Source organism: Vombatus ursinus, unplaced genomic scaffold (genome assembly GCF_900497805.2).
Source record: "Vombatus ursinus unplaced genomic scaffold, bare-nosed wombat genome assembly UNPS02012319.1, whole genome shotgun sequence".
NCBI lineage: Eukaryota > Metazoa > Chordata > Mammalia > Diprotodontia > Vombatidae > Vombatus > Vombatus ursinus.
Window position 1 is genome coordinate 622,278 of NW_020952097.1, and position 70,907 is coordinate 693,184.

At 43.4% G+C, this 70,907-nt stretch overlaps 2 protein-coding genes across 6 annotated transcripts; one reads left to right on the plus strand and one right to left on the minus strand.

Moving 5' to 3' along the window:
* Nucleotides 1-3,435: 3,435 nt before the first annotated feature.
* On the plus strand, nt 3,436-21,529 carry CPSF1 (cleavage and polyadenylation specific factor 1). Of its 2 annotated transcripts, none has more exons than XM_027857804.1 (38): nt 3,436-3,499; nt 5,250-5,423; nt 5,777-5,804; nt 5,936-6,078; nt 7,765-7,845; nt 8,224-8,375; nt 8,665-8,811; nt 10,508-10,647; nt 10,801-10,911; nt 11,072-11,165; nt 11,426-11,513; nt 11,705-11,842; nt 12,059-12,110; nt 12,235-12,329; nt 12,897-12,971; nt 13,179-13,259; nt 13,691-13,780; nt 14,361-14,471; nt 14,801-14,942; nt 15,091-15,269; nt 15,497-15,633; nt 15,718-15,892; nt 16,191-16,397; nt 16,516-16,605; nt 16,978-17,121; nt 17,227-17,379; nt 18,948-19,064; nt 19,224-19,314; nt 19,464-19,548; nt 19,651-19,792; nt 19,875-20,027; nt 20,116-20,292; nt 20,382-20,448; nt 20,565-20,612; nt 20,740-20,895; nt 20,983-21,112; nt 21,196-21,334; nt 21,443-21,529. In XM_027857804.1, exons 2-38 carry the CDS (start codon nt 5,280-5,282, stop codon nt 21,488-21,490), a joined length of 4,350 nt encoding a protein of 1,449 aa, XP_027713605.1. In that variant the 5' UTR covers nt 3,436-3,499; nt 5,250-5,279; the 3' UTR covers nt 21,491-21,529. The 2 variants fall into 2 exon arrangements, with proteins under 2 accessions (XP_027713605.1, XP_027713606.1); XM_027857805.1 differs by lacking the exon at nt 3,436-3,499 and adding an exon at nt 4,155-4,175.
* Nucleotides 21,530-21,696: 167 nt separating this feature from the next.
* Nucleotides 21,697-57,846, minus strand: ADCK5 (aarF domain containing kinase 5). Of its 4 annotated transcripts, XM_027857807.1 has the most exons (15): nt 57,751-57,845; nt 42,790-42,908; nt 41,261-41,410; nt 28,017-28,092; nt 27,030-27,230; nt 26,395-26,535; nt 25,294-25,407; nt 24,929-25,060; nt 24,680-24,763; nt 24,316-24,397; nt 24,147-24,225; nt 23,879-23,970; nt 22,559-22,811; nt 22,133-22,249; nt 21,697-22,018 (listed from the first exon to the last, which is right to left on the minus strand). In XM_027857807.1, the coding sequence occupies exons 1-15, from the start codon at nt 57,760-57,762 to the stop codon at nt 21,913-21,915; spliced, it is 1,758 nt and encodes a 585-aa protein (XP_027713608.1). In that variant the 5' UTR covers nt 57,763-57,845; the 3' UTR covers nt 21,697-21,912. The 4 variants fall into 4 exon arrangements, with proteins under 4 accessions (XP_027713608.1, XP_027713607.1, XP_027713609.1 ...); XM_027857806.1 differs by having other exon boundaries at nt 24,147-24,397; nt 57,751-57,846; XM_027857808.1 differs by lacking the exon at nt 25,294-25,407 and having other exon boundaries at nt 24,147-24,397; nt 57,751-57,846.
* Between the last annotated feature and the right edge of the window lie 13,061 nt (nt 57,847-70,907).

The window sequence follows — 70,907 nt, forward strand, 5'->3', positions numbered from 1 at the left end:
TAGTTATTCTAACACGATGACCAGAAGAAACATTGTTCCTGGGGTAATGGAAGAGGGGAGAAGTGCTTCAAAAGCAGTTTTAAAATAAATACATTTTACAAAATGTCTTTAAATTATAGTCACTCCCCACCACCCCCAGATGGAATCTTTCTTTGTAACAAACAACAATTAAGCAAAAATATCCAGTACAGAAAACCTTGTACGACAATGTATACCATATTCTGTCCTACTAGACCCCCACCTCTCTAACATGAGGGATGAATTATTATTGAAAGTGAATTTTGTGGGGAGAAATCTTGTTCTGTATCAGCCATTTTGCTGTATATGAACCTTCATGAACTACAAAACCATCTGCAGCAGCTGGTGTCCTTCAGTGTCTTCTTTATGCCTGACACATAGTTGGCACTTAATGTTTATTGATTGATTGAGTCTTCCTTTTATTGGTACAAAAAGACTAGTTGTTGAAGACAGAGGATTCCAGAGTCCTTGAAATATCCTCCTCCCTTGTCTGGCCTGGTGAGCAGTTCTCTTTGATTTATTGAAACTAGCCGTATTAAGAAGATAACTCTTTTATCTGTTTCCAGTAGCAAATTATATACTTTTTCCCTTTAACAAGTATGTTATTTTTCTTTGTATGGGCATCCGTATTTTAATGAGTAGCCATCTTTCTTTTTTCTTTGTTTCATATAATGTGCAAATATTGCTTGTTGCATTGTGAATGATGCATAATCTCCCATTAACTGCTGATGGAGAATGCCACACTGTGAGTATAATAAAACCTCTCTGCTGATTCATTCTGGCTTATTGGTTTTAGTAAAAAATGATAAGAAAATTCATGTGTCCTTATGTTTCATTGTTCATTTCTTTTATTCAGGACTTTATTTGGTTTTTCCATTATTCATTGTTCAGCTTCCTTTCATCCAACTTTTCACTTTATGTTATTGTAGTTATTGTTTATATCGTTCTCTTGGCTCTGCCTATTTTTTAGTGGGTCAGTGCATGCAAATTTTTTCATGTTTTTCTGAATCCAACATAGTCATTTTCTACTGCCCAATAATATTCCATTGCATTCATATACCAATTTCTCAGACATTCCTTAGTTGATGGGCACCTCCTTTGTTTCTAGTTATTTCCTACCTCAAGGATGCTGTTATGAATATTTTTGTGTGTTTTGGACCTTTGTTTCTGTCCTTGACTTTCTTAGTCAGTCATTAAGCAAGTCATTAAATATAGAGTAAGAGTTTACCACATTCCAAGAATGAAGCTAAGTACTAGTGATACAAAGAAAGGCACAAACAAGTCCCTGTACTCAAGGGGGTCAGGATATAATGGGGAAGACAAAAAGCAAACAACCAAGTACAGACAAGCTATAGACAGGATGAATTGGAGATGATCCATTGAGACAAGAAGGCTCTAGCATTGAGGAGAGTGTTGGGAAAGGCTTTCTTTTTTTTTTTAAATTAAACAATTTATTTATTAATTTTTAGTTTTCAGCATTCACTTCCATAAGATTTTGATGTTCAAATTTTCTCTCCATCCCTCCCGTCCCCACTCGCCAAGATGGCAGGCAATCTGATATAGGCTCTACTTATACATTCATATTAAGCATATTTTTACATTAGTCACAATGTAAAGAAGAATTAGAATCAATGGGAGGAACCACCCACAAGAAAGAAGAATCAAAACAAAACAACAAAAGAAAAGGAGAGCAAGTAGTATGCTTCCTTCTGCATTCAGACTCCACACATCTTTTTCCAGATGTAGATAGCTTTTTCCCTCGAGAGTCTTTTGGAGTTGTCTTAGAACCTTGCATTGCTGAGAAGAGCTTAGTCTATCAAAGTCAGTCATCGCACAGTGTGGCTGTTACTGTGTACAGTGTTCTCCTGGTTCTGCTCATTTCACCCAGCATCATTTCATATAAGACTTTCCAGGTTTTTCTGAAGTCTGCCTGCTCACCATTTCTTATAGCACAATAGTATTTCATTACATTTATATACCACAGCTTGTTCAGCCATTACGAAAGACTTTCTGTAGAATAGCTCTCTGGCTCCATGCAGCCGATGACACTCCTGAGTGTGGCCAGAAGCAGATTAAAATGTAATTGGGAAATATTTAACAAAATAAATACAAATACAATAAGTCATTGATAATATTACATCTTAAAACTAATGCAATATGCTGCCTTCAGGAATCCTTATGCGCCCTCCATATCTATTTGAGTTTGACACTACTGTTGTGCAAGGCGGGATTTTAGCTGGGACTTGAAAGAAGGAAGCCAAGGAAGTCAGGGGAGGCAGAGGTGAGGACGGAGAATTCTAGGCATGGAGGACAACCAGTGAGAACACACAGGTTTGGAAGAGGAAGAGTCCCGTCCCAGGAACAGTAAGGAGGCCTGTGAGGCCAGTGTGACTGGATCAAAGTGTATGTGGGCCAAGAGTCACTTAGAAGAATGGAAAGGTAGGGCCAGGTTATAAAGGGCTTTGAATGATAAACAGAAGAGTTTATATTTGATCCTGGAAGTAAAAAGGAACCATTGGAGTTCAGAGTGTGTGTGTGTGTGGGTGACAGAGAGAGAGAGAGAGAGAGAGAGAGAGAGAGAGAGAGAGAGATGGTCCCCCTGCATTTTTAGAAAGGTTAATTTGACAGCTCAGCAGAGGATAAGAGAAATGGGAAGAGACATAAAGCCATGAGATCAACAAGAAGCCTCTTGCAAGTTGTTGTCATTTTTTTAGTTGTGTCAGACTCTCCCGTGACCCCATTTAGGGGTTTTCTTAGCAAAGATACTAGAGTGGTTTACCATTTCCTTCTCCAGCTTATTTTACAAAGGAGGAAACTGAGGGCAAGAAGGGTTAAGTGACTTGTCCAGGGTCACACAGCTAGTGTCTGATGTCAGATTTGAATTAAAAAAGATTCGTCTTTCTGGTTTCAAGCCCAGCACTCTATCCACTGGACCACCCAGCTGTCTGGTTTAAGACGCCACCTGGCTGGCAAGTTTAAGACGATAAGGGCCTGCACTAGGGTGGTGGCAGCCCCAGGCAGGCCAAACGGTTTAAGTACTTTTTAAAAGAAAAAAAAAGTTTTAAGTTTTTAGTAACGATTGAAAGAAGGAAAGAGGGCGCGCCCACACCCCGGGGCCTGCGAAAGAACCCAAGTGTCTCCCTCATCATTTATGCTCCCGTTACTTCGACGGGGGCCGCCAATACGCAGGTGCCGGGGAGAGGAGGTGGACGATCTTCCGGCCCGCGGCTTGTTCCGTCCCCCTGTTCTCCGGGATTAGACTGGCGGGGTGGGGGTGGGGCGCGGTGGCAGAGCCGGAACGTTTGTGCTAAGGTACCGCGAAGCGGTCGGAACACTTTTCTGGACGTCCCGGAGCTCGTTCTTTTCCCCATCTCTTCTACCCAACCTGCGGCCGCGAGCCCAACGGCAGCGGCCGGCGCGCGCCGGGAGCGAGACAGCGTGAGGCCACGTGAGGAGACGGAGGAGGCGGCGCGCGGTACAGGTGGGGGAGGGGAAAGAATGTTAGAGATAAGGGGCCCGGGGTCGGGGGCGGGGAGAAGATGGGGGAGTCCTGAAGGGTGGAAGGACAGAAGAACCCGGAGGGAGGGCAGCATTCTGGGGGGCAGTGAGGGCCAGGAGAGCTGGGGAGGGGGAGCGTCCTACGGGTCAGTGAGGGCCAGGAGAGCTGGGGGGGGGGGGGGTCCGGGGGGGCAGTGAGGGTCAGGAGAGCTGGGGAGGGGAAGCATCCTGGGGGGCAGAGAAAGGGAAGAGGGGAAAAGAGTTTAGGGAGGAAGGGAGGAGAGCACTGGGGGAAGGAGAAAATTAACAGTCTGGGGGTCCTATGGGGGATGGACCCTCAGAGGAGAGGAAGGACAATGAAGGAAGCATGGGACTGGGGGGAGAGGAGGAAAGGCCCAAGGAGTCTGAGAGAACTAGGCTTGGAGATACTGAGGAAAAACATAAAAGATGGGTTCTGGGAGAAGGCTTAGAATGAGGAAATTTGGGGGACTGTGAGGGAGCACTGGTCTAGAAAATCAGAGGACTGGGAGGCCACCATACCCAAAAAGGGAAATTAGCACCATGCCCAACACCTAATATTACATACTTATTGATGGCTTTAGGTTTGCAAAACACTTTACAAATATTATCCCATTTGATCCCTGCAACAACCCTGGGAGGTAGGTGCTGTTATTACTATTTTATAGATAAGGAAACTGAGGCACACAGGTTAAGTGACTGCCTAGGGTCACATAGCTAGCAAAGTGTCTGAGACTAAATTTGAATGTGGTTCTTCCTGACTCCAGGTTCAGTGCTCTATTCCCTTTGCCACCCTAGCTGCCTGATTTATTTATTGAGCACCTACTGTGTGCAGAACCCTGTAGGGGATATTGAGTTCTGAGGAATATGCAAAGTTTAGAGAAGAGAAATTCCTTGCCCGTATGGAACTTACATTCCTATAGGAGGATAAGACAAAGACACAGATACTTCTAATATGTAGTATTACATGCCAAATACATTAGAGAGGTACAAAGCAAATCCCTGCTTGAGGTGGGAGGGAAAATGGTAATTACAGACTAAATGGGGGAATCAGGGAAGGTTTCCTCAAGAAGATGGCGTTTGAGCTGGGCTTTAAAAGATGGTAGGATTTCAGCAAGTTTGTGAAGGTGAGGAAGTCACAAGGAAGAGCAAATTTAGGGAGAAAGATAAGCCCAGTTTTGGATAGGTTTTACTGAGAGCTGCTAGTGGGACAAACAGGTGCATATGTTTTGTAGGTAGTTGGAGATGTGGGTCTGAACTCAAAAGAGATACCAGGGCTGGAGACAGGAACCAGGTGCAGGAGAGGTGGAGAGGGAGAGCATCCTGAGGGTGAGGGTTGGGGGGGGAGTGAGAGACATGAGGGATGGAAAGCACTACAAGAGTTGTCAGGGTGGAGGAGATAACTATCCCTAGGAAGCATGGATATGAAGAAGTTAGCCTATGGGAAAAGTCAGGTTTCAGAAAGGAGTGTAAGGGTGATTGAAAATCCTGGGGACGGGGAGTATAGGGTTAGTGATAGCTGAGGGAGTAGGAGTAAGTATATGTGTAAGGGAGATCTGGATATAGCCTAGAATATAATCTCCGGGGGTGTTGTAGGACAGGGGTGATCGTATGTAGAATGTCAGTTGGCCCCCTGGACCTCTGAGAGGGTGACTGGGTCTGGCACATGGTGGTTATCAGTAACCATTCTAACCTCTCCCCCCTTTCGTTTATAGGTTGTGAGGCTCCTTCCCTCTGGCACCACTATGTATGCTGTGTACAAGCAGGCTCACCCTCCCACGGGGCTGGAGTTTTCCATGTATTGCAATTTCTTCAGCAATGCTGAACGCAACCTTGTGGTGGCTGGGACTTCCCAACTTTATGTATACCGGCTCAACCACGATGCTGAGGTAAACCCTTTTACTTCTCTATATTCCCATTCCCTCTTAGCATATTTCCACCTTCCACCACAATTACATCCCTTACCTCCTTGTCCCGAATACTTTGGATCTTTCCAAATTGATCTTGGAGAGTGTGTGTGTGTGTGTCGGCTTGGGCACTAAGCTAAATGGTTTGTTTGGTTTATTCTCTTCCTGAGTCTAGGGGTGGAGTGGTGAGTAGCAGTAGGAAAGATAATCCCAGTTGTTTAGGCTTCTGACCTTGATCCTCCTACAGACCATGAGGGACAGGGGGAGGGAAATCTGTTCTGCATCCAGGGGTGGGATAATGATCTGACTTCTCCTCTGTGTTTGTTTCTCCCAAGACTTCAGCCAAGAGTGATAGGAACGCAGGTAAGCAGCTGGGCCAGGGGGTGGAGAAAGGAAGATCTGGTGTCTTAAAGTCTCCAGAGGACAGTGTTGTCTGTGGACAGGACTAGATGTGTAGGTCCCTCACCACAATATACCTCTGCTTCTACTCCCAGAAGGGAAGTTACACAAGGAGCACAAAGAAAAGCTGGAACTGGTGGCCTCCTTCTCCTTTTTTGGAAATGTCATGTCTATGGCCAGTGTGCAGCTTGCTGGAGCCAAAAGAGATGCCCTCCTTCTCAGTTTCAAAGATGCCAAGGTGCCAGGGCCACTTGGTAGGGGTGAGGGGAAGGGGAGAACAAGGCAAAGGTGGTCTGCTTTCCCTCTCTGTGTTTCCATCTCTATAATAACAACAACATCCACATATTTTCTGGATATGTTGGGTATATTTGGATAACTATAAAAAGTTATTTTTTCTATCTCTGCAATAGTCAACAGAATATTAAATGTGAAAAAAATATAATAGCAGATAGTTACTAGACTTAGGACTATTTCCATCTGAACCCCATCAAAAAAGATGAGAATTTTTTTATATAATAATAATTTTGTTAGCACTTTAAAGTTTACAATGTACTGTTTGCATAACAACTTTTTGAGGTGTGACCATTATAATACCTACTTTGTAGATGAGAGAACAGACCCAGAGGGGTGTAAAGATCATAGAATTTAGAACTGGATGGGATCTTAGAGGTTATCTGGTATACAGGGTTTTAAACTTTTTTGTGTCATGGATCCTTTGGGCAGTCTGGTGAAACCTATGCACCTCTTCTCAGAATAAAAGCATAAAATAAAATACACAGGATTACATAGGAAATCAGGTTTTTTTTTTTAAATACCCTTATCAAAATACTTTTTGAAAAATTTGTGGACCCCAGATTAACAATCCTTATCTAGTCCAAATGCCTAATTTTACAAATAGAGAAATTTAGTCCCAGAGAAATAAAGGCACAGTAAATGACAGAGAGCTGATAAATACACGAGCACATCTCTTGACCTATGTCCAACATTCTTTAAACTCTTTCATGATGTCTTTCCATGATATGAGGTCATACATTCAGAGATTCAGGCCACAGTCCTGGGAAAGAGTAAATAAACAGGACAGTCCTCATTCCCCTACTTGAAATGAACTATGAGCTAAAAAACAGTGAAGGTATTGATCAGACTTCATGAAATTAATAACCCCATTTGGGTTATTTTACTAGACCAGAAATATAAAACACTGGCAATTCAGAGGGCTTTCATGAAGGAGGGATTAGGCTTTTTCTGTTTGGCCCCAGAGGCAAGAACCTGTGAGAACATTGGGTACAGAAAAGTGCATCTTGGCCCTGGATAAGAAAAAAATTTGTAAAAAGTTAAAGCAGTTCTACAGTGAAATGGACTTCCTTGAAAGCGCATAGTGGATTCTCTGAAGTGTTTCTGCAGAGACTTTTTAGGAATGTTGTAGTAAGAACTTTTGTTCAGGGATTAGGGTAAATGCCCTGCAAGGGGTCCTTTCCCTAGTTGACAATCCATGATTCTTGATAGGAGTTCCACAAAATACAGTTCTTTAAAAAAAACTGATGGCATCTGATTTGTAGAACACTTTCATGTTTACCCTGGTTGTCCAATTATCCCAGCTCATTACTCTCCAACCCTAGGTCAACTGACTCATGGTTCTTGCTTGTGGAATTAGGATGGGGAATAATGGAATGAGGGACCCTGACCTTGGATAGACCTCCCCTAGCCATGGTTCATAGGTGGGGCATAGACAAGGTTGACCCTGAAGTGAAATTTTGGATTTCCCATAGTGTTTCTGATTGAATTTGCTTTGCCCTCCTGGCCTCAAAGAGAGGTGATATTGTCAGTCTATTACCAGGGCATGGGTACAGAATCCCTGTGAGTGCCTGAGATGGTGTGAAGGGCTGAGAATGGAATTAACTTTTCTCTTTTTCCACCTGGTCTTCAGCTGTCAGTGGTAGAGTATGACCCTGGGACTCATGACCTGAAGACCCTCTCACTACATTACTTTGAGGAGCCTGAGCTGAGGGTAAGAGTCTTTGTGCCCCTTCCTCAGGCCCTGTGAATTGCCTCCTTCACCCTCCAGTACTTGGTTCTGTGTGGCTGTAGTTTCCTACCATCCTCAGGACGAACCTTAAAAGTAGGGGCCTCTGGGGCCTTTGAGGAGGGAATTAAATTGGAATCCTCTAAGTCAGTTAGGTAGGGGTTTCCCTTTCTCTACAACAGGAGAAATGTTTCTGTGTCTCAGATATATTCATTGTGGACCTGAATTGGTACTGGCCTTGACATTACCTTCCTGTCCCCCTTTACTCTTCTTCTCAGGATGGTGTTATATGGAACCTTGCACAGGTCCTGACAGGTGCTAACCTGGCCCTGTGTTCTCCCCCAACCCTTTCCCCCGTCCCAGGATGGCTTTGTCCAGAATGTACACACACCTCGGGTGCGAGTGGACCCTGATGGGCGCTGTGCGGTCATGCTGATCTATGGAACACGACTTGTAGTGCTGCCTTTCCGAAGGGAGACCCTGGCAGAGGAACATGAGGGGCTGGTAGGGGAAGGGTAAGTGTTGGGAAAGGGAGATTGAGGAATTCCTGGGGGCCTATGGAAAAGCTGGGGCCTGTGAATCTGGGGTTTCTCCATATGTTTGGAATTGGGCTTATTCTGGAACTCTTCTACCATTCTTGGCGCTCCTTGTTTTGCGGGTATGGACTTGGGTTTGAAGGGCAGGGGCTCCCCTGGTTGAGGAAAGATATATGGGTCCACCTTGGGCGCATGAGTTAGAATTGCCCACAATAGGGACCCCAGATGGAGCTCTCTCCTTCCTCCTCTCCTAAATCTCTCTCCCCAGGCAGAAGTCAAGCTTCCTGCCAAGCTATATTATTGATGTTCGGGCCTTGGATGAGAAGCTCCTGAACATTATTGATCTGCAGTTCCTTCATGGGTACTATGAGCCCACCCTCCTCATCTTGTTTGAGCCCAATCAGACCTGGCCAGGGTAAGGACTTTCCTTTGTCTTCTTTGACATTGTCAAGAAAATAATAGTGCCAGTAGACAAAAAAAATAGTGCTTTGGTGCCTTCAAAGTAAGTGCTTTACAGATACTCTCTCATTTAACCCTCACAAACCATTGAGATGGATACTGTAGATATTATTATCTCTGAGAAAAGGGAACTGAGGTTTAGATAGGTAAATACCTTGCCTGTGGTCACAGCTAATGAATGCCATGGGCAGGTTTTGGATTCTGCTCCTTTCCTAACTCAATCCAGCACTCTTTCCTACTATACTGCCACACAAAACAAGGCTGAGTTTGCCAGACAGTTACCATAGAGTTTTCCATTTCTCTAAGGGTCTTACTACAACAATGATTGGTGATGCTAACACCCAAATAATTGCCTGACATTTCTTTTCCCTGGTGTGGTTTTCTTCTGAATTGTCCGGCGATATAGTTGATTTTTTTTGTAGTTACATTGCATTCAGTTCACTACCTGATGCATTTAATGTCACAGGGAAGAGTTTCGGGGCAAAACTAAGAACAATAGGGCTTAGTGCAGAGAAGTACTTCGGTTCTATATAAAGAAAACTTTTCCAACAATCAGAGCTGTTCAAAAGAAGACTGGGCTGCCTTGGAAGGTAGTGAGCTTCCCATTATTGGAGGTCTTCAAGCAGAGCCTGAGTCAGGCAGTGTCCTCACTTGTTAGGAATGCTGTAGAGAGGATTTCTGCTCAGGTATGAACTAGAGGAACTCGGAGATTCTATGAAGTTTGAATTCTTAAGATTTCACCGAGAGAATACTTAAGAGTTTGGGTTTGAACCCAGTAAAGAAGTTAGTCTTTTCAATTTCTAGTCACTCTTTGATAGCTTTGGGAGTCTCAGTGATCTTACCAGGTTCCTTACTCTATTTCTTTTGAGAATAGAGCAGCCCCAGTCCCAGAACAAGTATAAACCTTCTGGTATTTGCTGTTGCCCTTCAAGAAGGTCTTGGTTGCCTGCTTAATTATAATTTTCCCATATTTGATAGCTTATACCACAGGGGCTTATATGACCATTGTTACCTCATGTGGCCTTGGGGGTCAGATATTTGCCCTCCACATTGCTGTTTACCACATTTCACTGTTAAGACTAGTTTTTGGATTGCACACAGCACCAATCTGAGATGTTTTAGAGATTTGACCTATACTTTGGCAGTTTCATTGTCTCTGGGGGCTATGACAAAGGCTTCTGGGTTACTTAGTAAATCAGGCCCTAGAGAAATTCTACAAAGGAGGTGCAGACACTGAGTCTAGCCCTGGTTGTTCTTAATTCAGTACTTGGGCTTTCTTTAATGGGCTTAACCTTCATTCCTTCTGAATATTTTCTACCTATCCAATTTGAAACAGCATTTAAACAAAGTTAAATAAGTTAAGTACATTACCACCCCTGTACTGATATATCTTTTGTGCCCTTGTTGCCCTCGGATGACTTTTACTCACCTCCCACTCTAACCAAAGGAGGGCTGTATAGCATGGCACATACCCCTCAAAATTGATGTGCTTCCTCCTTGATCCCTCCTCCCATGTCTTATGGTAGGTGGCTTTCTGGTAGGATACATGCTCCATGGTGAGCCTGAGGCCTTCTCTAGCACCCCAACCCCTACCCCCCCCAAAAAAAAGATGCTTATGGCAGCATCTGAGCCCCTATATTTTCTTTGGTCAGGCGTGTGGCTGTACGACAGGATACATGTTCCATTGTTGCCATCTCTCTGAACATTCTACAGAAGGTTCACCCAGTTATCTGGTCCCTCACCAACCTGCCTTTTGACTGTACCCAGGCTCTAGCAGTACCCAAACCAATAGGTGAGCAATGGGGCCAGGGGCCAATCCATTTCTCTAAAGAAGATTCCCCTCTCTTTGGGATGCTGGAATGTTGGGTGGGGTTGGGGGAGGCTGGCAGGAGGCTGGAGACTCTTTTCTGAGAAGCTCTGCCTGTCCATCTGCCTCTCCTTGCAGGTGGAGTAGTAATCTTTGCTGTCAACTCACTCCTCTACCTGAACCAGAGTGTCCCACCCTATGGCGTTTCCCTCAACAGCCTCACTGCTGGCACCACAGCCTTCCCTTTACGTGAGTCAACCTGGGAATGGAAGGGAGGTGCGGGAGAGATTGGAGGGAGTTGTGTACGGTGGGAGGAGATGAATAGAGTTGGAGGAAAATGGTCTAGATGGGAAGAGTTGGCACTTTGGGGGTGGGTTTTAAGTCACTGATGTGCTCTCTTTGCTTGTAGGCATGCAGGATGGAGTGAAGATCACCCTGGATTGTGCACAGGCTGCCTTTATATCCTATGACAAGATGGTCATCTCCTTGAAAGGGGGCGAGATGTGAGTGTGCTCTGACTTCTGGCCCCTCTCCCCCTGCCCTGCCTCTGATTCTGGCTCCTCCCTCCCCAGGTCTGGGTCCGAAGATTTGGGTTTGAGTCAGGCTCTGCTCTGGTGCTCACTGTTAGTACTCTTTTTGGGCCTCATTCCTTCCCTAATAGAATGAAGGGCACAGCCTAGATGATCTCTCAGGGCATTCAGTTCTAGATGTGGTGATCCAAGTAGAATTCTGTCCTTCTCCTGACTCTGCCCTCTCTTCCCAGCTATGTACTGACCCTCATCACAGATGGGATGCGTAGTGTCCGATCCTTTCACTTCGACAAAGCTGCTGCTAGTGTTCTTACCACCTGTGTGAGTTCATGTGATGAACATAGTCACTCCCTCCCTCCTGGAGACAGAGGGCTAGGGAGTATCCGTTATGGAGGAGAAGATAAACTGGTTGGGGGAGAGGATCCTGGAAAGCAGGGGGTGGGGAGTGGTCTCATAAGAATAGAAGGCTTTTGGCTCTCTGTGGAATATTCTCTTTTCTTTCATCTCCCCAGATGATCACCATGGAACCAGGTTACCTTTTTTTGGGCTCCCGTCTTGGGAATTCACTTCTACTCAAATATACAGAGAAACTACAGGAACCACCAGCCAGTGCTGCCCGAGAAGCCCCATCACGGGAGGTTTCTGACAAGGTTAGATTTCTTAGACCACATGAAGACACCCTGAAGACCTCCAGGTCAGTAGCAGAAAGGGACCTTAGTACAGAAACCTGGAGAACAGAAAGGGGTAGACATAACAAGATTTCCCACAATGCCCTTTGCTCTTTCCTCCCTATCCCCAGCTTGTGTTCTTATAGAGTAAGCCGTAAAGTATTACATAAATGTAAATTTTTGTTATTGTTTCCTCAGGACGAGCCACCTGTCAAAAAGAAGAGAGTGGAGTCCACGCTGGGCTGGGCAGGTGGTGGGGGACATTGGCCTGGCCTTGGGGGTGGGAATGAGGAAAGGTAGCTGGGATTCTGAATAGGGGTGGGAAATCTGATCCTGAGCCTGAGAGTGTCTAACTGACTGGGCTGATATTGCAGGTGGGAAGTCAGCTCCGCAGGATGAGGTGGATGAGATTGAGGTGTATGGCAGTGAAGCCCAGTCTGGTACTCAGCTGGCCACCTACTCCTTTGAGGTGAGAGAGGATTAGAAAGGGAAAGGGAGGTGCCCTTGAGATACCTTCGCCACACCCACCCACCCACGACTTTTCCATTTCTGCTTAGACATTGACTGAAGTGTGGGATTGGGTGAGTTGGGCCCTGAAACTGTGTTCGTCTTTCTGACTTCACGGTCCAAGATATTTATCTTGTCTCCTCGTAGTTTGTTGCCCCTTTGCCTTTAGTTCCTTCCCATTCCCCTTCTCAGTCTGTCTTCTTTCATCTGTACTGTTTTCTCATCTCGAACTTCTATCTCCTGCCCAATTGAGGGAGCATAGCAAGCTTGAGTACCTGACCTGGAATCAGGGAGAACTGGGTTCAAGTTCTACATCAAATATTTATGAATTGTGTGATACCAGGCAAGTCATTTTAACCTTTTGAGTCTTAGTTTCCTCATCTGTAAAATGAGGATGATAATAGGGTGTACCTCATAAGTTTGTTGGAACGATCAAATTATAATGTATGCAAGACACTTTGTAAACCTTAAAGCATTATATGGATGTGAGTTATTATTCTTATATCTCTGCTGCTTCTCAATTTGTCAGGTGTGTGACAGCATCCTGAATATTGGACCCTGTGCTAATGCTGCCATGGGAGAACCAGCTTTCCTGTCCGAGGAGGTATCCCACCTATTTTGGGCATTTTTCTTTTGAAGGGAGGCAGCTGGGGTTCTAACTCTGAGGTTAGTTTCATGGAACAGGGTTGGGGTCTTGAGCTAGGGAGAGGGAACCTGAGAGACAATGGATGACCAAGGTATTGCAGGCCATGCTGGGGACTAGTGGGGATCCTGTGACTGATGCTGTTTCCTTCTACTACCCGCTTTGCAGTTTCAGAACAGCCCAGAGCCAGATCTGGAAATTGTGGTTTGCTCTGGTTATGGCAAGAATGGAGCATTGTCTGTGCTTCAGGTGATGTCTGTTATCTTCCCCTTGGGGTGAGGAAGGGGAGGGGATGGTTCATAGTGAAGATGGACTTTCAGGGTAGGGCCCTTAAAAAGACTGATAGCAAAGGGGAAAGGTCTGGGGAAGCTGGCCCTGCACCCTGCGAAGGCCTGCAGCAGAGAGCGTGTGCTGTAGGTCTGGTACCGGTGCCATAGTAATCGCTACTCCTGGTCCCTCCCTGGGCTGCCTGCCTCTTGTTGGGCTGCCTGTGAGCAGCAGCTGGGAACACATGGAGATTTCTGGGGGAAAAGTCAGGAAGACTAAATCCCGACATGTACTGCTTCCTTCCCTACCTGTAACATGCCCCAGGAGGAGGCAGTGGGAAATGAGGAGGGCCTGAGGTGAACATATAGGGTACTACAGTCGATGTCTTCTCCAACAAATCTTTGCTCCTCTAGAAGAGCATTCGGCCTCAGGTGGTGACAACCTTCGAGCTGCCCGGCTGTTATGACATGTGGACAGTCATTGCACCCTTACGAAAGGAAGAGGTCAGACCCCTGCCCTTGGGAATCCCCCCACCATTCCTTTCTCCTAAGCCTTGTCAAAGCTAGCATGAAAGCTAGAGTGAGGCTCTACCCTTGGGTTGTTCCTACCTCATGCTTATTATTTTTTATTCTCCTTATCTCCTTCTGATGTTACTTTTCAATATTGGAGCTTAACTTAAGGTTGTATAAGCCAACAGATTAGGTTTGTTCTCTTAGGCATGGGTAAATGAGAATATAGTTTACTACATGGTCTAAGCACTTCTATAAAATGTAACTCTTAAAATGAAGAGTAAGAGAATTTAATGAATAACTGTTAATTACAAAGTAGGTAATTGACATCTTAAAATATGTTGGAATGGAAAAGGCTCTGTATTTGGAGTCAGGGGACCTGAGTTCAAAACCACTTCGTTACTCTACTGAGTGACCTTGGGAAAATCCCTTAAAACCCCCTTGATGTTTGTCTTTGTGTCCCATCTCCACCCCTTTCTTGCCACCCCATGTATGCCTCCTCTGCTGTCTGTTTCCTTCACCTTATCGTGGGTTCCCCAATCTCTTGTCTTCCTCTGTCTTCCTCTTCCCCCAGGATGAGACTACCAAGGGGGAAGGGGCAGAACAGGAGCCCAGCTCCCCAGAAACAGAAGATGATGGGAAGAGACACGGCTTTCTCATTCTCAGCCGGGAGGATTCTACCATGGTGAGGGGACAGTAAGGGGAGGAGGATTCTGATGTGGGATGAGTATGGGGTACTGAGAGACAGGTTGTTGTCTGAGAAAAGAACACTGAACTGTAAATGAAGAACCCAGGGTTGGAGTCCAGTTCTATTAGGTGAGCTTCAGCAAATCACTTCCCCTCTCGGGGCCTTGGGTTTTTTTTTCTGTAGAATGTGGGAGGCAAGATTAGATGATCTGCAAGTTCTTAGAGGTAATACCTATTTATAAATACCTTTTCAACTCTTCAGTTGGAAAGGGGTGGTTTTCAACCCTAGGCCTGAGGTCTAATGGCTTTTCTGTTCATACCCCCTAGATCCTACAGACAGGTCAGGAGATCATGGAGCTGGACACTAGTGGCTTTGCCACGCAGGGTCCCACTGTCTATGCTGGTAACATTGGTGACAATCGCTATATTGTCCAGGTGTCGCCCCTGGGTATTCGTCTGTTAGAGGGAGGTGAGAACTTTAGAGCCTAGGGTTGGGGATAAGACATGTGAGAAGCATAGAGGAGTAGTCAAGCCTGACTGCCTGGGCCTTCTCCTTTCTTAGTAGGGGGATTGGATCTGGCCTTGGGATGGTGATGGGTCTGTCACTTGCCTTGCAGTGAACCAGTTGCATTTCATTCCTGTGGATCTGGGCTCTCCCATTGTGCAGTGTGCTGTCGCTGATCCTTATGTGGTCATTATGAGTGCTGAGGGTCATGTGACTATGTTTCTTCTGAAAAGTGACTCCTATGGGGGAAGGAACCATCGCCTGGCTCTTCACAAGCCACCTTTGCATCATGTAGGGGAATGCCAATACTCTCTAACCCCTCTTTTCAATCATTGATCTCAGATCTAATTCCTTTTCTTTCATTTCCCCTTTCCCACCCCCACATAACTCCTGAAAATAATTGCTCTTGATTTTTCTTACACCCAAACCATATTCTTAGTCCTGTCTCTGACCACCAGTCGCCTTTCCCTTCCCCTCTGAGATGGGTGGGCTGACTTCTCATTCTTTCCGTATTACAGCAGTCAAAGGTGATCGCGCTCTGTGTGTACCGGGATGTCAGTGGGATGTTTACCACTGAGAGCCGAGCATCTGGGCCCCGGGATGAGCTGGGAGGCCGAGGGGGCCTGGAGGCTGAGGGCCTGGGACCTGAGATCAGGTACATATACGGAGAGGTACCAGGGCCATGAGCTAAAACTTTGAGTATGAAACCTGATTGTGCTTTATCACTGTCTGCCTTCAGCCCCACTGTGGATGATGAAGAAGAGATGTTGTATGGAGACTCCAGTTCCTTGTTCAGTCCCAGCAAAGAAGAGGCTCGAAGAAGCAGTCTCCCACCTGCTGACCGGGACCCTCCCCCATACAGAGCAGAGCCCACCCACTGGTGTGTGCTAGTACGAGAGAGTGGGGCCATGGAAGTGAGTGACCCTTGATCCTCCTCCCTCTTCCCCACTGACCTGGGTGTGCTAATGTAGGAGAGTGGGAGTACTTAGGTGTATTAACTCTTGACCTGAGCTCTGTGTTAATATAGGTCTGTGGGCCTCTGGACAGCAGTGATACCTACTATTAACCTCCACTGATATAGCTTCTTTGTGTTAATATGGAAGAGTGGGGATCCTCTAACTCCTACCTTTGTGGTCTTCATGCATTGATGCAAGAGGGTGGGAAGGAAAGGGCCTTATGGTCACTTAACCCCCTTTTTTCTCTTGACCTTAGATCTATCAGCTCCCAGATTGGCGCCTGGTGTTTCTAGTGAAGAATTTCCCTGTTGGGCAGCGGGTACTGGTAGACAGCTCCTTTGGACAGCCAGCCACCCAAGGTGACACCAAGAAGGAAGAGGTGACCAGGCAAGGGGAACTTCCTCTTGTTAAGGAGGTATTACTGGTTGCCCTGGGTAACCGTCAGACCCGCCCCTATCTGCTGGTGAGTTTTCATACACAAGACTCCCCCTTTCCCCTAAATGATTTCCATTATTGCCAGGAGCCTTGAGTTTTCCCCACCCTCCAACCCTAACAGCCTCTTCCCTCAATACTCCCCTTAGGTTCATGTAGACCAGGAACTGTTGATCTATGAGGCCTTTGCCCATGACTCCCAGCTTGGTCAGAGCAACCTCAAAGTGCGATTCAAAAAGGTACCTGAGCCCCTAACTCCTCTACTTCATTCTCAGCATAAGCTATAACGTGGGTCAACCCATTATGGGGCAGGGCCAGGGCAGCACCTAGACTGTGTGAGAAGACACAACTCACATACAGAAATAATAGTGGTCAGGGAAAGCTTCATGGTGATGCCAGGGGTAGGGATGGTCCTAGAAGCTAAGTCTTGAAGAATAAATAGTGTTTGGAGCAGAAAAAACACTGGTAGAAATCTCTTATCTCCCAGCGTCTAGATGCGAGTATCCTCCTTAAGGGTCATACTACCTGGGAACTACTTCTGGTATGACAAGGTGTTCTCTCCACCTTTCCCACCCTCACTGCCTTCCCCTTTTCTTTTTTCCATGCTTTAGGTCCCCCACAACATCAATTTCAGGGAGAAGAAACCAAAGCCATCAAAGAAGAAGCCAGAAGGGGGTGGAACTGAAGAGGGTGCTGGTGCTCGGGGCCGTGTGGCTCGATTCCGTTATTTTGAAGATATTTATGGCTATTCAGGGGTCAGTGGGACATGGGGGGAGTGAGGGAGGTTCATCACATGAGGGGTGGTCAGTGGGACAGGCTGGAAGCTTTAGATGAGGTCTGAAATGTTCTCCCTTACCAAGGTGTTCATCTGTGGTCCCTCACCCCATTGGTTGCTGGTGACTGGTCGGGGAGCCCTTCGATTGCATCCCATGGGTATTGATGGCCCCATCGACTCCTTTGCCCCTTTCCACAATGTCAATTGTCCAAGGGGATTCCTGTACTTCAACAGACAGGTAGGAATGGAGGAGGAACAAAAAGTCCTTCATACATCCCTCCCCTCATTCTTTCCCATACATGGGTCATTGTCACTCAGACATGGTATTTCTGCATCTAGTCCTTTCACATGACTGCCAGACTGCTCTTTCTGTAGCACCACTTTGCCATGACTCTCTCCAGCTTGCAAATCTTCAGAGCTTCCTTGAATTCTGCAGGATATGGCCTTTAAAACTTCTTAGCTTTACTCTTGAGACCTTGCTCAGTCTGATCTCAATCTATTCTTCCTATCAGGGCTATCCCAGACATGCCATGTTTACAAAAACATGTCATCTCCATGTTTTTGCTCACACTATGCTTCTAGATCTTCAACAATCCTGCATACTAGGTCTAGCCCCATTTTCCTCAGCTCTAGGAAGTCTTTCCCAACTACTTTATGTATTATTCTTCTTCTTAACTCTCATACCTCTGATTCCAAGTCTAGACTACACAATCTAGCACTGAATTATGTAGTCTTGGGTTTTTTTTTCTGTTATGCATGTGCAGCTTGTCTCCAACTAGACTGACCTCCTTGAAGGGAGGGCCCTCATCTTCTCTTGTCTCCCAGTTTACCCAGAAAACTAGGGACGTTGCAAGAAGTGTATGCTTTGGAGTGAGAACAAGTTCTCTTTTGGAAATGTAGCATTTGAGATGCCTGTGAAACATCATTTGAATGAGGAAATCTCTCCAGAGGTTATTTTAACTGGGAGTTGATGAGATCACTAAGAGAATTCAGAGACGATGACCCAGGACAAGGCCTGGTAGGGGAAGGGAAGGGTTACATACACTTGAAATATCAATGGCAGTTCAGCAAAGAGACTATAATGGCCAGACAGGTAGGAGAAGCAGTGCTATGGAAATCCAAGGAGTTTGAGTATTGAGGAAGGGGTGATTAGCAGTGCCTAATGTTGCAGAAAGGTTAAAAATGACTGAGAAAAGGCCATAGGGCTTGTTGGGAAGCTTGTAGAGAACCAGTCTCATTGAAGTGGTGAAATTTGTGAGAAGGAAGAAAGGAAAAGAAATGGAGACAAGGAGATTTCTCTGGAGTTTAGTTGTGAAGAAAAAGATATAGAAAACATTACAGTCAAGTGAAGGGGTTTTTTGGTTTGTTTTTAAATTCTGGGAGAGACCTCAGTGTATTTACAAGCAGCAAGAAAGGACCCAATATGGAGATTGAAGATAAGTCGGGGAGGCGGGTCACAAGGACAATTGAAGGGGAGTTCTTGGAGAAGATGGGATCAGGGGTATAAAGAAATACAGTGGTGGGTAACTGGCTACCTCAGAGGCCGAAGCACAGGTGGATACTGATGTTTCAGACTATAGAAGATGAGAAAGCTCATGGTAGATCACATCTTTTTTTTTTTTTTTTTTTTTGGTAACGTAAGAGGGGCTACCCCACGAAGTAGATTACTAATTAACTGAATGGGAACCTGGGTGGGGTAATACCTATTTTTTAAATCATATGGAGGTGGGTCAGAGGGGCATGGAAGGCTGTGCCCAGGTCAAGGACCAACCTGCCTGATTCCCTTTCCCTTTCTGGATTCCCCAGGGAGAGCTTCGGATCAGTGTGCTTCCAGCCTATTTGTCCTATGATGCTCCCTGGCCAGTAAGAAAGATCCCATTGCGATGCACAGCTCACTATGTTGCCTATCATGTGGAATCCAAGGTTAGCACCTTCTCCCCCTGCCTCCTCACTTAACTACTCACCTAAACCATACCTGGAGGTGCCTAGAACAAAACCCCCTATATCTCTTTGAAGAATTTCCTCACTTCTGCCCCTTACCTAATACCCCTTAACCCTGCTTCCTCCAAACAAACCAAATAGGTTTATGCTGTGGCCACCAGCACCAATGCCCTATGCACTCGCATCCCTCGAATGACAGGCGAAGAGAAGGAATTTGAGACAATAGAGAGAGGTTAGTGATTTGACCACCTAGCTTTCCCTTTTTCTTCCCCTCACATCTTCCACAACCCCATTGGCTCCTATCTCCAATGAATGTACTGTGTCCTCTAAGAGTAATGGGACTGGGGGAAGGGCTGACTATGACTCCTTTTGTCGTCCTAGATGAACGATATATCCACCCCTTGCAGGAGGCCTTCTCTATCCAGCTTATCTCTCCAGTCAGTTGGGAGGCTATCCCCAATGCCAGGTCAGACCTTGGATCAGAACTTCCCCATCCACTTTTCAGCCCTCTTGGTATCCCTTTAGAATAGTGTTTAGAGTATCCAGTGTTTCTGGGTGTTCTCTGCAGGATTGAGCTGGAGGAATGGGAGCATGTGACCTGCATGAAGACAGTATCCCTTCGCAGCGAGGAGACTGTGTCTGGCCTCAAGGGCTATGTGGCTGCTGGAACCTGCCTCATGCAGGGGGAGGAGGTCACATGCCGAGGCAGGGTAAGCAGCCATGTACACTACAAGAGGGACGTGATTCTGGTAATTGCTGGCCTTGAATCTTTAAATTGCCTACCTCCCACAGATTCTCATTATGGATGTGATTGAAGTAGTTCCAGAGCCAGGACAGCCACTGACAAAGAATAAGTTCAAAGTGCTGTATGAGAAAGAGCAAAAGGGCCCAGTGACAGCTCTCTGTCACTGCAATGGCCACCTGGTGTCAGCCATTGGTCAAAAGGTAATGACTCTGTGTAACTCTGGAGTGAGGCTTAGGCTGAAGGGGATATACTCTGACCAAGCCACCCTCCTCTTCCCTGTTTCCCCAGATCTTCCTGTGGAGTCTTCGGGCCAGTGAGCTGACAGGCATGGCTTTCATTGACACACAGCTCTATATTCACCAGATGATCAGTGTGAAGAATTTCATCTTGGCAGCTGATGTCATGAAAAGCATTTCTCTGCTTCGTTACCAAGAGGAGAGCAAAACCCTGAGCCTGGTGTCCCGGGTATGGGACTGAGGCACACAGAACCTAGGAGGGGATGGGAGGAGGGTTGGGGCCCACAAGAGGAGATGCTAAGCTCAATTTACCCCCAGGATGCCAAGCCCTTGGAGGTGTACAGTGTGGATTTCATGGTAGACAGTGCTCAACTTGGCTTTCTGGGTGAGTGAACCTGGAACCCAAAGGGGTGGAAAGGACGTTTCCTAAGATAGTTTGCAAGCAATTTGACTTGGGTCTGTTGACTCTTCCCTTCTGCCCCTCCCCCCCCCCCGAAACAGTGTCAGACCGGGACCGCAACCTCATGGTGTACATGTATCTGCCTGAAGGTGAGTATGACTTTCCCACAATCCTGACTGTAGGAAGCCACTGAATCACTGCTCTTCATCCATCCCAGGGGTTTTTGAGGGAGGTGGGAGGAGAGAAGAAAATGACAGTTTATCTCCCTGATCCTAGCCAAGGAGAGTTTTGGGGGGATGCGGCTGCTACGACGGGCAGATTTCCATGTGGGTGCCCATGTGAATACGTTCTGGAGGACACCATGCCGGGGGGCAGCAGAAGGGCCTAGCAAGAAATCCATTGTCTGGGAGAACAAGCATATCACATGGTTTGGTGAGTTAGTCATTGAGAAGGGAAGGGTAGGGGAGAGGTCTTATGCCAGGCCTTTGGTTAATAATGCCTGCCACATCTTTCTTCCAGCCACATTAGATGGTGGCATTGGGCTCCTATTGCCCATGCAGGAGAAGACATATCGGCGGCTACTGATGTTGCAAAATGCCCTGACCACTATGCTGCCCCACCATGCTGGCCTCAACCCCCGTGCCTTTCGGTGAGATTCTACCACCCCTTTCTAATAACCTTCTTACCCACCTCTTTCCTTAAATGACACTTTTTAATCTCCCCAAAATGCAGGATGCTTCATGTTGACCGTCGCATCCTACAAAATGCTGTACGCAATGTCCTTGATGGGGAACTCCTTAATCGTTATCTCTACCTTAGCACCATGGAACGTGGAGAGCTTGCCAAGAAGATTGGAACCACACCTGACATTGTAAGCGTCTTTCCCAGACTCTCAATTTATTGCCATGTATCTGTCTATCTATCTGTCTGCCTGTGCCTTACCCATACCATACCCAATCCTTTGTCTCTGTCCTTCCAGATTCTGGATGACCTATTGGAGATTGACCGTGTTACAGCTCATTTCTAGTTGCCCCTACTCCAAATACACACTTTTGGATAAAGAAAAGAGGTTTTGTTTTAAGGAAACTAAAGGGTGTGGGGATGTGTGTAAGAGTATTAGAGTTTTACTTATTTTCTGTGAAGAAGCTGCCATGGGATGAAGTAAGAGGGGCCTTCCTATCATTGAAGACTCTGCTCTTAACACCCTGTAATCAAGGAAGTTGCAGTTGGAGGTTGAGCATTGTATCCACTCCTTTATTCTGTGTCCTAATGGGCCTCCTCTGCCTTAGTCCGAGCAAGTAGAGAGATACTTGTCTGTCATCTCCCTGTTCTTGGCCACTTGACTCCTGTGGGTCTTGCTGCCCTGGTGGCTGATGCCTACTCCTCCTTTCTTTGTTGAAGGAGGTGAATCTGTGCAGCTGAGGGTGGGTATGACAGGGCCACCCAGACCTAGGGCTCCATTTTCTTGAATATCTCCTCGGGTTCAGGCATGACACCCAGGTAAACCAGGAATTTGATGATCATGGAGGTTAGGTGCATTGATAACATCTCCAACCTGGAGCCAGGAGAGAGAGTTAAAGGTGGGACCTAGCAATGACTCCAGCCCCACCATCATTCCCCTTCCCATTCCCCTCCCTCTCTTTCTCAGAAGGGTTGTTGCCCATCTCACCTGAGGACAATTTCAAACTTGAAGCTCTCCCATGTGACCTTGACCCAATTCACAAGGCGTCGGTAGAAGGTACCTCGAGTCTGCTCTCCCACCAGGCGGCTCCAGCTCCTTACAGCACTTTACCACCACCCCCAAAAAAACCCCATAGCATTAGCATTTTCTCTCCTTTGTATACATTCTTTGCTACTCCATCCTTTTCTAGACCCCGGACTTTCCCTTCAGTAGGAAGTACTAAGACAGCCAAGCAACCCATCATTCCCCCCTCTGCTTTGAATTTTTGGTGGGTGGTAGGCTCAGTAGCTATTAACTATCCAGGCTCCTTATTTTATTGTGTTAGCCCAACACTTGGTTTAATTGCCTGTATTGAGATAGAGTATGGGCAAGTCCCATCCCTTCTTTGGCCTTCTGTCTTCCAACGGCACAAACCTTTTAGCCATGAGGAAGTAACGGTCCACAGGGGCCTTCAGGGTCATGGTGATGGCACGTACGGTGTTGATGTTGCGCAGGACAAGCAGCATGGGGCGGGGCAAGGCCTTCAGCACCTCCATGATTCGGGCAAAGTGTTCTTGGGCCATTTCCTGCATGTAAGCTGTCTCTGCATGGCTCAGCATGCCAGACTGCCACAATTGCTCCATATGAATTGGTCTTTGCATTAGGATTTCACAGAACAGGAAGTAATCTTGGGGTATGGGAAGGAAAGGGGATGTTAGACATGGGGGATGGGGAGAATGTGACAGCTGTCTTAAAGTACTGTAAAGCAGAATTGTTAAACTCAAAGCCCAGCCTGAACCAGATTACAATGTAACTGGGAAATGTTTAACAAAATAGCAACATTATCTAAGTCATCAATATGGCATTTCTATTTGAGTTTTGCACCTCTGCTTTAAAGACTGTTGGGAAAGAGGGATTAGCCTGATTCTGGTGTGCAGTGAAGATATAGAATAAGAAGTTTGCCAAGGTAGAGTTCAAGTGAAGACACCGCCTTACAATTATCATTATTCTTTTTTTTACAACAATGTATAAAAAAAATAACTCTGGTGGGTTCTTCTGCCAGGTAATGCAACACAGGAAGAGAAGAATTTCCAAAGTGCTTAGGTGTTTGTGAGTAACAAAAGAAACCTAGGACAGGACTTTTTCCTTCCTTTGACACCTATTCCCTTTATGTTAAATGAGGGGACTAGACTGGAGTTCCTGCTAGGTTCAGCCAAGCAGTAAAGTCTACCTAACCAGGAGAACTTCCTTGTAACATAAAGAGGTCTTAATCAAGTTTAAAAGGTGAGTTAAGGGCAGTACCCCCATCAATACTGAGCAGAGATCCAGAGTTATGTTAAAAAGTAGAAGGAACTATCTAAAGCAGAGAGGTGTCAAACATGTAGCCCACCACATTCTGAGTATGTCCTGAATCAAATTAAAATGTAATTGGGAAATATTTAAAAATGGTACTAAAAAAATAAATAAAAACATACTAAAACACCAGCGACATATTGATAATGGCATGGTCTAAACACTCAGATGTCTGGAAAACTTAATTGTGCACTCCACTTTCATATAACGATTAGTCATTCTGATCACAGCCCTGTATCAATACTTAGAATCATTTGTGTTGACCGCCTGTGTGGAAAACCTGACTGCTTGTTTGAACCCCAATCTCAGAAATCCAAGCAACACTTTCCAACCAACTAGAGGCAGTTTAGGGTACACTGGTGGTAAGCCCACCCCTCAACATCACCTCATCCCCTTTCTTACCTTCAACACCAAGCTCAGCAGAATGCTTCTTCATGGCTGCATCATCCCGCAAGATAATGGCCCGCCATAGTTGGCACAAGGCCAAGCGATCCCTGGGAAGGGTGTGGTGTTGGTGCGTGTGACCCCTTCTGGCCAGATTAGACATTCCACCCCTTGTTCCCCACAACTTTATGGTCTCTGGGGGCCCACAGAGGTGATCCAATACAGATAAATGATTCTTTCCTCTCTCCCCCCAGGACTAGAGTACTACCATAGGTATGGATCTTACTTCTTATCCAGGAACTGGTAGAGGCCATGATCCAGCAACACCAATTCTGCCTGCCCATCTGAGCCTTTCCGTACCAATACTAAGAGAGAATATGGGTGGGGAGTACCTAAACTTAGCCCAACTTTAAATGGCCAGACTAATCTTTTCCCTCTCAAGAGTGGCATCTTACCATTTCCAGGGTGGGGATCTGAGTGGATGAAGCCCGTATAAAAGATCTGTTCAGCAAATACTCGGATCAATTTAGATGATATCTAAAAGAGTGGGTGCCCATTAAGAGGTGAGAATCACTTCCTCTAAAGCAGAAATGGGGCATCCCCAGCATTATCAGGGATGGCACAAGTCTCAACCCTCCAAACTACCTCTGATGATAAAATGTCATAAAAGACACAGATAAATCCTGCTCTTCCTTTCATATATTAATTTTGCAAACAACTGTGTTTAGAGTATGTTCCTGCCCTGATGGAGATCAGTCTAATAGATAAAATGCATAGGTCATGTGTAAATTACAGAAGTGCAGACAAACAGGTTCATACATCACTCAAACTGAGCCCCTGGTTCTGGATCTCTTCCACGTTGTTGACCTTACAGCCATTACAAAAGTCAGCAGTCAGCACCCTCTAGAAATTGGGAGACAAGGTCTGATAAGCAGGCCAGATCTGCCCAGCCTGAGAATAGTAAGGTGGGGGAGGGTCATTAGAAGACCTAGTTTGGGTAGGATAGAGTAAGTTGTGGAAGGGAAAGAAGATCCTGAATTAGTTCTCAGGGAACCTGAGGGCTCAAACCTTGCTGGACTTGTCCCAGTGAACACGGGGCACTACTATGTAGCCAAAGTGCTTCAGGTCATCGGCACAGCGCTCCGAGTTCCGAGCCTCATTCTCAAAGTCCAGTTCTTGGGCCAAGGTCCCTTTTAGGTCCTGAGGTGGGGAATCCAAGAGGGGCAGGTATCAATGCAGGGACTGGGTTGTACGTGGGGAGGATGTGATAAGGGAGTCCCCAAGGTAGAATTGTAGCAAATTCAGAACATCTCAGAAATGGAGGTTGTTACCTCATTAGACTGGAGTCTCCCTGAAGCCTAGGTAAAGCTATATTTTCCACTCCCTCTCTAGTGCCATGTGCAATGCATTGAAGGGGCTGGGGCCAGAGCTACCTTGAGGACCCAGCTGAAGCCAAAGCTGGGATGCATGAACTCGATGATCTGCAGCAGGAGCTCAAGGGTGTGGATGTCCCCGTCAAACCTGTCCCTTAGGTCAATGTACTGCACCTGTACTGGATGCAGGGGTTGAGTCATCTTCTGCCTCATCAACACACACTGACCTCTCCTGTCCCACCTCATTTCAGAATCCCTCCCTTCCTTCAACAAATAGTCCAGGGACCATCCTATTTAAAGCCTTTCTTGATTCCCCATTATAATTGCTCTCATTCCTTGAGTTATCTTTTATTTCCCACCTAGCAGAGGGATCCCATTTACAATCTGGAAATGGTCTTAGGTCAGTTAAGGAAAGGCTAAACAGTGTGGAATTTGCTTGTGAATGGACCAGCTTAGAAAAAGAAGAGCAGTGGGGGCTGAAACAGTCCAACAAGACTTCCTAGTAGTAGTGGGCCTGGAGTTAAATGGGCCCTGGACGACAAAGGAGGAGGGAAGGCATTCCAGACATGATTGGGGATAGTGAGGAAAATTAGGAAACGGGTGGATACAACAGGAAAGGATGGGAAGGACCATATCATAGAGGAGCCTTGAATACCACTTCTATGAGTAATGGGCAAGTATTAGTGATCTAATGAAAGCAGCCTTTCAGTTCAAACTAGTGCAGCTAGAGGAGATGGGGAGGCCAGGTAATAGGCTACTGTATGCTATGTGAGATAAAGAGTACCATGTAATAGATTCAAGAGCAGGACTGGAGTCACAAGAGCTGTGTCTGAATCCCAACTCTCTTGCACTTAGATAAGTCAACCTCTCTCAGTATCTGTTTTTCTCCTCTGCAAAATTCACAGTTAGATTCTACATGATTTTTAATGATTTTCAACAATAACATTCTGTAAGATCCTGTGATTTCAGGGTCCACAGGTGCCAGAGACTGTCCTAAACTGACCTGTATGCCTGTCTAAGCTGAGTAAGAACTAGATGTGCTGACAGCATATAAGTGGTATTGAGCTGCCTTCCTAGTGATCCTCATGGTCCCTTCTACTAGTCCCAAGTCTTTGGGCAGCGCCCAGGGACACTCAAGGGGTACCCCACATATACACACACCTTCACGGCCACCTCTGTGCCATCCTTCAGCTTTGCTTTGTGCACCTGGGCCAGGCTGGCTGCTGCTACAGGCTCATAGTCAAATTCCTGGAACACCTCATTGGCTGGGGCCTGGAAATCCTCCAGGAACAGCTCATCCACCTGCAGGGGAAAGGGAGCCCAGTCCAGGGACGGTCTTCCACACTCTGCCTCAGGCCTATTTTGGCTCATTGGCCTCCTTTCTTATGATTACTAATAGCATCCTAGTCAAGCAACAAGGTAATGTTTTCAAGGCCTCAACACTCTCCCTCTATCCCCCTGCCCCACAACCTTCACATGGGCCATCCCCCACTGTCTTCAACATCTAGCTCAAAATGCCCTCCTCCAAGAAGTCAAGTCTACTTAGGCTCCCCAGCTTTAGAAACTCCCTTCCTCCCAGGACCCTGAACACTTGTATCTCCCACAGCTCTTGGTCCATCAAGAGTCAGAAAATTCCCAGAAGGCAAAGCCTATACCTTCAGTTGCCTCTATAAGTCAACTCTCCCCAGTGCGTAGCATGGGGCTGGAGCTCTTCACAGCTGATGGCGTAAGAGTTAGCCCTGACCACCCAGTTCCACCCCACTCCAGCCAATCCCTGAAGCCCAGGGGCTGCCAACCTCTTTGTAGCCCCGAGTGAGGGCTTTGTCCTCCAGCAGGCGAAGGGTGGTGATGTACTCAGGAGGGAGCAGGTGGTTAAAGGAGCAGAGTCCCTGGCCCAGCTTCACATAGAGACCTCCATTGAGGATGGCTCCAGCCACCAGAGCATCAGCTGCCCGCTGGTGACACGCTGACATCACCTCCATGTAGCCAGGGCTGTTCTGGCCACAGGGACAGAGAGAAGGGATGGGGGAGGGGGTGTCTGCCCCTCCTCAAACCCCCAGGGACAACCCTAGGATGGCTTCCATCCTAGCCAGAGAACTTCCTTGGCTTCCCTCTCCCACCTTCTAGCGTCCCTCCCTCTGTCTTTATATTCACTTAATCTCTCTGGTATATTTCCATATCTGTAAGATGAAAAGGTTGGACGAGGTAGTCTCCAAGGTCTCTTGCAGCTCAAAAACCTAGCATTTCATCTTCTCCCTCCTTTATGCCATAATTCAAAACCATCTCCTAAGGGAAGAGTTTCCTGATCAATCAAATTCAATCCACACCCTCACAGGAAGATTGTTAGAGTTCAGAGGGGCCTTAGAGAGTCCAGCGTCCTCATGTTACAGGAGGAAACTGAGGCCTAGAGAAGTCAAATTACTTTCCTGAGGCCACACAGCAAGTTACTACAGAACTGAGCTTGGTCTATTGAGAAGAATCACGGGCCCTGGACTCAGGACCTGAGTTCAAATCTCATTATTCCATGACATCGAAGCCTATTTTCTCCCACTACCCCATGCTGCCTCCCACCCAGAAGGAAGCTTGATTGATGACTTAGCCTTCCAGGGACACAAAGGATAAAACAGCACAACTAATCCAAACTGAAATGTTGACACTACTTGACCTCTCCAGGGCACTAGAGAACCATGGGTCTTTGGAAGGGAAATCCCCAGAGCCAATGGCTGTCAGGCTTCCCCCGGCTCCTGCAGCGCCCTCTCTATTCCTGACATCTGGAGACATACCTCGTCCACCCCTCGGAGAATCACATTTGTGCACCACCAGTAATCCATGGAGATCTGCAGGCCCACTTTGAGAGACCTGTCACGGAACAAAGGTGAGGGACAGGTCATTGTCTAGAACCTAACTGTGCCATACAGATGCCGACTCTGGACAGATTCCCTCTGGGCCCCTCTTGCGTAAGAGAATCTTGTGGCTGGGAGACTCAAGGTCTGGGTGAGGCCATCCACTGGAGCAGTCTATTTAGAGAACTCCCTATCATTTGTCCCTTCAGAGGCCTGCATGGTTCAAGGGGAAGAACCCTGATCTAGGAATCAGAATACCTGGGTTCAAGTCCAGGCTCCACCACTTACTAGTTGGGTGGCCTTGGGTAAATCATTTCCCTCTCTGAGCCTCAGGTTCCTCATTTCTAAAATGGGGATAAACACCCTTGCCCTGGATCAAAGAAGAAAATGCATGGCAAAGGGCTTAGTAAATATGTCATTATCTACATGAAAGTTATAATAACAACAGTAACAACAAAAACATTGTTCTTGTGCTTCCTGTCCTCTCACAGAGGGTTGGTCTCTTAAACTAATTATTGTTAAGCACAGAGTATCTTTAAGAAAACTCTAGGGGTGACTTAGGCACTGGGGGGACTGACCCTGAGACCCTGACTTTCTAACTGCTGGGAGCTCTGTCCTTACCATGTGTTTTTTCCTACTTTTTCCTTAACTGGGATAGGGGCAAGGAGCATCTACTTAACTCAAGGAATGGGGAATGAGATATATGTGTCTGATATGGTCGACGTGTAACTTTGTTTGGCTTAACTGGACTACTTTGTTACAAGGGAAAGTTCTATTTACTAGATAGTGACAGTGATTTTTTTTTTTTAACCACCAATGAAACAGTTTATAAAGTCCCATGTGCTAACATGCTGGCCTTCAAGTCTTAGCTAAAATCCTACTTTCTACAGAAAACCTTTCCCCATTACGCCTTAATCCTAATGCCCTCCTTTTACTGATTATTTCCAATTCATCCTATATATTGCTTCATTGCATATAATGTTTGCATGTTGTTTCCCTCATTGGACTTCTAGCTCCTTGAGAGCAGGCAATGTCTTTGACCTTTCTTTCTTTATATCCCCAGCACTTAGCACTATGTGTGCCACACAGTAGGTGCTTAATAAATGCTTATAGACTGACTACCTCTGAGCAAGTTACTTCCTCTCTGAGTTCCTTAATTTGGAAATTCATTGCTTTTTTTCATTGTTTTCCCTACCTGCTAGGGTCACGAAGAAAGTGCTTTGTAAACCTCAAAGCACTACAGGAACAGACACTATGATGAACATCTTGGATCACAGTAGGTGGCAGCAGAGTAAAGAAGGAATTAAGGGCATTTGATCTCTGTAATCTGCGTACCAAGCCGACTTAAGGGCCAGAAAGTCCAAGGAGCTCAGGGGCTTGAGTTTGGTATCTGGGCATTGGGAAAGGTTAACAAAACTTTATAAGGTGAAATCCCTGGGCATAAGGTACGTTTCCTGAGAGGATGCTCCAAGCAGAGCAGCAAGTGCCCTGGGAAGCTAAGTCAGGTTTAAGAAGGCTCAGGGCCAAGGATGAAAAAAGAAATACAGAAACCAGAGGGATGAGGCAAATGACAGAATTTCCAGCTTCAGATATGGGCCTGTAGGCCTTTCCCATGTCCTCTCTTCCAGCCTACCACAGGGGTGACCATTTTCTTCACCTCACAGGGTTTTTTGTTTGTGGCATTCCCAGGGCTTAGCACTTAGCATTATTTGCCAGGCAAATAATGAGTGCTTAGTGGAACAAGTATTTATTATGTGCCAGGCACTATGCTAAGTGCTTTATATTATTTCATTTGATCCTCACAACAAGCCCATGAGCTAAGTGTTATTATTATTATTCTGATTTTACAGTTATGAAAACTGAGGCAGACAGATATTATGTGATTTGCTCACAGTCACACAGCTAAGTGTCTGAGGCCTGACTAGAGGCTCAACACTCTATCCTCTGAGCTATCTAGCTGCCTCTAATAACGCTTGTTAATTGACTGACTGAGCGAATAAAGCTAGGAGTATGTGTTCATTTTGCAAGAAGTATTTTATAGCCTGGAAGTCTGGGTGCAGGGCTAGAGGAGCCCTCTCTTTGTTTTTTAGGTCTCTGTCTGGTCTCCCAGCTATGCTTCTCAATCTAAGGTACAGGGCATTATCTCCACTAAGCTCAGGCAGAACCACCCTGCTCCACAGTCAGATGGCTCAACACGTACCAGTGAGAGCATACGTCTGACTGGGGACATGGGACTTCACTTCAAGGATTACCTTCCTCTTACTGCAAGGCTGGCCAGCCAAAGGAAAGGCAAAGTAATACAGCAGAAAGAATACTAGACTGGGAAACAGGAAACATGAGATGATGTCCTGGTTCTGTCACTAGCACTCTTTCTCTGAGTCTCAGTTTTCTTATCTGTGAAATGAAGGGGTTTAACTCAGCAAGTGCTGGGTGCCTTCTGGCCCTGCCATCCTATGGCTCTATCATGTTCAAGCCCACTTCTGGGTTACTGCCCAGCTTGGAGGCCTTAATCCTTAAAATGAAAGAGGAAAGTTCAGCTAGATTCTACCTAGGATAGGCCATATTTATACTCCTGCCATAAGCCCTGGGTATACCATTTTAGGAGAAACTTTGACAGACAGTAGGCCGTAAGAAGACAAACCAAGATAAGGAAGGGACTAGCTGCTACTCCACATGAGGACTGGATAAAGCAACTGAAAATGTTTCATAAAGAGAAGAAAAAACTTAAAGACTTGGAGGGATATGCCAGTTATTAAAGGACTGACAGGAGAAAGGAGACACTCTTCTTGGCCCTAGAGAATAGAATGAGGTAGAAGTTAAACAGAGGAAAATTTAAGCTTCATTTAAGGAAAACATTCCTAACAATTAAAGTTAGCCCAAAGTGGAATGTGCTGCTTTGTAAGTTCACGAGTTTTTCCACCCTGAGTGTTTTCAAGAAGCTAATTGATCGTTGTCAGGAATGCTGGTAAGGGGATTCATCCTCTTTAGACGAGCTGGACTACATGACACCTGCAGCCTTCTCGAGTTCTCAAATTCTGTGATTTTGGTACATATGAGATGAACACAGTTACTAATGGAGAAATCAAGAGGCCTTTCAATCATCCCCAAGAGACCAAATGGCCAGAGTAAGGCCTTCTGTCAGTGACAAAGGGAGATCAGGGTAAAATAGGCAAGGATTTTACTTTGGAAGAAAATTATGACTTAGACAGGAAGCAGACTTCTTAACTAGTTATGGGACATTCAGCCCGACCAAGTGCTGCATAATACAGACTGTTTGAGAAGTGAGGTATAAAAGGGGCCTACGATAGAAGACAAAATGGAAGCAGGAAGGAAGTTGGGGGGAGGTATCCAGAGTAAGAGGGGAACTTGCTTAGAACTGTCTTTTAAACCTAAGAAGTAGAAACTATGTACTTACTCTACCCAATTACTCTGTAATTGCTTAATCTGACCACTGGATGGAGGTGTCAGAGAAGGGATTCCCGTATTAGGCATAGTGGTTAACTAGATGATCTCCAGATAAACTTCCGACTCCTAGGTTCCATTTTTGTTCAGCAAGAATTTACTGACTACTTCTTATGTCCTCACCCACTCACCCACAGCTGAGCAGCTTTATAAGAAATGAATATAAAGGAGTTTACCTCCCCTATCTTAAGTACAAAGAAACACGCCGTATATCTCAAGGTCGGGGTGTTCAATGGGAAGAGAAATCCTTGTGATTGGAACAAGTGTTCAGGGGCAACTTTATTCTCCATTTCTTCAGCTTTACTGTTTTTCACTAAACCATCAAGCCAAACTGGATTCCCCTGACATGGCTTGCACTTTCCTATTTAACAAATCTTTGCTCACACTCTACCTTATGGCTAGAAACACCTTCTTCCTCCAACCTCCCAACCCCAATCCTCTAAGGACTAGTTCAGACACTACCTTCTCCAGAAAGACTTTATAAACCACCATTCCTTGTCAGTAATGACCTTTTTGCCTTCAGATTACATGTAATACTATCTGCACCTGGATAATCCATTTGCCATATAGTCTTGTATGTTACAAGCAGGTGTGTCTTATCCCCTACTGGATAGGCAGCTTTAGGAGGGGAGGGATTTTGTCTTATTTTAAACTTTGTCTCTTCCAAGGCTGAGTATAAGACTCTGCACACAACAGGTGCTTAATGTTGGTTGAATTAAGTTAAATTCACTCATGAGGTCTGGACTGGAATTTTCTTAGGCAGGATAAGCACAGTCTACAGTATGCCCTTACTGAGTTTCCACAGCAATGTAACCTACACCACTTCTTGTGAGTTGTTTTCCATGGTCAGTTTTCTTTTCTTTTCTTTTTTATTTTTTTTATTAATTTATTTTGATTTATCAACAATCACTTCCTAAGCTTTTGAATTTAAAATTTTTCTCTCCCTCCCTCCCCAAGAAGGCATGCAATCTGATATAGGCTTTACATATACATTCCTATTAAAACATATTTTCACATTAGTCATGTTGTAAGGAAGAATTAGAACCACAGGAGGAACCACAAGAAAGAGAAAACAAAAACAAAACAGAAGAAAAAAATGGCAAATAGTATGCTTCAATCTGCATTCAAACTCCATAGTTCTTTTTTTTGGATGAGGATAGCATTTTCCATCATGAGACTTTTGAAGATGTCTTAGATCCTTGCATTGCTGAAAAGGGTTAAGTCTATCAAAGTTAGTCATCACACAACGTGGCTATTATTGTGTACAATGTGCTCCTAGTTCTGCTCCCTTCACTCAGCATCAGTCCATACAAGTCTTTCCAGGTTTTTCTGAAGTCTGCCTCCTCATCATTTCTTATAACACAATAGTATTCCATTACATTCATATACCACAACTTGTTCAACCATTCCCCAATTGATGGGCATCCCCTCAATTTCCAATTCTTGGCCACCACAGAAAGAGTTGCTATAAATATTTTTGTACATGTGGGTCCTTTTCCCATTTTTATGATCTCTTTGAGATACAGCCTTAGAAGTGCTATTGCTGGGTCAAAGGATATGCACATTTTTATAGGCCTTTGGGCATCATTTCAAATTGCTCTCCAAAATGGTTGGATGATTTCACAACTCCACCAATAATGCATTAGTGTTCCAATTTTCCCACATCTTCTCCAACATTTATCATTTACTTGTTTTGGCATGTTGGCCAATCTGATAGGTGTGATGTGGTACCTCAGAGTTGTTTTGATTTACATTTCTCTAATCAATAGTGATTTAGAGCATTTTTTATGTGACAATAGATGGCTTTAATTTCTTCATCTAAGAACTGCATGTTCATATCCTTTGACCATTTATCAATTGGGGAAGTCAGTTTTCTTTTTGTGTATATACGTCTTGTCTCAGAATCAGGCTGTGAGTTTCATGAAGAAGGGAACGATGTCTCATATTTATTAATCTTAATAATGAAATGCAGTCCTTGTACTCTAAGATGTCTTCCACCAAAGTCCTACTCCCATCTTTCCTCATGGCAAGGAGCTGACTCTGGGTTCTCAAAGATTTATCAGCAGAATACTGTGAGAGAGATGGCAGGAGCTCAGAGGAAGAAGAAAGGTTATCATGTACTACAGGAATCAGACAGACAAGCCTTCTTTAGTGAAGAATTAGTATTTAAGTGTTGGCCTCTGACAATCCACCAGGCCAGAGGAAGACAACTATTCCCTGACCTGGTACCCCAACTCACGCCAGTAATAAACCCTCTCCTTTCATAAGACAAGTACCCTCAGATACAGTTAAAAGGTAAGTGCTTAGGGGCAGCTAGGTAGCGCAGTGGATAGAGCACCGGCCCTGAAGTCAGGAGGACCTGAGTTCAACTGGCCTCAGACCAAACACTTGACACTTACTAGCTGTGTGACCCCATACAAGTCACTTAACCCCAACTGCCTAAGCAAAAAAAAAAAAAAAAAAAAAAGGTAAGTGCTTCATTGTTTTTCTTATCTGCATATTTCAAAACTCTGAAGTCTCATTCTTCTCTCCTTCCTCTCCTACCACCAGTCACCAGATCCTACCAATTCTTCCTTAGTAACATATCTGGCTATTAATATATGAAGAAAAATGAACTGCTCATAGGTAGGTCAAGCCAATATAAAATAGAGAAGTCAACTGGTAGATCACGTACATAATATAATAGAAGCAAACACACAAAATAGCATGGTCTTTGATAAACCCAAAGATTCCAGTTACTAGGGAAAAAACTCACTAATAAAAAAAAATGCTAGGAAAATTGAACAGCAGTCTGGCAAAAATTAGGTTTAGAGTGGGGTGAGGAACCTGCAGCCTCGAGGCCACAAAATCCTTTTGAAGGATCTGTTCTGTTAAACTTGGACTCAGTCAAAAGACCAAACGTGAGGACCTACAGGGCCACATGTGGCCTCAAGGCCACAGGTTCCCCACCCCTGGTTTAGACTAACACCTCATACCATGTATAAAGATAAGCTCCAAATGGATACAAGATCTAGATAGAAAAGGTTACACCAAAGACAAATTAGAGGAGGAAGGAAGAAATTATCTTTCAGATCTATGGAAAGGGGAAAGTTCATGACTAAAAAACAATGATCACACAAGATAAAAATGGATAATTTTGATTATATAAAAAAAGTTTTTGCACAAATAAAACAAATGTACCTAAAATTAGAAGAGAAGCAAGTAAATGAACAGTTTCTCTGATAAAGATTTCATGTTCCAAGATACATAAGGAAATGATTCAAATTTATAAAACTAAGAGTCATTTTCCAGGAGATAGTCAAAGGATATGACTAGGCCATTTTTAAAGGAAGAAATCTATGCTATCAAGAACCATATTTAAAAAAGCTCTTACTCACTAGTAATTAGAGATATGCAAATTAAAACAAGCTTCTATCTACCTCATACTCATCAGACTGGCAAAGATGATAAAAGAGGAAAAATAACAAGTTTTGCAGGGGCTTTGGGAAAACAAGAGCAACAATGCATTGTTGGTGGAGCTGTGAATTGGTCCAGCCATTCTGAAAGTATGCCTCAAAAGTTCTTAAACCATGCCATACCCTCTGAGCTATAGATACCACTATTACTATGATACCCCAAAGGAATCAAAGAAAGAGGAAGAGGACCCATGTGTATAAAAATATTTGTAGCAGCTCCTTTTCTTGGTAGCAAAAAACTGGAAACGGGAGCGGGGTTTGTGTGCCCATCAACTGAAAACAGATAAACAAGTTATGGTAAAGTATATGATTGTGACGGAGTGGTACTATGCTGTAAGAAATGCTGCATGGGATGGTTTCAGAGAAATCTGTGAAGACATGTCTGAATTGTTTCAGAGGAAAGTGAGCAGAACCAGGAAAACAATTTACACGATATTGTAAAGAAAACTTTGAAAGACTTAGGAACTCTGATCAACACAAGCAAGCACAATTCCAGAGGACTTGTGATGAAACATACTATCTATCTCTTGATAGAGAAGTGATGGACTCACAGTGCAAGACTGAGAGATATTTTTTTGGGACATGGTCAATGTATGTTTTACTATACATGTTCATAACAAGGCTTTTGTTTTTCTTGCGTTTTCAATGAGGGCAGAGGAAAGGAGAAAAAAAATGTATCTTAATAAAAATAAAAAAACAAAAAGAGAGAGACACTGCAACCTGGCTGCATTTTAGGTTCTTTCCAACCCAGAATCTCAAATTAGGAGGTACCTCAGATGTCACCTGAACCAACCAAGCTCTGCTTGAGAACTGACAACTCTCAAGACACTGCATTTCACTTCTGGACAACCTAATTTTTAGCAAGCTTTTTGCTGATACTAAGCTGAAATCTACTTCTCTTCAATTTTTTTTTTTTGGCAATTGGGGTTAAGTGACTTGCCCTGGGTCACACAGCTAGTAAGTGTCACGTGTTTGATCTGAGGCCAGATTTGAACTCACGTCCTCCTGACTTCAGGGCCGGTGCTCTATCCACTACACCACCTGGCTGCCCCTTTCTCTTCAATTTTTATCCATTGATCTCCCTTCACTTAGGCCCTACCACTGCTACTTAGACTCCTTATGAGAGCTGTTATAGAGGACAGGTCTGTCTCGACCAAGGTTTTTAAAAATCTAGGCTAAACAGTTTCTTCAAGCCATTTCTACCTCTGTAATAAGCCAGGTAATATTCTCACTGTGCCACCCTCAGACACACCAAACATTTCTCCCCTTAAGACTTTGTTTACAATCTTCTCCTTGCTCAGAGCTGTCTTCTTTCTCTCCTCCATCTGACTTGTTCTAAAGGCCCAGTTCAAGTCTTACCTCCTCTATCGACCCTTCTCTGACTACTCAGTTTCCTTATCTGAAAAATGAGAGGGCTGGACTAAATGGTCTCTGAGGTTTCTTTCAACTTCAGATCCACGATCCTATAATACCAGGAAACAGTTTCCATCCGGAGCTTCTGTAGCACTTGCTGGAAGAACTGTTTATGTTGGCTATTGCTTGTGTAAACCTCATCTTTCCCAACAAGATTGTAAGCTCCTTAAGAAAAGAGATCTTGTACTTATATGAACTGATGCAAAGTACAACGAGCAGAACCAGAGAACATGGCATACGGTCACAGCAACACAGTACGATGATCACCTGTGAATGACTTAGCTTTCCTCAGCATTAAAATGATCCAAGACAATTCCAAAGGACTTATGATGACAAATGCTATCCACCGCCAGAGAAAGGACTGAGAGTGTTTGAATGTAGATCAAAGCATACTTTTTTTACCTTCTTTATTATTCTTAGGTTTTTTTGGTCTTCATTTTCTTTTGCAACATAGCTAATATGGAGATGTTCTGCATGCTTTCACATGGATAATCTACATCAAACTGCTTGTCTTCTCAAGGCGAGGAGGGGAGGGGGAAAGAGAATTTGGAACTCAAAAATTCTTGTTTACATGTAATTGAAAAAAATATAAAGTATAAAAAAGGGGAAAAAAAAGAAAAAGGGATCTTGTCTCTCACATCCTACACCGCAGCCAAATCAACAAGCATTTGTTAAGCTCCTATTATGTGCCAGGCACTGTTCTAAGTGTTGGGGATGTAAAAACAAAAATGAAAACAGACTCTGCCCTTCATGTAGATACTAAATACTTACTGATGGGAAAATCTGCTTGCTCTAGGGGACTCTGGTCTCAAACTGTAAACTCTTCAGGAGTACAGACATGTACACTCAATTGCACCACAGAGAAACAAGCTAGGAGACTAGGCCACATGGTGAGGAAATTTTCTGACTGGAATCCTATCTGAGTTTCACTAAGACTCACGGAAACTAGAGGAGCAGTATCATGCCCCGGTTACAGACAGGGACACTAAGGCAAAAAGAGGAAAAGTGTCACACGCAAGGACCCAAGGCAACTTGGGTGTTGAACTGGCCACAGAAAGCAGGTCTCTGGATTCTCAGCCCAAGACTCTTGTGAAGGGCTTTAATGACAGAGTACAGGTTACCCTAGGGTGAGAGTTCTTAACATCTAGAGTCTATGAACATTTTTAAAATTTCATAACTATATTTCAATTTAATTGGCTTCCTGTGTAATCCTATATATATATTTTAGTTAATTTAAAACAATTTTTCTAAAAAGGGATCTATGGGCTTTACTAGACTTCCTAAAGGAAGCAATGAAACAAAAAAAGTTAAGAACCTATCCTATAGGCAGTATGGAACCACTGACACTTTTGAGCAGGGACAGACATGGTCAAAGAGGGTTAGTAATGTTAGTTGGCAACCGTGGAGAAGACAGAGAAGGGAGAAGCTGGAAGCCTAGTGACAAGACAAACCAGGAGGCTATTACAAGACACAAGAGATGTGAACTAGTATGTGGCCATGTGAGTAAAGACAGGGGTATGGCTGTAAGACAACTTGTATAGGTCAAATAGACAACACTTGGCAACCAACCAGATGCTGGGTGTGAGGGAGAGGTAGGAGTCAAAGATAACTCTGGGGTTCCAAATCTGGATGACTAGGAGAGTGGTATCTTGAAAGAAAAGTCAGGAAGAGGGTTGGGTATAAGGATAAAGAAAATGAGTTCTGATTTGGATATGGTAAATTACAGATGCCTACAGAACATGGAGGCAGTGATATCCAGCAGTAAACAGGGCTAAAGCTCAAGATCCGGACAAAGGATGATTAGGTAGATTTGAAAGTCATCTTCATAGCGATAAATGAACCTAGGGGAGTCTAATGAGAACCCTAAGATCCAGAAAGTAGCCCAGAACAGACCCTTGTGGTACATCAATGAATAGGTGTTGTGGTACAGGGGAAAGTACCCTGGATTTGGAGCTAAAGGGCAAAGATTCAAATCCCTCCTATCGCTTACCACTTGTGTAACTTTGGTTTTATTTTGTTTGTTTGTTTTTTGCTAGGCAATGGCGTTAAGTGACTTGCCCAGGGCCACGCAGTTAGTACGTGTCAAGTGTCTGAGGCCAGATTTGAACTTAGGTCCTCCTGACTCCAGGGCCACTGCACCACCTAGCTACCCTTTCATTTTTTTGTTTATTTGTTTGTTTTTTGCACTTGTGTAACTTTGGGCAAATTATTTGACCTCACTAGGCCTCAGCTTCCTTATGTGTAAAAATGAGGGGTGGACTAGGTGGCCAGATCTAAATCTATGATCCTATGATGATGATCTAGCAAATAAGATATTTCTGCCATCATGAGGTGACCCTTGCAAAGGAGCCATGAAGGAGATACCAGAGATCTCTGTTGGTACCTGGTCCCAGGGCAATCCCTGGGGCCTTCTCCCTAGAGAGGCCAAACTGGAGAAAGTCTTACAAAAACAATGGAAGTTGGAGGGATTACCACTGCTGTCCTTTATTCCAGCTAGGGGTACTGCTACAAAGGGGTATTTTTCAGTTTTTCCCAAAGAGAAAGGAAGAATGATAAAGACAATAGTAATTATGAATCAGAGTTCTATACCACTTTCCTCAAAATACACCTGGAGTGGCAGGTAGGCAGGGAAACTGAGACTCAGAATGGTAAAAGGACTTCCCAGAGTCAAACAACTGGTACATTTCAAAGCTAAGGTTTGAACCTTGGTGCCCTAACTCTAAGTCCAGTACTCTTTCCATTATACCATACTACCATCTAAACTGTCAAGGGTGTATGACTCAAGGAATTCAGCAATTTGCTTCTTGGAGATATGCAAGGTTATCTTTACAATTTTCAAAATAAATTGTAATTAACAACCTGAAAAAACATCAAACTCCCTAAAAAGTACATATAACTCATTATTTGACAAAAACTGCTGAGAAAACTGGAAAATAGTATAGTAGAAACTAGGCATAAACCAACATTTCACACTGTATACCAAGATAAGGTCAAAATGGGTACATATTTAGATATAAAGAGTAATATCATAAGCAAATTAGGAGAGCAAGGGATATTTTACTTGTGAGATCTATGAAAAGGGAAGAATTTATGACCAAACGAGATAAAGAACAACATGAAATGCAAAATGAATAATTTTGATTACATTAAATTAAAAAGTTTTTGGACAAAGCCAATGCAACCAAGATTAGAAGGAAAGCAGAAAGCTGGGAAACAATTTTTATAGCCAGTATTTCTGATAAAGGCCTCATTTCTAAAATATATAGAGAACTGAATCAAATTTATAAGAATACAAGTCATTCCCCGACTGATAAATGGTCAAAGAATATGAATATGTAGTTTTCAGATAAAGAAATTTAAACTATCTATAATCATATAAAAAATGCTCTACATCACTACTGATTAGAGAAATGCAAATTAAAACAACTCTGAGGTACCCCCTCACATCTATCAGATTGGCTAAGCAAAACTATCTATATTCATATGAAAAAATGCGTAAAATCACTATTGATTAAAGAAATGCTGATCAAAACAACTCTAAGGTACCACCTCATGCCTATCAGATTAGCTAATATGACAGAAAAAGGAAAATGATAAATGTTGGAGAAGATGTAGAAAAACTGGAACACTAATGCATGGTGGAGTTGTGAACTGATCCAACCTTTCTGGAGAACAACTGGGACCTATTCCCCAAGGGCTATAAAACTGTACATACCCTTTGATCTAGCAACACCACTACTAGCAATACTCTGTATCCCAGAGATCACAAAAAAGGGAAAAAGACCCACATGTACAAAAATATTTATAGCAGCTCTTTTTGTGGTGGCCAAGAATTGGAAATTGGGGGGATGCCCATCAATTGGGGAATGGCTGAACAAGTTGTGGTATATGAATGTAATGGAATACTATTGTGCCTTAAAAAATGAGCAGCAGGCAGATTTCAGAAAAACCTAGACTTACATGACTTGAGCAGAACCAGGAGAACATTGTACACAGTAACAGCAACACTGCGTGATGATCAACCACAGTTGATAGACTTAGCTCTTCTCAGCAATACAACAATCCAAGATAATTCCAAAAGACTCATGATGGAAAATACTATTCACATCCAGAGAAAGAGCTATGTAGTCTGAATACAGATGGAAGCATACTATTTTCGCTTTTTTTGTTTCTTTCTTTCTTGTGGTTTTTCCCTTTTGTTCTGATTCTTCTTTCATAACATGACTAATGTGAAAATATATTTAACATGATTGTATGTGTATAACCTGTATCAGATTGCCTGTTGTCTTGGGGAGGGAAGGAGAAAAATTTGGAAATCAAAATCTTATAAAAGTGAATGTTGCAAACTATCTTTATATGTAATTGGAGAAAAAGTACTATTAAGTGGGGAGAACAAGTACATATAATGACGCGCACATGGTAGGCATTTAACAGATGTTTAATTGAATTCTCAGTTAAAGACGACAAATCAGGACCTACCAGCTCCTGAGCCAGTTTGGCCCTTGGCGCCCCCATCTTCACAGCCCTGAGGTTTAGATTACGATTTTCCCAAACACTTCAAATGTTTCATAAGCAACAACTGACACCTGAAGATAATGCTTGCGTGTATTTTAAAAGCTCTAGCCCCAGATCTCACTCCCTACCTACTGAAGGCCCAGTGGCCACAGTGTCTAGGTCTGTGACATGCTAGTTCTTCTCCTGATGCCCAGACGGGCACCTTCTGTGTTTGGTACAAGGTTATAGAAATGGACCCAACTGGGTAGGAAACTGCAGTGTTGTAGAGGAATCCTTTGTAGTTTAAGGCAAATTGGAAGGATGAGCCCAAGAAAAGGCCCTCACACACAGCCAACCAACCTGCCAAATCGACCAATGCCATCTGCCAAAAGCCTCATCTTCCTCCTTTCTCGTTTGTTGGCAACAGCGTAGCGAAGGCCAAATAGCAGGGGCACACCCACCACCACGGCGGAAATTGCCTTCTTCCATAGGGGTCTGGGAACTGCAGGGCTGGAGAGAAGCCATAGGGGAGGGATGATTCTCTTTCCCACTGCCAAAAACCCCAACCCTTCACCCTCCCCCTCCCTCATCCATCATCTTCCAGCAATTTCCCTTTCCACATCCACCCCATTTCTTGCCAATAACCACCATTTGAAAAGAAGCTCCCAAAGAAGCTATGGAGTGAATCTGTATGGTTCTATGCGGTTTTTCTCCCTCCATTTTGCCTTTTTTCACCATCCAAAGAACTTAAAGGTTTTGCTGCCACTCACACAACCAAGTTAATTACACACAGACACAGACAGACAGACAGACAGAAAGAGACACAGACACACAGACACACATACACAGTATTAACTGGAATCCTGTCCTATTGCCCCAAAGGCAGTGATGGACTAGAGAAGGGGATAGCATTTAGATAAATATAGATAAATTTAGATAAATGCTATATTTTCCATAGACTGCCCTAACCCCAGGCTGCCCCACAGATAGAGTTTGGGATTAGAGAAGGTCCAGGTGATGGACTACTCTTCCCCTATATATCACTCCTCTCACAGTCACATGCTTCATGGATTTCTTTTCCTCTAAATCCTATATGACACAGTGCTTCAAACATCCAACAGAAAGAAGGCTGGAGGCCCAGTAATTAAAAAGCATGGCTCTCTACTTTGAGCACTCCATGTTTGTAGAGGTAGCAACAATGGAGTGGAGCAGCATTGGTTGTGGAGCTAGGATAGCAGAATTTGAGGCCTTCAGTTCTGAGTCTGCTCCTTTGTAAAATATGACGGGGAATACTCGTGCTATTTGTCCCATAGTGGTGTGTGAGGGAAGAGTCTGGCAAGCTGCCATGTGTTATGTATAAATGGAACCTATTGTTATTATATGTAATCACTTATACTAGGTCATAAGCTCCTCCGAACCAGAGACCAAGTCTCCTGACTGATCATGGCACATGAGGTTTATTTACAAGCTGAATGATTCAGACAGACAAGCATCTGGAGGTAGGCACCAGTAAGTCATATAGTTTGGCATCCCTCACAGGTACCTAGCGCAAGGCCTCAAGGAATGTATTTCCAGATCTGTTGGATAATTCAGAGAAGTCATCCCTAATCAATCATTATGTGTTAATGAATGAGGGATTTTCTGAGCCAGTCAATCTATAAGTACATATGTGGAAGACCTATTGTGTGTTCAAGGTTCTGTGCCAGGTACTGGTGAGGACATAAAAGGATAAGCCAGTCTCTATCCTACCACAGTTAATAATGAGGCCAGGAGAAAAAACTAATGACAAGAAACATGGAGAATAGACTATGGGACAGAGCTAGATCTCAAACACATCATAAGATATGAAGTCCTCTAACATCCTGGCAACCTGGGGAGAGCTCATTTACCTTGCAAGTAATGACCGTGCAGGTCCCGCTGTCAAGTTTTTCCTGAGGAATACAACTGGGGACAGCCAGGGTGGCTGCCTGCTCTGCAGCAACGCTGAATGGAACCGGCAAAGCTGCAACTGGAAAAAGAACAAATGGGGCAAGGTTCAGGTGGAGATGCAACATTTCTTCCCCAGCCTTGGGGCATTACCCCTATTTATATTATAGACCAGGTGGAGTTCCCAGGGCCCTGGCTTCAATGCTTCAGAACTTTGGATCTCACTGAGGACAACAAAGGCCACAAGCCCTTCTCTCCTTAGAAAACAGGGTCTGCTCTCTGCTGGCTCTGCCTGAGCTATCCTGGTCTTCCTCTGGGACTCAGGTGACAGTCGAGCATGGGGGCAGACTTTTGCTGGAAGCCCTCCACATTTGGCACAGCCTTCAAAACACAAGAAGCCGTCGAACAGCATGGCTCTAGTTCTGGTTCCCACAATTACCAGCTATGTGATAGCAGGTAAGGCACATCCCTTCTCCTGAGTCTCAGTTTCTCTCTGCCTCACTGCTGGTAGGAGGAGAGCACAGTGTCAACTGTAAAGCCCACAGAAATAGGAGCTGTTTTTATTACAAAGAGGTGCAAGGGAAGGAATACATTCCTAGAAGGGGGCAGAGGCCCAGAGAGAGCACTGACTAATCAGATCCCCTTCCTCAATGGCCGGCTGAAATCAGTAGTCTGAAGGAACCCAAGACAGTCCTAAGCAAGTACATGCTGGTGAATGCTATGGGAAACAAATATAGCAAGTGGCAGAAAGGGGAGTGAAAGGACACCACAGTTAGACCAGCCAAAGACCTATCTTGGTGGCAGCAGCCACCTCACTTTACCACAGAAAAACAGTTTGTGTTTCCCTTTGAATACTAATAACACAGATCTAACTAGTTCCTCAACTGAGCTAGTTCAGGCAACCAGCAGGGTTGTGTTGGGGGAGGATCGGTCTAGAGTCTGAGAATCTGCCCAGGAGAGCAGTGGGGATGCACGGAGCAGAGATGGGAGAGTGGCAGGCACCCAGGGTGGATGACAGCAGGCAAAAGAGGCACAGGAAATCATTTTAAAAGTGGCAATCTGTACTATGCTTTCAAGTTTACAAAGCACTTTGCATACATTATCATATTTGATCCTTGCAAAAACCCTGTGCCATAGGCAAGGCCATTTAAATTAATATTTTATATATGAAGAAATTGAGGTTCAGAAGAGTGAAGTGACTTGTTCAAGATTATTAAGTAGCCAAACAGGATTCAAACTTCAGTCTCCTGACTCCAAGGTCAGTGTTCTTTCTGCCCTACCAGACACCTCCCCATTTCGGATGATCTCTGACCCCTCTATAATGGTCAGCGCCTACAGGAGATAGAGGGCATGACACCAGTGACCAACAAAGCAGAAAATCCATTCAGAGATGAGCAGTTTGACAGCATAAATAGAAATGTAGCTGTATTCTTATTCATACCCACCTACCCAGTCCCACCCCTAATGTTTGGGTTATTTATTTGAACAAGTTTCTTTTGTATCTATTGTATCTGTGTTAATTCTAGTCCCCAACATCCAGCTGCTTAGCTATTCCATAGCTACCCTAAATGAAATATCACAAAGCGCTTCTTCAACACCAACTCAATCAGTTTAATTCAATTTGATAAACATTTTCCACCACCCTTTCCTTGATGCTCTAGCCTCAAATTTCCAACTGCCTGCTGAATACCTCTACCTTGGTGTCCCACCAGCACCTCAAAATCAGCACATCTAAAATGGAATTCATCATATTTTCTTCCAAGTCTGTCCCTTTGTTCAACTTCCCTGTTCTTGTTGAAGGTATGGCATTAGTTGAGGCATCTTTTATGCCCCCTGATTCACAAGTCCAACAAAGGTTGGTGTCTTGATTCTTGATCATTCCACTATCATTATCACAATCACTTTTCCCCAGTTAAAGTTTAATCAATTTACACCGCCCTTTTCCCAAATATGCTGCTGTCATCTACCAAGAATCAAGTCATTCCCAATGCTGATTTAATGACTTCAGTACTTGGCCACATAGTTCTAACGCCAAATGCATGTCTACCCAAAGGACTGTTTTATGGAGAACTTGCACAAGGTAAATGCTCATGTGGTAATCAGAAGAAGTGGTATAAGGATACTTGAGATATCTCTGAAGAACTTTAGTACTGACTGGGAGACATGGGAAATGCTGGCATCAAAGAAGGTGCAACGCACAACTGTAACATGAGCTGTGCAAACCCAGAGCCACTTCCACTCTAAATGTTCTAATGAACCACTTGTGCCTGATTTGTGGGAGTGCCTTCCAAACTCATATTGGACCGATTAGCCAAACATACCATACCCTGATTGCAACATTGTGATGTCTTCTTTGAAAATGAAGGACAAACAACAACCTGGTTTGCAGTCGTTTTCTTACTCACTCTCTGTCATAATCATCAGAGGTTTTAATATTTATATTGACGATCCTTGATCACACAATTCTTTGACTTTTATAACATCAACAATCTCCTCTTTCATCCCACTTCAGCTGCATAATTAGGCAGAGTCACAATTTAGAACTCACTACTTCATGGAATTATACCACATCCAACATCTGGAATTTTGAAATTCCACCCTAACTACAACTTCCCATCTTTCTACCTCTCCCACTTTCAGTCACACTACTCTCTCCCTTCATCATTACCTCCAATTCCTTGACCCATACCTCTTCTCCCAAGTCTATTTCTTCCACTCTACTGTAATCACAAAATCAAATTTATTCCACTGACTAAAATTTGTTACTTCAGTCTGCTGTTGCTCAACAGGCCTACTCTATTCTTAGTGACTCTTCACTTCATTCCTCAAAGCAAATTCTAAACCTCTATCCTCAGACTCCCAACTCCTACACTTAGAGCAGACGACTTAGCCTCTTGCTTCCGTGAGGACACAAATCTTTACCTGCTCTCTCCAGTAGGAAGTGATCACTCCCCTCTGAACGACAACGGCATTTAGCTTGTGCCTCTCTTTTGGCACTTGCCCCAGTCTGCCCTGTATCAGAGCTAAGCAGAACATGGTATAATGGAGAAAGTGCTGGACTGAGGAGTCAGAAGACAGAGAGCTGACCGAGATGACCTCTGAGGTCTCTTCCAGCTCTTGACCTATGATCCTATGAATATCAATTGAAGTATGTTGGAATCTGCACTCTTCTACTTAATAGCTATGTAATCTTGGCAGCCATTTAACCTGTCTGGGCCTTGGTTTTCTCATCTGTAAAAGGGGGTGGGGGGGAGGACAGTGGTGAGAATTTGTCACATCATCTCTTAGCACTCTCCAAGCCATGACAATTGTACACAACACAGGGGAGGTGGGAGCAAGAATAATGAGGGTGAACTGTGAGTAGATGGACTCTTATTTTCTTTGTCATGAGCCTCAAAAGCAGCTTTTCTAGTTGAAGAGAAAAAAGCTGAGGGCCAGGCACTCTTAAAACACCATATAAATGTTTGCTGTTTTTATCATGAAACGGTCACAGCATTTCTGCTGCCTGAGATTGTTGACTATGTGTTTCAGATCTCTAGGTTTCACATCCCTTGCTAGGCTGTAAATTCAAGAGTCAGAGATCATTTCATCTCCTTTTGTATCCCTATTCCCCCCTCCCCCCAATACCTGGGATGAGGCTCAGAGAAGGCCGCTAATTTTTGATGAAGGCATAACAAAGATATCTTCCTACTGAAGCCCATTGAATAGGAGGTGAGTTGGGAAGAAAGGAGTTATATGGTGGTAGGGAACAGCTCCAGCCCAAGATGTACTCCTTGGACTCCTTCAGGAAGGAGTTTCTCTTCTCAATTGTCTTATCTTTAAAACAGGAGATAATACCATGTTAACTTTCAGAAGGCAGGCCCAGATGATCTTTTTGAGGTCCCTTCCAGCATAGGGCATGTTTTGTGGGCAGGGAGAATTGGCTGTTAAAAGTCAATCAATGGGTATACTCTCTGCCATCTCATTAGACAGGTCATTGGTAAAAAATGTTAAGAGGCTAACAGTCAAAGCAAGCTCCAAAGGGCCTCTCCTGCCATAAGGTGCCTACATGGTGATCCCAGGCAGACAATGTCTGAAAAATAGCAACTCTTTGGCTTGGGTGGGAAAAATTCCCATACCACTAAGAATCTAACAGATTTTAACCCAACAGCTAGAAGCAAGGCTAAACAAAATCAATAATCCAGATGAAGGAGTAAAAATGAAAACATTCTCTGCTGATCAGGCCAATCTATGCACTACACAAGATTTGTGCCTAGAAAGAAGATTGGTAGGCCATGGGTACAGCCGCCATCCCCCATTTCACTCCACCCCTCATCCTCCCCAAAGAGAACGTGAGTCACAGCCGGGCTCTTCAACTTCAGAGGGAAAGAGTCCTTAGACTGTATCACAAAGATGACCATGAGATAGAAAAGAAGTTGTGGGAGGAAAGGTTAAAAGGAACAAGATTATTCAACCAGAAGAGGTAGCAGAAGGAAATAGGCTGGGATCGGTCACTCTTCATAAGTGACAGGCTAAAGCTTAATAGTTCTGCTAATGTAAGGATCTTTATGATTGGGACTTCATTTCCTGGACCACTGGGCTTTCAAGGTATGGCCCCAATGGGACAAGAGAAATGAAGTACAACTGCCCTATGGAGATGCTGTCCCTGATGAACTCTGTCCTGAAAAAATAAGTAGGGTGAGAACTGTGACCCAAGTGATGCTGGGGAGGATGAAAACACTGGGGAAACACTTTGAGAATCAGAAATGGAAAAAGGGAGATAATCACTGTGAAAAGCAGCAACAGTTTTGAGAAGCTGAGCCAAGGAAGAGATACAAAGGAAAAGGAGCAGAAAATTCCTATATGCCTTTGACTTCAAATCCTGGTCCCTGCTCCTGAAGCCAGAACTTAGGCTGACGTTGTCCGTTTTGTGGACCAAGGTCAGCTCCTACCAAAAAACGAGGCAGTACTTGTTTGATCTGGCCTAGAGTATTCTAACGCCTCCCTAGATTAACCAGAAGAGTGACTGCCACCTTCACAGCACCTTGTGTACTGACTCCTGGAGCAAACCTACTCCATTACTAAGTGCTTACAACTTACAATAGACCAAACATTGGCACCAACTCAGCAGTACATTTTAGCCAAGGAACTTGGCATTTCAGACAATCTCAAGGTCTACCAAACAATTTAAAATTCAAACGGAAAAGTCCTTGAACTACTGTCCCAAAAGAACTGTTTTCTTACAGAAGAACAGAGATTGAGAGAAAAACTTCATCTCAGCAAGGCCACACACTCACCCACACACCCACACAAACTAGGCTACTAGCCCTGATATGCTGGAGAACCTTGGTAAAGGTGAGAAATGCAGCAAAGTCAAGGCTACTCATCCCAAGAATTCTTCCAGGTCTCATTAAAGAGAACATATTACATACTCTAGTGGCCATCCCCACCAGATATTCTCTGTGATCTTATGGCCCTACTTAGGCATCTTAAGGTGAATGGAATGCTTACAGTGAAAGGAGGCTCAGTCCCTAACCTGAATTGATCAATTACAAAGTTCTTATCAAACATTGTTACTATGTGCCAAATACTGTGCTAACCACTTGTGGATACAAGTACAAAGAATGAAACAATCCCTACTGCCAAGGAGCTTCCATTTGAATGGGGGAGACAACAAATTCACAAAAAATATGTACAGCGTAAGTATAACGTGAAAACGTACACACAGTTAAGGACAAGGTAGTGTGGGAGGAAAGGTCTTAGAAGTTGTGGAATCAGGAAAGGCTTCACACAGAAGATGGTTTCTGAATTGCATCTTAAAGGAAGAGAAGGTCTCTTATAAGGCAGCAGTAAGAAAAAAGCGCATTACAAACCTGGGAGATAGCCAGCACAGAGGCTTGGAGACAGGAGGGAGTAACATGTGTGAGGAACATAGAGAGGACCTATTTGGTTCAATCACTGAGTGCTCAAAGGAAAGTAATGTCTAATGAGGTTGTTTGGGGGCAGGTTGCATATAGCTTTAAAAGTTAAGTTCACATTTTATCCTTGAGGCCACAGAAGCTGAGTAGGGGAGTCACATGATCAGATATGTGCTTAAGGAAAATTGCTTTGGCAGCAGTGATGGACTGGAAAAGAAATGAGGCAAGGAGATCAATTAAGAAGCTGTTGCAGTAATTTGGGTTACAGATGATGAGGACCTGAGCTACAATGGTAGCTATGTAAGTAAACACAGAGGGCAAATATGAGAAACATTGTGAAGGTAAAAACAGTAAGCTCTGGCAAGTGATTGGATATGGAGGTGAAGAGAGAATGACGAGTCCAAGGCAATGCTGAGCTAAGGAATCCAGGGGACTGGAAAGATGGTGGTGTCTTTAACAAAAATAGGGAAATCTGGAAGAGGGAGGGTTTGTGGGAAAGACGAGTTGACTTTTGGACATGTTGAGTTTAAGGTGTCTCTGGGACATCCATTTGAAATGTCCGAAAGGCAATTATTGATGTGGGCCTATAGCTAATATTCTAAAAGAGGAAAATTGGAAGAATTGGCAGGTATCCTCATCAGCTATATAGTATGCAAAGAGGACAGGTACTTCTTGAGCTTTTATTCCTTCTCCTACTTCTGCCTATTCAAATCCTATTGAGTCTTTAGGGTTTAGCTCAAGTTTCATCTTTTCCAGGAAAAATGTACTAGGTTACTCCAGCCTACATTGATGCTTCAAATTCTACTGGCGCCTACTGATGACACTCACCCCAATCTGGGCATACAATTTTGTAGGTTTTTATTATTATTTTTAATCTTACTTCCTCAATGAGAATATTAGTTCGTTTACACTCAACAGATTATAATAACTAGAAGGGACCACAGAAAGACTAATTCGATCCCAAGAAGGAACAGAGGCGACTGCCAATCAACAAGCAAACATTTATTAAGTGCCAGGCACTGTGCTAAGTGCTGGGGATAAAAAAAGAGGCAAAGGACAGTTCCTGCCCTCAATGGAGAGACAACATGCAAACAAACATACACAAAGCAAGCTTTATAAATAATAAATAGGACATAAATAACAGGGGAAGGCACTGGAATTAAAAGGGGTTGGGGAAGACTTCCTATAGGAAAACTACTTTTTAAATGAAATAAGTTTCTACATTCATTCCTAAGGTCCCATTCCTCACACCCCTCCCCTGAGTTCCCCATCTTCTCTTTAACATCAAAAGAAATCACTGAATCAGTTTTCTAACATCTGACAGCTAACATTATTAGATCAGAAAAGCCTGATTAAATGAACCAGCCCTGCTTAAACATTTACCATGTGTCAAGTACTGTGCTAAGTATTGGGAACACAAAGAAAGGCAAAAGTACCCTGCTTGCCTGCCCTTAAGGGGTTCAAATTTTAATGGCTGAAACAACTGTAAATATCTGTAAATATAAGATATATACAGTGAATATGGAAGGTAATCTTGGAGGGAAGGTATACTAATATCTAGAGAAGGGTATGTGAAGAGGAATCAGAAAAGGCCACTTATAGAAGCTGGAATTTGAAGGAAGATAGGGAAGCCAAGGCATAAGGGTAAGGAATGTATTGGAGGCACAGAAAAAAGCCACTGAAAAGGTACAGAAGAGATGGATGGAGTGCTGTGTGCAAGGGACAGCAAAAATACCAGTGCAGTTGAATCACAGAGCATAAAAAGTGGAGTAAAGCATAAAAAGACTGGAAAGATAAGAAGGGGTCAAGCTGTGAAAGCCTTTAAATGCCAAAGAGAGGGCTTTATGCCACTGGAGTGTATGAAGTAAAGAAGTGAGTGGGGTGGTTAGCTCTGCTGAGCTCAGGAAAGTCATGCTGGCAGGTCAGTAAAGGATAGAAAGACTTAGGAAAGGGAGACCAACCAGCAGGCAGGTGTAAGGTGATGAGGACCTAAACCATGATGGTGGGGTGCTAGTGACAAGAAAGGGATGTATACAAGAGATGTTCTGAAGGTGGACATGACAAGATTTGAAAACAGATTGGATATGTTGGGTAAGAGTGAGGAGTTGAGGATGACACTAGGTTGCAGGGCAGTGATTAAGAAAATATTGGGTTGTGGTATATGGTTGTGATGAAATACTATTGTGCTGTAAGAAATGACGAGCAGAATGCTTTCAGAAAAACCTGGAAAGACTTAAATGAACTGATGCAAAGTGAAGTGAGCAGAACCCAAAGAACACTATACAGAGTAACAGTAATAGTGTATAATGAACAACTACGAATGACTTAACTAGTCTCAACAATACAAAGATCCAATACCAAAGCACTTATGATGAAAAATGCTATCCACCTCCAGAGAAAGAACTGATAGAGTCTGAATACAGATCAAAGCATGCTTTTTTAACAGTGATAAACACTTTTTATTCAGGCAATGAAATATGAAAAAAATATTAGTACTTATTTGCGTTAAGTGTAACTCTCACAAATATTTACCTGACATATAAAAAGGGAAATTATTGTACATATAAAATTTATGTACATGATCATTACATATCAAAGCATATTTAAAAAAAAACTTTTTTTTTCTTTTTTTTTTGTCTGTGTTTTCTTTTGCAACATGGCTAATATTGAAAAATGTTTTGCATGACTTCACATGTATAATCTATATCAAATTGCTTTGCCTTCTCAAGGAGGGGGGACAGGAAGTTCTCCTTTTCCAACCCTGTACAAAGTTGTCCAGTACTCATAGCACACCTACAGCAAAGCTACAACAGGAGAGAATTCTAAGGTACAAATCACATATAAATGGAGTTAGTCAAGTATAATTTCATATAATTCAATTGTTTCACACAAGTTCAAAACCTTAAACATACCTTTCTAGACCCTGCCTTTCATACTACCCCTTTGAAGTTCAGGGGCTCCTCATCTTGACCAAAACTCTTACAGTTCTGGTTTCTCTTGTTAGAAGTAGTGTCAAGAGCACCTGGTTTGGCATCAGAGGGCTTCATTTTGAATATTAACAACTTACTACCTGTGTGACCTCAGTTAATTCATTGACTCTTCCTGGAACTCAATTTTCACAATCTGTAATATGAAGGAATTAGATTCTGATCTCTATGGTCACTTTCAGCTCTAATTATTATGTTCTAATGAATTTGAGAAATGTCCCTTCATCCTAGACCTTGTCCTCACTCTTTCCATCTTCCTGTGCTCATGGGAGCCTTGCTCCTTCTGGAAGATTCTGCATCCCTAGTCACACTCTTAGACAAGGTGATCCTTTTCTCATATCAGAAGACACAGTGGGTCAGAAGGAGCTGATGTTACTCCTTGCTGATACTCCCAGACCGTCCCACTGCTGTCATTACCTAGTAACATCTCCTTTGAGATTCACTCTGTCTCTAACACCCAGTCCAGACCCTTTTTGCTGAAACCTAGCAGCATCATCACCCTATTTCAGTGTTTTCCTCCCTGCCTTATTCCACCTTTGGCATTTACCACCTAAGTGACCCTGCTAAGAAGCAAGTCACTCCTTCACCTTTCTGGATCCCAAGTTTCTTTACCTGTCAAATGAAAGGGGCTAAGAACTAGACAGCTTCTGAGGTCCCTTCCGCTCCACAGCTATGTATGACTGTATGAAGTCTCTCACCGCTCTAATTCACCCTCCACACAGCTGCCAAAGCAGTATTCCTAAAGCACAGGTCTGACCATGTTACTCCCCTGTTCAATAGGCTCCAATGGCTCCTTACTGCCTCTAGGATAAAGCACAAACACCTCTTAAAATCCTTTATAATCTGACTTCAACCTAATTTTACAGGTTTGTTGCACATCCCTTCACATACTCTACAATCCAGTCAAACTGATCTTGCCCTTTTCTGAATATGACATTCCATCCTGTCTCCATGCCATTGCATAGCATCCATAAATGGAATGCCCTCCTTACTTACCTCAACCTCTCAATTTTTTTTTTAAAGCTCAGCTCAAATGCCCCCTCCAATATGAGGCTTTTCCTCATTCTCTCCTCCCCATCTAACTGTCTCCCTCTCAAATTACCTTGCATTTATTTTATACACACACACACACATACACACACACACACACACACACACACGGATAGATATAGGTCTGCTATGAAAATGAAAACTATCCCTGTCCTCAAGGAGCTTCAGGTCTATCAAGGAGATAACAAGTGTAAGTCTACGTATGCATATGTGTGTGTGTGTATGCTTTCTTTATATACATACATATTTATAATCTATATATGTATGTTATATATACTCATTCATACTTTTATCTTAAAAGCTCCTGGAGGGTAGGGATAGTTTCATTTTTTTGGTCTTTATAAATGTGAGCTCCTATTACCCTAAAACTTAGCAACCTCCTGGCACATAGTAGATATTTAATAAATGCTTGTTTATTGACTGATTTTTTTCCATCCCAATCTCTGTCCTTATATTTGTGAATTTCAACATACAAACTGATGACCCCTCAAACATCTTGGCCTCCAAGTTCAGCACCTGAGCTCCCAGGACACCTATCTCACTCTTCGGTCCCTTAACAGGGATGTTCCAAGTTAGATCTGTCACCTATGACTGCCACTTCCACAATCTTGAGTCCTAGAATTCTCTTCTCTAATTGTAACCTACTGTTCATCCATCTTTTAGCTGTCTCGTTTATCCTAAATCTATTCCTTATCTTTACTACCAACTTGGAAGTAGGTCGCCAATGGAGTGCAAAGCATCTGTTCTTGGCACTATGTTGTTAACAATTTTATCAGCAATTTAAATAAAAGCACAGATGGCACACCCATCATATTTGCAGGTGACAAAATGGTGGAAAGTATAGCTAACACACTGGATTACAAAGTCATTATCCAAAAATATCTTGACAGGTTGTAACACTGGCTAAATCTAATAAGATGAAATTTATTAAGGATAAATATAAAGTCCTACAACTGGACTAAAAAAAATCAACTTCAACAAATAGAGAACCACAGATAGCAACTGATCTGAAAATATCTGGGGGTTTTAGTTTACTACAAGCTTAACGTGTCACCAATATGATATGGCAGTCCAAAAAACCCCAATATGTTAGGCTACATTTTGAGAGGTATAGGGTCCAACTATGCTAGCTGACTCTATACTCTATCCCAAGCCGACCTATATGCATATTTCAGAAAAGATATTAACAAGATTTCCAGAAGGCATGCTGATGCCATATGAGGGTCAACTACAGCACTGGTTCTCAAATTTTTTGGCCTCAGGGTCCCTTCATGCATTTAAAAATTATTGATGATCTCCCAAAGAGCTTTTATTTATGCAGGTTATACCTGTGGATATTTACCATATTAGAAATCAAAATGTCTTAGTATTATTATGAAAATAGTTTAGACTTCAAGGATCCTCTGAAAGGGTCTCAGGATCTGCAGGGATACTTTGAAAACCACTGAATGGAACTGGGGCTGTTTAGCCTACAGAAGAAAAGATTTAGGGAGACACTGCACATTCAGGTATTTGAAGGGCTGTTACATGAAAAAGGGATTAGACTTATTCTCCTTGCCCACAGAGAAGATCTAGAGCAGTGGGCAAAAGTTGTAAAGAGGTACATTTAGGCATGCTAAAGGAAACACTTCCTAACACTAGATCTATCCAAGAATATAACTGACTGTCAAGAGGTAATGGATTCCCCCTTATTGGCAATCTTCGAGTAAAGGCTGTATGATCTCTTTGAGGATTTCCTGTAGAAGAGATTCTTTGCCAAATAAGGGTTAGACTAGACAGCTTCTGAGGTCTCTTCCAACTCTTAAATTTAGTGACCTTCGGCCCCTCTACCCATTCTAATTTTCCAGTCCATCACCTCTGCTGACTTTATGTTCTTCTCTTTATACTCTTGATCTCCAGCCACTTCTGCATAAAACACAACTGTTTCCTGGACTTGGATTTCATCTCAACCAAAGGGCCATGGTCACACAGTTGTGTGAAACTGGTTACAAGGAACTCCAGGTGCAAAAGCGAAAGCAGTATAGTGAATTTATACTTCTAGGAAGCCAACTCAAAATACACTCACTCATTCAATAAATAAAGTGTCATCTCTATATGCATTTTTATACCAGATGCTTTCCATGTTTTCTATTATACAAAAACTCATCCTGAAAAGAATGGAATCACAAATTCAGAATCTGAGAGCTAGAACAGGGTCTTAGAAATCACCTAGTCATAGAAACTTAGAATCTCAGAGATGAAAGGGACCAATCATGCCAGCCTGTACTGGGATGACAATCTCTTCAACAACTGCTTTTAGACCTTCAGTGACAGCTCACTCACTACCTTATTTATAAAGCAGTCTAATTTATTTTGGTACAGGGTATTTTCCTAATATGGAGCTGACAAATCTCTCCACCCTTCTCATTTTCCGGAAGAGAAAACTGAACCCCCAAAAGAAGCTGATTTTCCCAAAGTCACACAGCTAGTTAGTGTCAGAAGAGAAATTGAGATACTTACTTTTCTCAAGTATGTCAAGGACTCTTACTTAACGTTAGCTAGTCATCACTAACAATATCAAGGCCTGAATTAGACATTGTTGATGGGAGGCAATATAGTATAGTAGAAAGAGCCCTGGACCAGAGAAATCGGGACACCTGGCTCTGGTCTAGGCTGACACTGAACTGCTACATAACCTACCTTAGGCAAGTCTTTTTCCCTCTCTGGGCATCAGCTTCCTCTTCCAGAAAAGGAGGGCACTAAATCAAATAATTTCTAAACATCTTTCTGGCTATATTTTATTTTAAGTTCAATGTTAAGTAGCAGTTACCACCCACGGTATGTGCCACACTAAGGGTTCTGAGCTTATGGTATGTTGTATATGGGGGTAAATCATAACATTGCTACAAATAAGAAAAACTTGTAAAACTGAGAAAATGAGCCAGGAACAGTTGCTGCTTAAATGGCCCAATGCTGGATCCAAAAAGCCATTTTTTAAAACAACTCTACAGAGAAGGAGTTATTAACCCTGAGAAAACCCAACTACACTATTAATAATAATATACCTGCAAGATTAGAGGGGGAAAGAGAACTCCAAGGTGAAGAAGAAAGTATGATAAACTCAGAAGTACAAAATTTCTGAATCAGAAGGGACCTCAGTGATCATGCAGTCCTAGTTATACATAAAAACGAATTCCTTCTTCAATACCTTGACAGGTTATCATTAGCTTGGAAATGCATCCAATGAGGCATTTACCTCCTCCTGAAGTGGTCCATTCTAGTTTTGCACAGCTCTCATTGTTAGGAATAGGGCAGCAGTCTAAAAGCTGGTTCAGTGGATAGCGTGCTGGGCCTAGAGTCAGGAAGACTCTTCTGCTGAATTCAAATCCAGTCTCAGACTCTTAATAGCTGTTTGATCCTGGTCAAGTCACTTAACTTTGTTTGCCTCAGTCTCCTTATCTGTAAAATCATCTAGAGAAGAAAATGGCAAACCACTCCAGTATCTTTGTCAAGAAAACCCCAACTGAAAAAATGAATAAACAACAACACTGTTAGGAAATGTTTCCTTATATCAAGCCTAAATTTGCCTCTCTATTAACTTCTAACCATTGCTCCTATTTCTGGGACCAAGCAGGACAAACCTAATCCCTTTTCTATGTGGCAGCTCTTCAAATCCTTTAAGACATCCCCAGAATTACTTACAGCATGATCTCAAGGCCTTTTCATCATCCTGGCTACTCTCCTTTGGACATTTTCTAGTTTATCACTGTCTTTCCGAAAACGTGACACCCAGAAAAAGGTAACACAATACTCAATGGTATAGTCGGATCAAGGCAGAATTGCCTCTTAATGCAGTCTAAAGATCACATTATTTTGCCTACCACAGCACATACCTTCCAGGGTCTCCTAAGACCTCAATGATATAAAGGACACTGGGAAATCAGGAAAATCAGAGCCCTTTTTTATGGGGGTTTAAGGAAACAAAGAGATGGAGAATCTTGAAAACACACAAGATTCTGAGACAGGGTCCCTTAAACAAGTCATGACAGTTGTCTAAACTTCAATTTCTTCAATAGTTTGGAAGGTTTGTTTGTTTGATTTTGGTTGCACCTGTTCTTTTATATAGGGAACTCCAGGTATGAAAATTCCCTGTACCATGGGTGACTGCTGTTTGATTAAAGAATTGTCTGGGATACTGAGAGTTTGACATTTAGATACTAAGCGTTGGAAGGAAGATTCAAACCTAGGTCTTCTTAACTTCCAGGTTGGCCCTCTATCCACCACTTTCATATTCTGCGCTGTACCATGGAGATAATAACCAGATAAAGTCAGATGAAGCCTATAAAGCACAATAAACATAATAACCTACTATAGCTCCAGTAAGACAGGACACCGACTGCTGAAGGTTGGTAGGAGGGGCTCCTCCCAGATGAATAACAGGGAAGGGGGATAGAGGTGGGAAAAGGTCAGAAGCTCTGCTACCAGACCTGAGAAAACCTGATCTGTGAAGGGGAGGGGAGGAGGGAAAGTCCGTGAGCATTAGGCTGGTCTAGGGACCAAGGAATCTCTCAACAGGGTGAGTTCCTGACAATCTCTTGGTGGGGGTGGGGGTTAAGATCTATCAAGAGTCCGCGGATGGATAAGGTCTCTCCCAGGGATATATACACCCTCTCCCTCTCTAGAGGTGCAGAGTTTTTAAGGTGGGGGAAAGAGAATCGGGGTGTATGGGGGAGAGGAGTCTGGGGTCTCTGGGCAGGAGATATTAAGAGGTCAGAGAGAGATACTTTGGGGTCTGGGGGGGGAAGTGTTCTGAGGTCTGCTGGAGGGGATGTCTCAGTGTCGAGGAGATGTTGGGGGGGCGCATCAGGGCAAGGAGGAGATACTTCGGGGTCTCTGGGGAGAGATATCTCGGGTCCGTGGGCAGGGATCTAGGGGGAAGAGGCCGGCCCTAGGTCAGACTGGGCGGGGGTCTCCGGGCCCTGACAGCTGGGGTGTGGGGGGGTCTGCTCACCGTGCGCGACATCCCAGCTGTGCCACCTCAGCCGCTCACGCCGCCACCTCACGCCACGAACAGGACCGGCGCTCCCTGCGCCGCCTCAACGCGCGCGCGGGTCCCTCTACCCGGCGGCGCGCGGCCCCGCCCCCCCCCAAGGAGGGGCGGGAAGAGAAAGGGGCCGCGGACGGGCGCGCGGCGGCTCTGCTCCGCCCCGCTTCGTAGTCGTCTCTCCTGTGATTGGCCCGCCCTCAGCTGTGTAGACTCCGCGCCTTCCCCTCGGATCTGGTAGTGAGGGAGGGAGGGGTGAAGGACCAAAGGCAAAAGGTAGGTCAAAGGGCACGGCACTAGGGGCGGCGCTAGATTCTTATCAAAGGTTGGGCGGATGGGGAGCTTGTGAGTGAGGCCAAAAAGCGCCGTGTTCTGGCTTCTGATTGGACTAAATGTAAGGTCCAAAAGTCTTTATTGCAAAACTAATTCATCATGGAAAATTAATCCTGCCCTCCTCTCTCCTCCGCCAACTTCCTGCTTCCGTGCTTCCAATCAGTAAATCGACAAGCATTTATTAGGCACATACTGTATGCCAGGTATTGTGCCGGGCACTGGGGATACAAATACGGAGAATGAGATCATCTCTACTCCTAAGGAGCTTTGATTCTATTGTGAGTCCATTTCGAACTATATTCAGAATAAATATGAAATCAATAAATACAAGTATATCATATATGTACATTTGATATATAACCCAAGCCTTAGGAATGAGTTTACTATACTATCTATGTTAATTTTTTATATCTGTTTTATGTACATATGTTGTATGTAGTAAATACAAGGCATTTGGGATGGAGGGCACTCTCTAGGTAATTGTGGGTTTCAGGAAAGGTTTTAAGCAAAAAAGATGATGCCTGAGCTGCATTTTAAAGGAAGAGAGAGAATTTTGAAACAGAATCCTAGGTCTACAGATTATTGCAGCTGGAAGGCACCTCAGATGCCCTTTGGTCTTGTGCCCATTGGACAAATAGGGAAACTTTGACCCAGAAAGGAACTCCTACTGTCCTAAAATCCTACCACGAGTTTGTACAATTTCTCCCACACAGACTATAAGGCCTCCTACCTGTTACTCCATGGTTCCAAATGGAACTTGCCACCACTGAGTTTGTACAAGTTCTCCATGGTTCCAAATAGAGCATGCCACCAGTGAAATCTCCTCCCCCCTCAATAAAACCACACTCCATTCCCACCTTGAAGTCTGTTCTCCCTATCGTCTCTGCCTAGAATAGAGTATTCCCTCTTGTTCTCTGCCCTGTTCAAATCTCATCTGGATTATTGAATCCACTTTTGGGCAGAACATTTTAGGAAAGACATTGAAAAACTAGAAGGTGTCTAGGAAAGGATTGTTGTAATGGTGAGAGGACTAAAGATCAATTGAAGTCAATACATTTATTAAGGAACAACAATGTACAAGGCCTTGAGCTAGCTCAGGAATACAAAGGCAAAGAAAAATCAGCACCTGCCTTCAAGGAGCATACATTCTCCTGGGGGATATACAACGTAGATAAATAGAGCATTTATCAAACGTTTCCTATGTGCCTGCCACTGAACTAATGACTGGGGATAGAAACACAAGCAGGTAAGATGGTGCCCACCCTCAAAGATTTTATATTTTAATGGAGGAAGACAGTGTATAAAGGAATACTGGAAAAGGGGGACCCAGGAGAATCCAAGATTCCATTGGGAGAGAGATGCCAATGATGACTCCAGAGCAAGGGCATAGTGAGGACACAGCCAGGAAGTGTATACTGTGTGTACAAATAAGTCAATACAATGTGATTGAAGTAAGGAGAGAGAATTGAATTGGGTTAATAAGGAAATTCTTCCTGGAGATGATGCTAGCAGTGCCACCTGAGCCTGGAAGGAAGAGAATTATAATAGCTGACATACTTGAATGTTTATTGAACACTATATATGTGTGTGTGTGTGTATATATATATATGTACACATATATACATATACACATAAATATATGTATATATGTATACACACACACACACACACACACACACACACACACACATATATAAAATCTCAATGAACATCCTAACAGTCCTGTGAGGCAAGGATGCTGAGTGGAGTGGAAGAACTGCAAAGGCATTGCGCTCTAGGCACTTAGGATTTAGGGTAGAAGGAAGGCTCTCTTAGCTAGGCCAACAACACAAATCTGTTGCCTAGGACAGATTTCTGAAAGAATGAGTAACCAAAAAAAAAAATAATAAAGATTCAGTCAGTCAGTGGGGATAAAAAGAAAGGCAAAATACTGTCCCTGCTCTTATGGAGTTCATAGTCTAATGGGAGCAACAATATGAAAACAACTGTGTACATACACACTACATACAATATTAATTAGAGATAATCAGCAGAGGGAAGGCGCTAGAATTAAGGGGGAATGGAAAAGGCTTCTGGTCGAAGGTGGAATGTTAGCTGGGTCACGAAGGAAGCCTAGGAAACCAAGAAGTGGAGATGAGGAAGGGGAGGCATGGGGAACAGCCACAGAGTATGCCTGGAGTAGGAAGATGGAGTGTCTTCCATAAGGACTGGAAAAAAAGCCAGTGTCACTGGATCACTGAATGTGTAAAGAGCTATCATGATGCTGAGGATGCCTTCAACACGAACCTAGAAAAGGAGAATTAATCCGCAAGGAAAATCTCAAATGTGAGTGTAATAGAATATTATTGTGTTATAAGAAATGATAAATATGAGGAATTCAAAGAAACATGGAAAGATTTGTTCAAAATTACAAAGAATAGAGAAAGTAGAACCAAGAAGAACCTATACACAATGACTAGAATAATGGAATGGAATAGAATGGAAACATAAAATGGCAGCTGAACTCAGATTAATTTCTTTTTTTTTTTTTTTAAAGAACTTGGTGTTTCTTTTTCTTTTTTTTCTTTTCTTTTCTTTTTTTTTTTTGGTGAGGCAATTGGGGTTAAGTGACTTGCCCACAGTTAAACAGCTAGTGAGTGTTATGTGTCTGAAGCCAGATTTGAACTCAGGTCTTCCTGATTCTAGGGCCAGTGCTCTATCCACTGTGCTGCCTAGCTGCCCCCAGATTAATTTCAATGAACGATTTTGGTTCAGGTGAATTTATACTGAAGCATATCTCCTCCCCTCAGTAAACTGATAGGACTATGGAGGGGCAATGTGATATACACTGTTAGATCCAGACTTTTGTTGGTTGATTGGTTTTGTTAAAATATTTTGGGGGTTTTATTGTTATAAGGGAAGTTTCAGTGGAAAAGAGTACTGAATTTGGAGTTAGAGGATCCAAGTTCAAATCCTGACTTGCCACAGTCACCTTTGTAATCTTGGACAAGTCATTTAATCTTACTGAGCCTCAGTTTTCTCATCTGTAAAATGAAGAGGTTGGAGTGGAATTTCCAATTCAATTCAACTCAGTAAATATTTAAATGCCTGCCATGTGCCAGGCACTGTGATAAGTTCTGGGGATACAAAAAGAGGCAAAAGAGTCCCTTCCCTCAAAGAGCTTACAATCCAATGGTGGAAAAAACAAGCAAACAAATATATGCAAAGCAAACCAAATATAGAATAAGTAGGAAATAATTAAGAGAGGGAGGGGGAAGCTAGATGGTGAAGTGGATAAGAGCACCAGCCCTGAAGTCAGGAGGACCTGAGTTCAAATCTGGCCTCAGACTAAAAACTTGACAGTTACTAGCTGTGTGACCCTGGGCAAGTCACTTAACCCCAGTTGCCTTAAGAAAAAAAAAAGAAAAAAAATAATTAAAAGAAGGAAATGCTGGAATTAAGAAGGGTTAGGAAAGGCTTCCAGTAGCAGGCCAGATTTTATTGGGACTTGAAGGAAGCCAGGGAGATCAGTAGTTAGAGAGGAGGAGGAAAAAATTCCAGGCATGGGAGACAGAAAGAAAGCCAGGGAGCCAAGAGATGAAATGTCTTGTTCATGGAACAGTCAGGAGGCCAGTATCACTGAACTAAAGGTGAGGTCTAAGAAGACTAGAAAGGCAGGAAAGGGGATTATGAAAGACTTTGAATGTCAGAGTATTTTGTATTTGCTGCTGGAGGCAATAGGAAGCCACTGGACTTTATTGAGTAGGGGGCAGTGGTGACATGGTCAGACCTGAATTTTAGGAAAATCACTTGAGTGTCTGAATGGAGTATGGGTAAGAGTGGAGAGAGACTTGAGGCAGGCAGACCTATCAGCAGGTTATTGCAATAATCTAGCTATGAAGAGGTTCTGTACCAGACAGTGCCTCTGACAGTGCCACACTGTCAGAGGAGAGAAGGGGGCATATTCAAGAAATGTTGCAAAGGTGAAATCATCAGGCCTTGGCAACAGATTGGATGTAGGGGGTGAAAGAGAATGAGGAGTCCAAGATGACTCCTAGATTGCAAGCCTGAAGGACTTGGAGGATGGTGTTGCCCTCCATAGTAATAGGGAAGGTAGGAGGAAGGGAAGGTTTAAAGGAAAGGTAATGAGTTCTGTTTTCTACAAATTGTGTTTAAGATGTCTCCTGGACATACAGTTCAAGATGTCTGAAAGGCAGTTGGCGATGTAAGGTTGAAGGTCAGTAGAGAAGTTGGGGTAGGATAGGTAGATTTGAGAATCATCAGCAGAGAATGGTAATTAAATACATGGGAGCTGATGAGATCACCAAATGAAGAAGTATAGAAGGAGAAGAGAAAAGGATCCAGAACAGAACCCTGAGGGACACTTATAGCTAGACAGCATGATCTGGATGAGGATACAGCAAAAGAGACAGAGGAGAAGCAGTCAGTTTGGGGGAGAACCAGGAGAAAGTGGGGCCCCAAAAACCTAGAGAGAGGAGTGTATGATGGAGGAAAGAGTGATCAACAGTGTCAAAGGCTGAAGAGAGGTCGGGGAGAATGAGGACTGAGAAAAGGCCATTGGATCTGGCAATTAGAAGATCATTGGTAACTTTGGAGAGAGTAATTTCAGTGAAATGAGAAGGTAGGAAGTCAGATTATAAGGAGTTAAAAAGTGAGCAAGAAGACAGAAAGTGGAGGCACCTATTGTAGATGGACTTTTTGAGGAGTTTAGCTATAGAGGGCAGAAAACATATAGGACAAATAGCAGAAATGGAAGGATTAAGTGAGGGGAGACATGGGCATGTTTGTAGGCAGTAGTGAAACAGCCAGTAGACAGGGAGAGACCGAAAATAAGTGGAAGAGTGGGGAATGACCAAGCCAGCAATCTGTTGGAGGAGATGGGTTGGAATGGGATCTCTTGAACAAGTGGAGGGGTTAGCCTTGAGGAGATGGGATGGAATGGGATCTGTTGAACAAGTGGAGGGGTTAGCCTTGGTAAGGAGTGAGGCCACTTCATCATATGAGAGAGGGGTGAAGAAGGAAAAGTAGCAGAAGGTATCTGAGTAATAGTGACATGAGAAGGATGGAAGATGGATCTCACAGCAAATGGCCTTAATTTTTTCTATAAAATATGAGGCAAAGTTCTCCCCTGAGAGGCTTAAAGGGGAGGGGAGTCATGAGAGGTTTGAGGAAAGATGAAAAGGTTTGGAAGAGCCACTGTGGAGAATGAGATACTGAGTTGATAAGGCAGGTAGTGTAGGATTGCCTAGCAGCAGTGAGAGCTCAGTTGAAGTTATGTACCACCAATTTGTAGTGGATCCAGTGAAAAAGATTGAGTGATTTTCTCTAACTTCATTCAGCAGTACATGTGTAGGCTTGAAGGCAACGAATGGTAGGAGTGATCCAAGGCTGAGGCTTGACTGGACACAACTATCAATATGATAAGAGGCTTGGGATTCCAGAGAAGAGGAGAGTGTGAGTTGAATTGGTTCACTTAGAAGTCAAGATGGGGAGAAGAAGAGAGAATAGCTAATGCAAAGGAGATGGCCTGGGAAAGACTTGAAGGGCCAACACACTGGAAGACATGGTGTGGATGAGGAGTAGAGTTATGTAAGAAAAGGCAGAGGATGAGGTGAAAAACCGGTAAAATACGGTCAGATAGGGGGATTTCAGGAATTTTTTTAACATGGAAGTGGTTCATTTATGCCTGATGCCAAGGCCAACCTATAAGAGCCCTTCCATTTAAAATCCAGAACCCTGGTGAGGGGGGAGAGGGGGGAAGGAAATAAAGTTAAAGGAAAATGACTGTAGTGTAAAAACAAAAAACAAAAAACAAACAACAAAAAACCCCAACCTGTTATCTGCCTTTGTGGAGATCTCTTACAAAGAAAAAAAGAAAGAAAGAAAAGGCTCAGAATATGCTGAGGCTGGTGATGAATGCCAACTTGACGCTGGTGTAAGAGACTCCCTCCATACATAAAGGGCCTTCAGGTTATGATCTATGATGGAAATTGAAAATACCAACAAAAAAAGGGTTATGTTGATCCCCAGTCTCAGAAAACCACATTGTGAAGTATAGACAGTGTAGATAGTCAATGGCCCACACCCAGAGACCTTTTAGGGAGAGGGAGGTGAAGGGTTGTTTATTGTTTTTTTATGTACTTTTTTTCCTGAACTTAACCAGATAAAATGGCCATTTCCACATACATAGTAGAACAGAAAAAGATTATATAGGATGCAGTGAATTTTTATTATGTACACCTTGTTTTTCTTTTAAAACATATAATAAATTCAACATGTAACTTTCAAAGCTGTCGCATTTGTTTGTGATTTCTTTTGGCTTTCTTTCTGTCTTCTTCCCTGTATTTTTGGGGAAAAAATGCTTCAATAAGTAATGATGCTTATTTCTCACTTCTCTACTCTAGAGAAGTGAAGATGGGTTTTAGATTAACTTATTCTGTTAGCACAAGCACTTTTAAGGTGTGAGAATAGAAAGGTTAACAGATTTTGTCAATAGGTCTGCAGGGGACCAGCCTTTCCTATAGTAATGCTGCTTATAGATAGCTTATAATAAGCAGCAGGGGGATGGAGCCGAGATGGCGATAAAGTAGGAAGAAGTACAATGAGCTTCTTCCAATCTCCAACTTCTCTAAACAGATCTAGAAAATGTACTAGACTGAATCCTGATTGGGAAATCCAATAAAAAAATCACAGTGAGTCTATGTCTGTGGATACTAAGGACAAGGTTTAGCCAGAGAAGGGCTACGGAGCCATTCTAGTAAAGGGTCAAGAAAAGTCAGATCCAGCACAGAGGGGCCTAAACTTGTGAAAGGGGCTGGAAGAGGTACAAATTGGAAGTTCCATTGCTCACCACCAAGTTCCGGGTCACACATACAGGGCTGTCTGACTAGGAGACTCGTGTTCCAAGGTGAGGAGCAATCCTGCTCCCTATGCTGTGTACTGAGTGAGAAACAAGTTCATAAGCAAGCAGCAGCTACATGCATTCCATTACCTTCATATACTATAACTACCATAACTTGTCCAGCCGTTCCCCTATTGATAGTTACCAACTCAGATTCTCTTGCTTCAAAAGCTTCAATGACCCTCTTTTCGTTCCTTTTTTTCTTTCTTTTTTTTTTTTAGGCAATTGGAGTTAAGTGACTTGCCCAGGGTCACACAGCTAGTAAGTGTGTCAAATGTTTGGTCTGAGGTCAGATTTGAACTCAGGCATTCCTGACTTCAGGGCTGGTGCTCTTTCCACTGCGCCATCTAGCTGCTACCTTGTACCTTTTTCTAAATTTCTTTTTTTCCCTACCCTTCCCTAGCTGCCCTTTCATTTTGCCTCAAATAAAGGAAAAGAAAACCCTTGTAGCAAATATGCATAGTTGAGCAAAACAAATTCCTGCATTGTTTACATCCAAAATATTTGTCATATTCTGTATTTTGAGTCCATTACTATACAAAGTAAAAGTCTTATAGTATTTCCCCTTTAGGAACTCCCCCAGCTCCATAGAGCTCTGAGAAAGAACAATGAGGGGCAGCTAGGTGACACAGGGGATAGAACACCAGCCCTGGAGTCAGGAGGACCTGAGTTCAAATCCGGTCTCAGATACATAACACTTACTAGCTGTGTGACCCTGGGCAAGCCACTTAAATCCATTGCCTAGCCAAAAAAAAAAAAAAGAGAGAGAGAGAGAACAATGCATATGAAAAATAATACCTGAGCAAGGAGCCCAGATAGTCCACCTCTTAGAGAAAATATCATTTATCCAGGTCTGGCCGGTTTGACTCTAAAAGTGCATTGAACAATAAGTGCCCAGGCATTCAATCTGGGATATTTAAAATGTGAAAGAAAACCTGGTGAGACTGCTGAAAATAGAGCCGTATGTGATAGTGGAGGCCCCAAGGTTTATTTCCTTCCCTCAAAGAGCTTGCCTTTTATTTTGGGTGGTGGGGAACAGAAACAACATACACATAGGTAAGTAAATACAAATATTCACAAAGGAATTTTGTGAGGTGAACATTCATAATGTGGGGATCAGGAAAGGATGCCTTGATGAAAGACAGTAAATTCTTACTTGGATTTGGGTAATAGAAACATCACAGAATTTAATAGACTTCCAGACTTAAAGAGTCTTTGGTAGCCCTCTAGTCTAATCCATACCTGAAAAAGAACTCCCCCCCATCTCCCCCACCCCCGAGTATGCCAATAAGGTGTCATCCAGTCTTTGCTTGAAGACCTCCATTCTCTGATGCAGCCCACATCATTTCTGGAGCTCTTGAAATGTTAGGAAGTCTTCCCCACCATCAAGCTTCAATTTGCCTTTTTGCAACTTTCAACCCATTGCTCCTCCGTATGGGCTCTGGAGTCAAACAAAATAAGTTGAATCCTTTGCTCCCATGATAGCCCTTCAAGCTAGATTGGGGCTCCAATCAGTAAGGGGTTAAAATGTCCCTTCTGAGTCAAAAAGGTTCATTCAGAGGCTGGAAGTGTTCATGTGCCAAGATCCAGGTAGGCATCATCTGTCTACCTGTGCTTGCTTAAGAATTGACTGAATTTTGGCTGGTATCTTGAGTAGATCACCATCTGGTGGCTAACTCAGTGATTGCATCCTGGTAATTCAAACCCTTTGGCTGGATTTTTACCTCTGGGACTACTAGCAAGAGCTGATTTTCAAGTAAAGTACTATATGGGTATTTATATCACGTGTATTGTTGTCACATGTGTTTGTGTGGGTTACTACCACATGCATATTGTCCCATGTGTCTGCCTGCCTCTCTCTCTTTCTCTCGCTCTGTCTTTGTGTGTGTCTCTCTGTGTCTCTATCCCTCTCTGTGTCTCTGCCTCTCTCAGTCTCTGTGGCTAGGTGTCACAGTGGGTAGAGCCCCATACCTAGAGTCAGGAAGACTCAAATCTAGCCTCAGGCAGATAACTGGCTGTGTGACTCTGATTCAGTTTCCTCATCTATAAAGTGGCAATAATAATAGCACCTACCTTCTAGGGTGGTTATGAGGATAAAATGAGATGTTTGTAGAGTTCTTTGCATAGTGCCTAGCATAGTAGGCACTATAGAAATGGCAGCTATTATTACTGATTGCTTAATTATCGTTAAATTAATTAATAACTAATAATTGAATGTTCTTGATTAATTATTGTTATTGGCGCAGCTAGTTGGTGTAGTTGATAGAGTGCCAGGCCTGGAGTCAGGAAGACTCATTTTCATGAGTTCAATACTTACTAGCTCAGATACGTATTAGCTGTGTGACCCTGGGCAAGTCACTTAACCCTGTTTACTTGTAAAATGAGCTGGAGAAGGAAATGACAAACCACTCCAGTATCTTTACCGAGAAAACTCCAAATGGGATCACAAAGAGTCAGACACGACTATTATTATTATTAGTCTCTGTTTCTGTTTCTCTGTTTCTCTCTGTCTCTGTGTGTCTATCTCTCTCTATCTGTCTGCACCAAGGACAGCCAGATATGGAGAGATAGTCACCTGAGAAAGGCAATAACTTCAAGGATCATGACCTCTCATGGAGAGAAGTACTTGTTACAGACTTGAGGAAAAAAAATAATCCTTGCAGCCCAGCTGAGCAACTCATTAGACTCAAGGTCAAAGGGTAATAACTTTACTAGCAGAGTTCAGCCAAAGAACCAGAACAGTCTTCTACCTCTAAATGAGAACTAGGTGACTATTCATGTACTGAATATACTCAAGAAGAAAATCAGGTGTTTGTTTATCAGAACCTGAATAGAATAAAACCAGCTTCATAAAATAAGGCCTGGGCCAGGGACAGAGGTCATCTCAGACCTCAAGAAAGGACTAGCCCCATTTCCCGTTGATATGAGTTCATTTCATCTGAATTTATAGGACCTCATGAAGAAGTGACTGTGTAGAAACATGTGGAGTACCAGTCTATGCTGGACACTGGATCCCATTGTATTCCATTCATGCAACATATATAAAATCGTTCAAATCAGGCCTCAGACACTTAACTAGCTGTATGACCCTGGGCAAGTTATTTAACCTCTGTCTGGCTCAGTTTCTTCATCTATAAAATGGGGATAATAATAGCAAATGCAGAACTTAAAATAGATTGGAGAACTCAACCAATAAATTATATGGGAACCATACCATTATAACAGACCAATGTGTTGCCTACAGTTGCCCAAATATAACATTTGTCCATAAAAATTTAAGAACAGTATTTTAAATATGTAGATGCTGCCATCCTAAATAGTCACAATTTCCAAGCTACATGAAACAAAAAGTTTCCAAAATAAAGAAACCTAGCACAGGCTATCAAAATCACGTGGAAACAGCGTACATGTACATCATCCCTCTTGTCTGACATTGGGGTAATACCGAAGATGTTTTTAATAAGTGTAGAGAGGGTGAACCTCTATCCTAACTCTATTGTATCACTACAAGAAGTAGGGTTTTGTCCTACCATGCAAAAGTTCATAGAACAAATGTAAAAGGACAATGGTAAGATAGTGACTTGTTCCATGACAGATTCTGGCTAACAAACTAGTCATCCAAAAAGATGCTTCATACAATGTAATTCATATTTATACAATGTATGACCATTGTATTCCAGTAATTTTCTGAGACACTCAATAAATAACTTTATATCCCATGAAAAAGAGCTTGGCATTTGGACTAAGTGATAAGAACTATCCCTATTTGAGCTATAGCAAAGTAAGTCTGAAATTTTTTAAGGAAGCTATTAGTGATGACAAGAAGGTTGATACCTTGGCCCTGGTGTAGGCAGATTTGGAAAATGTCTCTGGAGTTTTGACATTCACGAGGACCAACTCTTGTCTATTTAATGGATCAGCAGAATACTTCAAGTGTTAAACTGGGGCTCAATCCCATAAGACCTTGACCATCTATGTACCCTTTGCAGAAACTTACAAGGGCACAGAAGGAAATGGTGGCAGATGACATCTCATGAGCACTGGTTCCTCTGACTCAGAAGTGGAGCCAGAGGAATTAGACTTGGATGACTCTCCCATACCTCAAAATGCAGAAATCCATTGAGGCAGAAGCCCGGCAGGACAGGCATGTTCTCACTGCTATAGAGGGATGTAGGAACCATCCAAGGAGCATCTCACAGACTCCATCTCATTGGCTCCCGACCTTTCTGAGAATGAATCCAGAAGATTTCTCTGTGAGGGAAGACCTCAGAAACTATTTGAAAGAATTGTTGGAAAATGGTATCATCATAGAGTCCAGCAGTGCATATGGACTGATTGCACATAGGGGTAGTACAGAAAAAGACAAGGAAGAACGGAACGTATGTAAACTCCCAGAACAAGTTTCCTTTAGTTCTCTTGTGAAAGGCAATCGTCGATAATTGTGAAAGGCTGTCCAGTGCCACAAAATCAAGATGCATTGTATTGTCTGCTAGGCAATCATCGATTTTAAATGCTGGATCTGTGAAGTGGATATAATCCGATGCTCATGATAGAGAAAGACAAAGAGAAAACAGCTTTCATCTGCCCATTCCACTGACTTATATTCTGACCAGCACCAAATCATATGTTGCCAGCTAGAGATGAGTAACTATGGAAGCAGTGAAGGATATGTATGACATTCAGGGAGCTGGCTGTAGCCAAATGGAAATGCAATTAAAAGTTTAAAAACTTCCACCCAAGAGTGTACTATCAGCATAGGTGAACATTTTGTTATTGAACTAATCCTCTTTACCACCCTTGTTTTTGAATGACAGGTGTAGAATGGGAATGGTCAATGAAGGCCCAGATCTTGGAGCATACTCAGATTTATCCTTCCTGATAGATTATGTAAGAGCATGAGTATTTTTTGCTTGCTGCTAGTCCAACATGTGGAACTTCCAAATCTCTTTTGGCCATGCTGACTAAGAGTTAATACTATGTAATGATAAAGAACTTCCTAATTGGCTTCCAAGCCAGAGGGATTGATGATTCAGGAGAGGTTGAGCTAGATCTGAATGTGCCTACAAGAAGTTAAAACAGATCATCTGTTGCAATCTTCCCTTGCAGCTTTTGAGGGAAGAGTATTGCTCTGAACTGCTGGGTGGGGAGGAGCTGGTCACTCCCCAACTGCTTCCCCCCCTCTCCCCTCCCCCCACAATGGTGCCTCTATTTCTTTTGTGCTTCTTCTTTCCTGATTTTTGGAGAGTATGTAACCTGACTTGGGAGTGTACAGGTTACTGGGGAGTTTGGGAGATCCATCAAAACCATCCAAGGTCTTAATGCCAACCAGACAGTAGCAGAGTCCACCAGCATGGTAGTAGTCAACTACAAAAGAAGCCCCTAAAGATGAATGTGGAAAGACCAATTACTGGAGGACATCAGCAGATTTATTCAGGGATTATGAACCCTCCCACTGCAGAGAAGTAACAGCTTTGGATTCTAGAAAAGCACCAATCCTTGGAACCCAGCAAAGAACTGCACCCATTGAATACTGCTGTGCTATAAGAAATGATGAGCAGGCAGACTTCAGAGAAACCTAGAAAGACTTGTATGGACTGATGCTGAGTGAAGTGAGCAGAACCAGGAGAACATTGTACACAGTAACAGCCATGTTGTGCAATGACTAACATTGATAGACTTAGCCCTTCTCAGCAATGAAAGGATCTAAGACATCTCCGAAAGTCTCATGATGGAAAATGCTATCCATATCCGAAGAAAGAACTATGGAGTTTGAATGCAGATTGAAGCATACTATTTGCTATTTTTTTCTTTTGTTTTATTTCCTCTTTCTGCTGGTTCCTTCTATTGGTTCTAATTCTTCCTTACAACATCACCAATGTAAAAATATGTT

What these genes read in the sequence shown, in the direction of transcription:
- CPSF1 (XM_027857804.1), top strand. Translation starts at nt 5,280, where the DNA reads ATGTATGCTGTGTACAAGCAGGCTCACCCTCCCACGGGGCTGGAGTTT. An exon ending in CCCAATCAGACCTGGCCAGG is followed by an intron (nt 8,812 to 10,507) that starts GTAAGGACTTTC and finishes TTCTTTGGTCAG; the next exon opens with GCGTGTGGCTGTACGACAGG. An exon ending in TATTCGTCTGTTAGAGGGAG is followed by an intron (nt 14,943 to 15,090) that starts GTGAGAACTTTA and finishes CTTGCCTTGCAG; the next exon opens with TGAACCAGTTGCATTTCATT.
- ADCK5 (XM_027857806.1), bottom strand. An exon ending in TTCTCCGAGGGGTGGACGAG is followed by an intron (nt 27,231 to 28,016) that starts GTATGTCTCCAG and finishes CCCTGTGGCCAG; the next exon opens with AACAGCCCTGGCTACATGGA. An exon ending in ACTGGGACAAGTCCAGCAAG is followed by an intron (nt 24,764 to 24,928) that starts GTTTGAGCCCTC and finishes CCCAATTTCTAG; the next exon opens with AGGGTGCTGACTGCTGACTT.